General features: G+C 37.3%; 3 protein-coding genes across 3 annotated transcripts; 1 reads left to right on the top strand and 2 right to left on the bottom strand.

The window, feature by feature from the left end:
• The first annotated feature begins 2,679 nt into the window (after nt 1-2,679).
• LOC113107545 (rho-related GTP-binding protein RhoA-D-like) lies at nt 2,680-24,513 on the top strand. Its single transcript, XM_026270139.1, has 5 exons — nt 2,680-2,863; nt 22,238-22,395; nt 22,706-22,826; nt 23,090-23,220; nt 23,962-24,513. The coding sequence occupies exons 2-5, from the start codon at nt 22,240-22,242 to the stop codon at nt 24,133-24,135; spliced, it is 582 nt and encodes a 193-aa protein (XP_026125924.1). The 5' UTR covers nt 2,680-2,863; nt 22,238-22,239; the 3' UTR covers nt 24,136-24,513.
• Nucleotides 24,514-26,134: 1,621 nt separating this feature from the next.
• LOC113107543 (putative helicase mov-10-B.2) lies at nt 26,135-35,166 on the bottom strand. The gene is made up of 22 exons (XM_026270138.1): nt 34,910-35,166; nt 34,710-34,818; nt 33,518-33,699; nt 33,117-33,355; nt 32,769-33,018; nt 32,459-32,593; nt 32,082-32,241; nt 31,832-31,986; nt 31,452-31,628; nt 31,221-31,368; nt 30,879-31,046; nt 29,731-29,828; nt 29,526-29,623; nt 29,327-29,425; nt 28,984-29,086; nt 28,591-28,708; nt 28,295-28,486; nt 28,143-28,214; nt 27,894-28,019; nt 27,400-27,488; nt 27,200-27,315; nt 26,135-26,523 (listed from the first exon to the last, which is right to left on the bottom strand). Exons 1-22 carry the CDS (start codon nt 35,059-35,061, stop codon nt 26,462-26,464), a joined length of 3,048 nt encoding a protein of 1,015 aa, XP_026125923.1. The 5' UTR covers nt 35,062-35,166; the 3' UTR covers nt 26,135-26,461.
• A 470-nt stretch (nt 35,167-35,636) lies between these two features.
• LOC113107542 (putative helicase mov-10-B.1) lies at nt 35,637-52,540 on the bottom strand. The gene is made up of 22 exons (XM_026270137.1): nt 51,990-52,540; nt 51,679-51,781; nt 47,423-47,625; nt 46,993-47,231; nt 46,509-46,758; nt 46,286-46,408; nt 45,979-46,141; nt 43,962-44,116; nt 43,382-43,555; nt 43,120-43,267; nt 42,805-42,972; nt 42,143-42,240; nt 41,938-42,035; nt 41,752-41,850; nt 41,575-41,677; nt 40,488-40,605; nt 38,808-38,996; nt 38,341-38,412; nt 38,129-38,254; nt 37,959-38,047; nt 37,726-37,844; nt 35,637-36,817 (listed from the first exon to the last, which is right to left on the bottom strand). Exons 1-22 carry the CDS (start codon nt 52,139-52,141, stop codon nt 36,756-36,758), a joined length of 3,051 nt encoding a protein of 1,016 aa, XP_026125922.1. The 5' UTR covers nt 52,142-52,540; the 3' UTR covers nt 35,637-36,755.
• Between the last annotated feature and the right edge of the window lie 8,408 nt (nt 52,541-60,948).

Raw genomic sequence — 60,948 nt, 5'->3', positions numbered from 1 at the left:
AGTCTTCTACCACGCTATAATCCATCACGCTCCCTAAGGACAGAAAATGGTGGACTTTTGATAGTAAACTCTGGAAAAGCCTTCATGATAATGTTCGGCACTCAGAGACACAGTCTCTGTTTAAATATAGATTAAAAACACATCTCTTTCCCCAAGAATTATTATCCTTTAACTTGGGTAAAAATAATTAATTTTACTTGGCTGGAACAGCAGCTACACTAATTATGTCTCTATTTGTTTCTCTGTTTTGCCCAAGATTTACACAAGCTTCAGTCTGGACCCAGGACACCTGAGAAGAGATGATGTCAAACCCTCAGAGGACCTCAGATGATGCTAACCCTGAAACAGCATACAGAACTACCACATTTTGCTATGAGTGTGATTCCATCATATAATATTTGCTGTTAATAGTGTTCATTGTCTGTTTGATTATGTCTTTAATTTATTTTTCCATACATTTCTGGCCATATGCACATAAACTGTGTCACCACTGATAAGCTACTACTAAATATTGTAGAAACTTAATTTTCTGTAAAGTTGCTTTGCAATGATTTGTATTATAAAAAGCGCTATACAAATAAACTTGAATTGAATTGAATTGACAAATTTGGAAAAAATATTGATACATTTATTAAAGAAAATATCCAGCAAGATATATCCTAAACCCTTAAAGACATCATTTTTTAATACTTTGATTCTGATCCTACAAAAAATAAAGCTTGTTTTGTTATAAATGTAATTTACTTTCTTACCACATCCATAAATGTAAGTTCACTAATAACAAACCGATTTTTATTGTTTTTATTTAAATATTTTTACATTTATCTTAATACCGTTTCATCTTCAGTAAATAAGAAAGCAAGAAGAACTACTTTAATTTGTAATGATTTTAATTTGTACAATTTAATTGATGTATAAATTATCATCTTACCCTCATGGTTTACTTTTTTCTCTCTCTTTTTAGTTTTTCGTATTTGAAGAGTTTCTTCACTCTTCAGCAGATGGCGCAAGAGCGCGATATATCCCATAGTCATGCTGTACATTGTTTCCCTTCTTCTGGGAACAGTAGTTATATGCGTTACTTACATGACAAAGGATTATCAGGGCTTTCTATGTACAGTGGCGGCTCCATATCCTTCACACTGCACTTTCATGTCAGGTATATTATGCATTTTTATTGACATTTTTACATTTATTTCCAGATAGATATTATTGAGTTTACAAGCTAAAGTGGTCTTGCTGTTGTAAACACTGTTACTATTGTAGAAAAAATATTTGCATCACATTTAAAATATAATTATATTTTAATTCATTTCTGAATTGTTTTTATTTTTATAATGATAATTCAGAGAATGAGAAAATCTGAATAAGCCTTACCAGTGTTGTGATAATTATTTTTACATGTTAAAAATAAATAAGTACTGTAATATAATAAAAGTTTAGTCAAATAACATAAAAAGACCAGACCCCTCGATGCCTGTGAAACTTTTCTCCCTCTCAGCACGCTAGCGTTACTTCTACACTACAGGCTACACACAGCAACATATCTGCGTGTTCTCACATCACATCATTCTTGTAAAATAATAATAAGTAAATAAACATCAAAATCACTTCGCTGAGAATGAAACACCACTTACCAGCTGCCACGGTATTGAATATATCATTTAGCAATTAAAAAATGCGCGTGCAGCGTGAGGAATCTTCCAGGTTGGATGAGGTCGTTGTCAGGTGAAAGGTCATCATGTTGGTCATTTTATTTACGGCTAAATTATTATTAATAAATTGTACTAATATTATGATTGGGCGTGGGCAGGCATTAATAAAAGTTTATGTTATTACAAAAAAAATCGAGGAAATTTTGCTTTGACAAAAGGGCACTTAAGGGGCAAAGGAGCAGGTGCTCAAGTGAACCGGTTCTTTCGGACAATTCAATCAAATAAACCAGTTGAAAAAAAAAAAATGGTTCACCGGTTCTTTTGCGCTCGATGTAATGCCGTCATTGGCGATGATTGCCCTTCATTCAAGCCTTTGGTTTACCCGCGCTTATAACATTAGCACAGAATCAGTTCAGAATCAATCACCAAAAGAATCAGTTCGGTTCAGAGGGTGGGGGGTCAAGGCATTTTTGGCAGGGTCTTGAGACCCCCCAAGACCCCCCCTGGCGCCGCCGGTGTCTATGTATAACTAATTTTAACAATATGCAGTATTTAATGCATCCAGTTCAGTATGTTTTTGCAATTTACAAACAAGATTAATCATACTGACTTACAAATAACTTTTATTTGCAATAAACAATAGTAAAGTCATTTTATTCGGCTGAAAATGAATAAAATGCTATTAAAACCAGCTTTACTCGGTCATCATACATAAGCTGCACGTTTTCAGCTTATCGGACCTGCTGAAATGAGCTCGGTTCAATGAATCGGTGAGTCATATTTCAGAAACCATTGGAATGATTCTTGAATGATACATTCAGAACTGTTTTGTGAACTGGATCGATCGCTTTATTACAAAGATCCGATTCAGAAGACCGATTCACTCAGGAAGCATACAGAACTGCATATGGTGCATTTGGAATTCAGTCGACTCGTCCTGCGAGCACTGCGCCCACACCTCAACCCCCCCGCCGCCGCTCGTGCCAATGATGTCATTCTGTTTTAACGGCCGGAGGCGCGGCTGTAACCGGCAGCTCCTCCCCACGAGCCAATCGCGATCGGGCAGACAACTCCAGCCGCCTGTGGCCGTGGTCTGTGGGAGGATCTAACGGCAGCGCTCCGCTCCTCCACGGCCAGCCAAACACTTGAACACACTGCGCCAAGCAAAAACGAAACCCTTAGCGACGAAACTTCAGTTTGATAAGAAGGTAAGAGTTTATTTTGAAAACAATGAGGGTTGTTAGCCTTATTAGTTATGAATAGATCGTGGATAAACCAAGAGCCCTTTAACGGCTTGACACTTCTGCAGGGAGAAAACAAGTAGGTGTTGGCTTCAGAAAAGCGTCTTTAATGAAGATCAACAACTTGAAGTGTTTCTTTAAAAGCCTGGAAAACACACACAACCGACAGATGTAACTCATCTATTATGACGCAAAAAGCATCGCCGAAGTTGCGACGTGTTTTTCGGGGGTCACCACCTGTTTTCACGCGCAGCTCGGTAGTGCAGTGTTTGTTTTTGACCACAGCACCAACGTTAGATTCAGATGGATTTGGCATGGGAGTGTGTGGCAACACCCCTGTTGAACACATCACATCGATGTGTTTGGTCCACGAGGTCGTAGTACAGTTCAGAAATGCAAACATTACAATATAACACGCTCATAAAGGTACATAGATGAGCGTCCATCAATGAAACTTGAAGATGAAAGACCGCGCCTCGTAACTTTCAGCTCTTTAGCGTGGGTTCACGTTTCACGTTTGTGCGCTGAAGCGTATTCATGCCAAACTTTTATTTATTTATTTTATTTTATTTTGGGTTAATGACGTGATGGTCATTCATTTTGAAAGGAAACGTTAAATGGGCACTTACGTTTTTATTAATGGCAAAAGTTTTACACATAACTTTAAGTAATATGATTAAAATCTACACTTACGCAAGATGATGAGTTAAATCTTCCTGGGAAAAAAAAGATTTCTATATGGAGCATGTCGCCTGCTTATGTACGCCGCCATGTCGACGTCACATGACACGAAAACAAAACGGTTTAGGAATTTCTTGAGAGCCAATGTTGGAGTAAGAAATTAGAATGATTATCTCTGTTGTAAGATAAACAGGTAGTAAAATGTAATGTAAAACTTTAAATTATATAATTATTAATAAAAAATATGAAATGGTTTTTGAAAGCTTAATCGTATATAATTTAAAAATTCAAAAATATTTAGTAGGCTTACTTCATGTTTGAAGGTATATCACAGAAAACAGAATCTATGTTTTTGAAAAACGTATGAAACCATTACAAATATAAGAATTTATGTAATCCAGGATTTCCTTGTTTGTCATTGACCCAAATGTGTTTTGGACAAAACAGCTGGTCGTGGTCTGTTTTGTAGGCTACTGAAAGGGAAATTATCATATGGTTCATTTAAAAACTTGTTAGACAGGAATGATTCCGGTGTTTGTGTTTAAAGCAGTGACTGTATAGGAAACCTCCCGCACTGTGTTTGGGAAGGAAGAGGCCACATTTCAATAGGAATTTCCGAGCTAGTCTCTGAAAAAGCCCACCACCATGTTAGGACAGCATCTCCAGGTCTCGATGGCTGTGGCACAAAACATATTGAGATGCCTACCTAGACAGCATTTTTTGCCTACTTAGAACTGGAATATTCACTGTACACACAGAAAGAGTATGATTGCTGCATATATATCTACCATTTTTTAATCTGACGAGTGTGGCCGTGATCAACTGAGGCAGAAAAGGAGTGAAGGGGCCTGAAAAGTACCAGTCTCTCTTGATAAGCATGTCTAAGTATGCCAGTAATACTAGGAAGGCTGCGTCTGCTGTGCCACCTCAGCATTGCCAACAGGTGTGGGCCCGCTGCCACACCACTCTCTGTGCATGTGAGGTGCAGGTCGATATCTGGGTCGTTATTCAGCTCACTGTCCAAGCATCAAAGTGAGGCACACCAGTTTGATTCGGAAGCAGCCTTCAGGCACTGAGCCACAAATAACATTTGTGATGCAAACGCTGCACATGCTGAATAATAGTAAAATAATCAAAACAGAGGTGAAGTTTTATCTTAAACTTACTTGTTTATGAGGGTTAAACAGACGGAAGGCTTGTTTGTTTACATATATCTTACATAAGCAGAAAGCTTTAAGGGTGGATTCCTGCTTGCTAAAATCAAGTAGATGTCCTGGAAGTGCATCTGTATGCTGTTGTGTCCTCTTGGTTGTTTTCTGCTCCTGTGGTATCAGATATTTGTGAAGTAGAGGAATGCTTGGATCCACCAGCAAGAAAATCGATTTTTAATGAGCTTCTGGATCTATTTTGTACAACCAGGGATTTGTAAGTTAGAGGTGTGAGGTCTGTCTTGTTCCCATGAGCCCATATATACACATATATGAGAAAGAGAAATGAATACTTTTATTTAACAAGGACACAGTAAAATTAAATTGATAAAAATTGACAGTAATGATATTGATTATTTAAACTTCCCTGTAGTCAAAAACGTTGTCCCTTAAATGGCACATTTAAATGTTTTTTTCTTGTGAAAATTATTTTGTCATGCCTTAAAATAGCTTGGATTTAACTCTTGTAATGTAATGTGACCCTTGCCTCATATGTATTACTATATGTAGATCTATGAATAAGCAAATTAGCCCCACCTACACCAGCAAAGGTCTCCTGATCCACGGATCATGGCTAATAAAACTGTTTATACTAATGGACTACTACAGTAGATACTGTAACATTTGTTAAAGTTGCTTACTTGACGATGTTTTGTGCCTTGAAGACTCGAATGCATCAAAGTTTGTGATTCCAGTTCGCGCCAGCAAAGAGAAGGGTATAACTGCAGCCTGGAGATCTCTAAATGGGTGTGGGAGCTCCAAAATAGGGCGTGGCTTCCTCCAGTTGACAGACAGGCACATGACACGTATGTTAAATCCAATCCACCCAATCCACTTCAGCGTAAACTCCACCCCACAGTTGATTCTAAAGATTTGATTGGTTTTGTCAATCACACTGTCGATTTCCTACACCCTGCTGCAAAAATGCTAACCCCTAATCCTATCACACACCTGACCGTAACCTTAATCAGTGACACCTGACTGCACGGCGTGATTGGCGCTGAATAGCATGGTAAAGAAAGTTGCTGTTAATAAGATAATGCGATATGAGATCGCCAAGCCGGCCATTGCGTAACTCCCCAACCGGAACTTACTGGACAATGGCACCTTTTTAGTTACACCAGTCACTACCAACTCCTACCCTGCGAGCTTCGAGGCTTTGGGACACCCCGTTTCTTAAAACAAAGCGATAGAGTAAAATCTTTGCACTGCATTGGGACAGCTCGCGGGAGAGCTTGTGAGTGATTCCTGTTTATTAAAGGTGCATTGTGTAAATGTTAGCGGCAACTAGCGGTGAGGTTGCAAATTGCAACCAAAGGCTCAGTTCCCCGTTCACCCCTCACTTTACAGGAGCTAGGGTGGCCGACACAGGTAAAGATGTCATTGGCCGCATAGAGCAATGACATTTCTTTACAAAGGTAAATCAAGGTATTATATTTACTTAATTATTCAGTAAATTGATGGTATTGCGAATGTTAATGTAGTTGTTCATCATTGTGTCAGTTTTTTGTCTCCGATACCGATTCCGATACCTAGGGTTCAGTATTGGCCAATACAGATATCGGTCCGATACCAGTGAAGTTTTTTATCCCCCCATTTAAATAAATGTAGAATTTATAGATCTCTGTGTTTGGAACTGATAATCATTCTTTCACAGTCTACTAGATACAGACTACTTCATTATAAAGAAAAATTCAATAAACAATAAATATGTAAAAATATAGGCCTATGCATATTCATAATCTATAACAAAAATATATCATAAACTAGGTTGGTGGATAACCTGGTAGCTCAATTGGTAGAGCATTTAATTACATTAGCAAAATGTAATTAAAATGTTACGTGTTACTTCCCCAACACATCTAGTACTTGATCACACTACAAACAATACAAAACTAAAATGTTATTAGATACAGAAAAGATTAATTCATTCTTTACCTGGGTCTTCAGTCTGTGATTAGCTCACCTCACCTCTTGTCTGAAAAGTCTTCGGGTCGAGTCGTTCTTTAATCACGTGATAGGCCCATACGCTGCCAATGCAGTCCAAGCCGGAAAGAGAATTGATTAGCTCATCTCATGAGTCTTTCGGATCGAGTCGTTCCTTAATCACGTGACAGACCCATAAGCTATTTCTGACATTTCTATCACTCTTTTTGTTAATGTTTATTGAGGATCTATGGGGTGTTATTAGTGACAGGTGGATTGTCGCCGTCGAGCTAGGTGGGTGTGGTTTCAGCAACCAGCTCCTGTCTTTTTGGCCAATGGGTGACATCACAGACAATACGTCCATGTTTTTATACAGTCTATGGTCCGAACACCATTGGCCACGAGCTTTGGACTTTGCTCTCACAGATCATATTTATTTATATAGTATATTTTATTTTAGATCAACTAGAAAAAAATGTTTAATTTATAAAGTTTTTTTTTTTTTTGGTCATTTTTATTAAGTCATTAACAACTGGCTGAAGCCAGAGCCAATGGTTAAAGTCTTTGCGCGAAGATACATTGCCCCATTTTGGAGATCTCCAGTCTGCAGCTATACCTGCTTGCCTGCGAGTGAAGAGCGGACACCAATGTGGGAGAGATGTGTCTGACTGTGGGCTACCTTTACACTGTTGCCGCAGGTTATTATTCTAGTAAGCGGTTCTAAATACAAATAAATAAGCGCTAACAATACATGCCATCATGAAAATAGTGAAACATATCAACAGATAGCGAAACGACATCTACAGAAAAATATACAGATAAACTTTGCTGCCTTTTGACTAGACCTCCTGCTTCACAGCACGGTTAATGATAATCTACTGATAGGATCCCCTGACATGATTGGTTATTGATTTTTGTGGCGTAGCAAACAAAAGACCGTTTCAAACCACGTTTCTGAGACTGCCATTGGAAAAAGTACAGTTTCTAGGAGATAATGCTCACCAATGGTGTTGATTAATGGATTGGCACATGGGTTTGTCTGAAAGCATATTAAAAACACCACATAGACAAAAACAACATTAAATACTTGATTTTCACTACAGGGTGACTTTAGAAAAACCATGTTAATGATGTTCATTTAGACTTTCAATTTATCAAAGAATCATATAAAATGTTTTATGGTTTCAGCAAATAATATTAAGAAGCACAATCATTTTATCATATGATGATAACAAGAAATGTTACTTGAGCTCCAAATCAGCATATTAGAATGATTTTTGTGTGTGACACTGAAAACTAGAATAATTCCTGCCGAAAATGCAACTTTGCCATGAGGAATAAATATATTGCATTTATTTATTTATTTTTATTTTTTTATTGAGATATGTCACAATGTTTTTTTTTTTTTGCTATATTTTTGACTAAATAAATTCAGCTTTAATGAATCTTTCATTTAATAAAATCGATTTAATTAAAATGAATTCTAATCAAATTATTTTACCAACCCCCAATTTTTTAAAGGTACTGTGTATATAATGTATTATACAAGCTATATAAATTAAAAGTTGGAGCGCAAGTTGCACATTTATTGACCTGAGATCAAATCCCAGCTCATGGTTCTTGGTGGTCCTTGACCTGAATAAGGTTAAAAACCCTTGATCTCACAAAGATCAGCATTAATACAGCTAGATTCCCATGTGTAATGCTGCTGGAAAAGGAAAGCAGATTGTTTTTGGTGAAAATAAGAGTATTCAGAATTGTGACCACTCACTGTAAAAACGGAGATAATCGGACATGTCCAAACTAGTAGCTGGTACTTTTCACTCACTTTCTCACTGCTTAAAGATCAGTTGTAAGTGTGCAATGCCATTGGTTTTGAGTGATTGTCCATGGAGAGCTGATTTCAGGTCAGTCTTAGAGGAGAGGAGAGGAGAGGAGAAGACAGGACGGTTTTTAATTAGGACACCCTCTTTTTCCTCTCTCCAACTCCCCCTCTCTCTAGGAACAAGAACAAACATTCAAGTAGGTCAGACCCTTCTGCTTTTTCTGTCCTTTTAATTTGGATAAATCTGCCCATTCTGTTTTCCTAGGCTGCGGCTTTTCTTCTTTTTTTTTTCTTTGGAAGCTGAAATCAGAGAGACACTCACCGCTTAGAAATGCGCAGTCATTATTTACAACTGTCTGATATTAATCTGTTCTATTAAACTTAAGCAGAAGAACTTTATTTAAAGTTGTGCTGTGTTTGTTTCTGATTTCCCGCTTTGAGGTGTGTGATACACTGGAAGTGTTTCCTCTCTCAGTGTGATAAGGAAGCCAAACATCAGCGAGGCCTTTAAATTAGAGTTTAATCTTCTGTGCTCTTCTCTGTTCTGTCGTGTGGAGAATCTGATCTAAGGATCCGCTGCTGCTCCACAGAAGCATGAGGCAGTTGCTTGTGCCTGGCGTTTGCTGTTGATTGGCTATCACCCTCAGGGTCAATGAATCCTGTAATAAAAGTGTGGCTGTAGCAATCTGACAATCAGCAGCAAGTGTCATCAGGATTGTGCTTCAGCAAGTAGTTTGTAAAATACCTAATCTAGCTTTCTACACAAACACACACATATTGGGCCTCATTTATCAATCTAACATAGAAACGAGCGCAGATCCGTGCGCACAAATCAACTTATGACATAGTTCACGTGTGATTCATGTAACATTCAAAAAACATTTATTTTATTCCTTTTATAGAATTAATTTGTGTTTTTTTTTTCACCTTTCTCAGAAGCGCTGCATGATGCAATGATTGAATCCTCATGGTCTTGTTTACGCTGCTATTTGCACATATAAAGCTAAAGCCCTGTATATAAAAAAGACAATCTAATCTTTAACAATCGACTAATGAGCTTTTCTTGACAGTCAGGAAAATAAAAATGAACAAAACGCTGTCATTCTACAATTCTCCACTATATTTACTATGCTGCGCGCAAGTTCAGGAACTAAATATCTTGCGTACATGAGCTAAGACAAGACGTGAGATTTGATTGGAGCCACCTCTCGCGTCCATATTGATTAAAAAAGTTTTGCTTTGAAATGACCATATGGCCAATTTTCTGTCGTACGTTCGTTTCGTAAATGAGGCCCATTGTGTCAAATCATATCTCACATAGGTGATAACAAAAAAAGGGTGCACGGTAATTAGTGATTGTTGTGGCTGGTGTGGAGTAATTATTTATTGTTGTGGCTGAAGGTACAGACTAAATATTGATTTGTTTTGGCTAATGTGGAGTTGTTGTTGATTTGTTGTGTATATGAGTGTATTGTGATTACTGATGGCTGACATGCATTTAAAATTATAATTGGTTTAAAATAATTTGTTGTTCATTTGTTGTATTTTAAATGTTAATCTTTGAAAACCTTAAAGGGAGAGTTCACTCAAAAAAAAAAAAAAATTCTGTCATCATTTATCATTTATTCACCCTCGTTAAATAAATAACTCATATAAAGTTTTGGTCATATGGGCCCCTCATAATCGTGTTCAGTAATTGTGACTACAATATTGACCAAAATAATCGTGATTAAAATAGGGGTGGCCATGGTTAACCGGTTAACCGATTAACCGTTAAAAATTGCGTAACCGAGTGAAACATTTTGCTCGGTTAAGTGACGTCAATGGCGTGCATTGAATTTAGTTGTAATAAATTTTTGCACCACCAGAGACCGCCAGAGCGCTCCCAGACATTTGTAATGTCCACAAGAAGAAGTCATTTTCTAATATGAAGCGGGCAAAAAAAAGTACAGCGTTGGAGCACTTTAAAATTGAGAGCGACGGGGCAAAATGCAAGTATTGCAATACAGTGCTTAGATATTCTTCAAGTACCACCTCGTTGTTGTAATCTCAACAGCCAACACCCGGGCATCATTAGGCCGGTCAGGACTCACTGGATGCGTGGCGATGAGCGAAAGCATCTCAGCTGCGTGGTGTGTCTGTTTTTAATTCGGCTCCCATGTTAACAGGTTAGAGCTTGTCGACTGCCTGCGTGAGACGCGCGGCTCGACGCGCGGCTCGACGCGTGCATGCTAGAAATAGAACCGACGCCTTGTTGGAAACGTTTCCAGGCAAAATATAATAGGAAAATATGTTTGTCATTTTGTACACAAATACATATTAATTCATGACATTTTGATATTTGAAAGTCTATAGGTTGACATAAATTCAGATATAAATGTAATAAAAAAAAATAATAATTATCGATTTTCAAATATTGTACCTGTCAAACATAGTCATAGCCTTAGCGAGGCGGCCGCGGAGCCTGCTTGTTACCTTCGCCTAAACACGGAAAGTTACATAACTATTACTAGAGCCTGTTCCTTTATAAGATAGCCAAAGGTCGGTGTATATTTGCTTTATACATTTTAGGCTTATTCTCAAATTCAGATTGTGTTAGTGGGCAAGATTATTAGGCAGTTTTAATAGGACAATTTGACCGGAAAGATGAAATTTTGTCGGACATTTCTTTTTTTTTTTTTTTCGGCCAATGTCCGGAAATTACCGGACAACGGAAACCCTGGCGCACACTATGGTTAACCGAGTATTAACCGATAAGGGCCTCGGTTAACGGTTAATGAAAAACTTGAAAACGTGCAGCCCTAGATTAAAATAATCAAGCAGCCTTGCATAACAGCATTGCAGACTTCCTAAAATTATTTGAAATTTGAGCAAGAAGAAGGTACAAGACAAGATTTAACATTCCTAAAAAGCATTAAAAAGGACAACCCAATTAAAAACAAAAGTTTAAATATTATAAGTTTAAATAGTTTAATAGTGGCTGAATATTAGCATTCTCAGTGCATCATGGGAGCAGTTCTTTGGAATGATTGGTAGGGGTGTGCCGGTTTCAGAATTGGTGATGACGGTTATGTCAAATGTGACGGTTCATAACATAACCGTCGTTGGGGCGGATAGCGTGTTTCATTTTGTTTCATATTGTCTCGCCACCATGCTAGTGGATCTGCCGTAGAGTCAATTGGTTGATCTTGGAGATAGCGGGTTAACTCCGTTTCAGCGCGCGCTCTGATCGGTAAAGGGGCAGAGATTTCAGACCTCCGTTTATTAAGGAGATCTGTCACAAAACTCATCATCCGCGCCAAAGTTTTTTGAGCAAATTTCAAAGCCGCACCCGCCCGCCATCCGCTGATTGTTTTGCGGTCTATGCTTTGCTGATTCGGATGCAGCAAAAATATTTAATGCTAGAGTATGAGGCATAGGCCTACGCTGAGTTTCATTTGCGATTAATACACTTGTCAATGTGTGCTCTAAGATAAGAATCTTTAATTATGAGACCCAGCAGCGAAAACAACAGGGGATGAGCCATTTTTGTTTGACTAGCTGTGTGTTTACACTTTCTGTGAGCTATTACTAATGTTTTGGTTTTTTTAAATTTTTCTTTTTTTACTAACCCTCATGTTGTTCCAAACCCGTATGACATCTGTGGAACTAAAAAAGATATTTTAAAGTGATTTTATATTTTTGTCCATACAATGCAAGTCAAAAGAATCTAAAAACACATTATTGAAAATCATCATCTTTGTTCCTCAAGGGAAAAAAACTAAACATCTACAGATTTGGAACAACATGAAAGTGAGTAAATTATTACAGAAGTTTTAACTGTCCCTACCTAACAGTTCCAGACATATTCTCTAGTCATGCTGTGTGTTCAGTTTATTGGCACATAGGGGTGTACAATTACACTGTGTTTATGCAGGTGTTATCACTGTTAAAGGAACACTCCAATTTTTATTTATGTATTATTATTATTTTTTTTAAAGGCTAATTTTCTTAAACAGTTAAACAGTTGAGTTTTACCGTTTTTCGAATCCAGTCTGCCGATCTCTGGGTCTGGCGGTAGCACTTTTAGCAAGTTGCAAGTTTTTAATTTTCCATCGATATTAGTACGATGTAACTACAGAAGAGTCAAATTTAAAATAGGAAAAATATAGAAACTCTTTGGTCATTTTTGAGCGAGATGCTAATGGTCTAATCAGATTCAATGATCTATGCTAAGCTAAAAGTGCTACCACTAGACTCTGAGATTGTCTGAATGGATTCGAAAACTGTAAAACTCAACTGTTTGACTCTAGGGGAGTTGGAAAATAAGTATATTTTCAAAAAAGTGGAGTGTTCCTTTAAGACTTTTAGGACTCAAGAAGCTTCTTTGGGATGATGTGATTCATATTTTAGGTTATGAAAGAAATAATAATTACACATTCAATACAAACTGAAGGATGCTCTTTTTTTTATTCGTATTTTTTTATATTAGATATTCTCCCATGGAACTTGCCAAATTTTTGCTATTTGCTGCAATGTTTATATTACCAAACTTGGCAATGCTTTACTTATAAAACTATGACATTGTGTTGCCAGATCGATAGTGGCTCTGTTTACTGATTCAGACCACCGCTTACTAGAAAAACACAGCAAGAGATGCTCCTTATCTGAAAGTGTTTTGGTGGTTCAATCAAAAAGTAAGGGGAGTAAGACGAAGATAAGAAATGTGGAGTCAATGAGTTTTTGGTGGAGATTGACCTTCTCACAGGATCATTGAGGACACAAATCAGCAGATGCTTTCCAAAGTCCTCCTGGTTAAAAATCAGCTTTGTGTGTATGTGTGTGTGTTTTATATTTTAAACTGTGTTTTGATCCATTGGCCAAAGGAGTAGTGTTTGCTCCACTGTGTTTGTGTTAGGTCAAGTCTTAAAAGTGTCTCAGTCTTAAAGACTCAGTGGCAGTGTTAATTTCGTTGACTAAATATTTTCGTCATTATTTTCGTCACGAATATATTTTTGCCGACAAAAACGAAACGAAAACTAAAATAGAAGGCACTGATGGAGACTAAAACTATGACTAAATTGATTGACATTATCGTCAACGAATAAAGGACGAGACGAAAATAGACTGTGACGAAAATCAAATCAGCAGACGGGAGAGATGCGAGGAATGAGCAAAAGAACCGGCAAAACAGAACAGACTGCATGAGAGAAGAGAACCAATCAGAGCCTGACTTATTGAGACGTGAAGCGAAGGTTTTCAGTTTTTATGAGCTCCCGGGAAGTCGGCATTCGTAGAGGTGATAGGGACTTTAAGCAACAGCCTCTGGTGGAACGGCAACGCCATTCTGGCGTTGTATTGCGCCTGCGCGAATTTAACTGCTACTTTGTGACGTTCTAATTTAACGGTCTACTACGGGAGAACAGCTGATTTGCCGGAGTCGCTACAACGTGAGAGGTTAGGTAAATAAATGTTATGTTTTTAGACTTATTTACATCATACAATATTAAAAACTCCTCTTCTGACAAAAGATTGTCATTTAACGCCAAAAGCAATCCTTCTCTTGCTTTTTTAAATTATATATTTTTTTGGATCTCAATAAATGAATTAATGCTGCGTTGCGCTGTTCTGTTTTACCGTTGCTTAGTGACTTTTACGTTCTTGGCTACAGCGGTGTGACGGCAAACTTCCGGTCGCTGTAGCCGTTCCATTCGCAGCTGTTGCTTAAAGTCCCTACTGTCTAAAAGAGCGACAAAATGTCCACAGCTCACTTCACGTTTGACGACGAACATAACAAAAAGTGTAAAGCATGCAGAGCGCTCATTCGTGGCAAGAACACAACCAATTTGAAAAGACATTTACAGACGAGCCACCCGGACATTTTCTCAAATGTAATTTCACAACGATGTTCTTTTGTTTATTGAGCTAAGCAAAATTGGAATAGTGCAGTGCGTAGATGTTGTAGCATTAAATATTACGAACTGAAAAGTACTGTAAAATAGCCCCTTCTTCAAATTAGATGCGAGCACAATACTAATACGTAATATCATGATAAATACATTTGATTAATACTAATGTTTAGTATATTTTATAATGTTCTACTTGTTGACAATATCACAAATATTTCTATATTAGTCATGTGAAACATGAATGTTCACATCCTATCATTATACATACTAATCTAGCAATATTGTAGTATTTAAAACATACAATATTGCTAGACAAATGAATACCTTATAAAATCTTGTTACTTTTTTTATCCACCTAGCTGCCAACTTATTAAATATTTACTTTAAATGTATGCACTTATTGTTCAGCTCAGCTGTAAGCTTTAAGGGCCTGGACCTAACGTTATTTTTCTTTTATTGATGGTCAATTGGCAGCTAGTTATTGTTTACATTATCATGACAGTGTTTGTTGCTGCATAAAAGCTTTTGAATCGAAATAAAGACACAGTTGTGTTGAAATAAAGTTGAATTTGTGTTTTATATATTTTGGTTAAGTTTGTTTCCTATACCAGCTGTAAAAAATTGTCTAGTAAATCTGTTATTGATTTTAGTCTTATTTTAGTCGACTAAAATACCAAGCAATTTTAGTCGACTAAAATAAGACTAAAATTAAAACAAATCAGATGACTAAAACTTGACTAAAACTAAAAAGAATTATAGTCAAAAGACTAAGACTAAAACTAAATTTAAATTTAGTGTCAAAATTAACACTGCTCAGTGGACCCCCTGATGATCTCTACAGTTCATTAATTGTGAGATTAGCTGTGAGTTGATGGCAGAGCTTCACCTTATTAAATAAATACTATAGCCCATTAAATATTTCTAGTGTGCTCCAGTGGGTTTGAGTATTGAAGTTCCTGTTAGATTTCCTGGCAAGAGAGATTTATCTTCTTTCAGTGGTGGAAAGAGTACTGAAAATATTTACTTAAGTACAAGTACTGTTACATTGGTGAAAAAATACTCAATTACAAGTAAAAGTACTGCTTTCAAAACAGTACTTAAAAGTAAAAAGTACTGAGAGTACAAGTTACTAGTTACTTTTTAGCGGGCGATATTTAGTTACAAAAAAATATTCATATCAATGATCTATGTGCATGGATAATAGCAACTTTGAACAAAACCCACTTTTATCTTATTGACAAAGCATGTTAATTAGTGGTCATGATACAGAGATTTCTAACTTCAATACCTTGGTTGGATAGGAGTGGTTAAAGGGGTCCTGTTATGCTCTTTTACAATGTCTTGAATTTGATTTGAGGGTGTACTAGAACGTGCTCTCATTATTGTTGGTTCAAAAAACACATTATTTTTCACATAATTTACATTATTACAATACCTTTCTCGCCAACTTGGCACAAATGTCTCGATTAGTTGTCCGTTTAATGAAGACCTGCCTTCCAAAAAACAAAATGTGTTGTGATTGGTTAGCTGTCGCAGTGTGTTGTGATTGGTGAACAGCTCAGATGGTGTTTCAGTACTGCCCGCCCCTTGCCAAAGCAGCAAGTTCCCTCTCATAAGGATGGCATCAATATTGCCATATCAATTTGATATTGTTTTGGAAAACAACGCTGGAGTCCAAACAAGCTGTTTATTGTAATTCTTGAAAAGGGATAAAAAAAATAAAAATAAAAAATCTCCCTTTGGAGTGGACTTTGAGATGTGTAACTTTGTAGATCTTTGTTATGCCCAAACATACACACTACACACTGACTAAAATTCAAAAAGTGAAAAAGCATAATAGGACCCCATTAAGATATCTGCTTGTTATGTCTGACATCATCTTTCACCACTTCTGAGACCTAATGCTCTGCCAGACGCCCCCCAGAAAACAACAAACTGATTCAGCTAAAGTATTAGTGTCTGAGACACTGTGAGTACAGAGACTGTAGAGTGCACAGCAAATTACGCTTAGCTTAAATACATAATATTAATGAAATAGTCTTAATAAATGGCTGCTGAAATAGTATTTACAAGTGAAATGAGTAGAGGCTTGGACCCAATAATGTAAATCTCATGAATTCTTTAGGCCAAAATAATCGTATAGTGAAAATCTAATATCATAACAGCCCTATATAGAGGACTTCTAGGTCAGACTGCTTACAGAACTATTTGATTTCGAAAAAGTAATTTTACTCATCCCTAGTAAACAGGGTCATTGTGCAAGTAGTTGGTTTGAGCTTCAGACAGAGGCCGAGTGCTGCAGAGTGATTTTACAGCTTGCCTGTGAGGATCAGAGACATGTTTCACAGAGCTCTGAGTGCTGCGGCTCCCACTGCAGGCATCATATATTCACATCATCCACCAGACACACTCTCACCAGTGCTCACATCACCCGTTACTTCCTAAGGACTCACAGGAACCAGGCCAGCGGGCATCACTCAGCACCATTTCATTTTACTCATGTACCCAATGTGTCTGAGGTCTTTGTGCGCACGAGATAGAGACAGAACGAGACTTACTCTGTGTAACCTTTGTGTGTGTGTAACCTTTGTGTGTTTTTTTTTTTTCTGGATTTTTTTGGTTGATATTTTGTCTCTATACGTTAAAATAAACCTACCATAAATCTACAGGTGCTTAATTTCTTTGTAAGTGGGCAAAATTACAAAGTCAGCAGGGGATCAAATAAACATTTTCCCCACACTCCCCAGCGACTTTTCCCCACACTCACCAGCGTCTCTGAACGCACAACACTTTGAACCCTGGAGAAGGAGCAGAAGACCACACCAGGTGCCGCTCTTGTCAGCTAAAAACAGGAAATGGAGGCTACAGTTCACACAGGCTCACCAAATTGGACAATAAAATGAGTCTGGATTTCTGCTGCGACATTCAGATGGTAGGGTCAGAATTTGGCGTAAAGAACATGAAATCACGGATCCATCCTGCCTTGTCTCAACGGTTCAGGCTGCTGGTGGTGGCTTAATGGTGTGGGGGATATTTTCTTGGCACACTTTGGAGCCCTTAATACCAATTGTGCATCATTTAAACGCCACAGCCTAACTGTGTATTTTTGCTGACCTTGTCCATCCCTTTATACCTACAGTGTACCCATCTTCTGATGGCTACTTCCAGCAGGATAATGCACCATGTCACAAAGCTCAAATCATCTCAGACTGGTTTCTTGAACATGACCGTAAGTTTACTTTACTCAAATGGCCTCCACAATCACCAGATCTCAATCCAATGAAGCACCTTTAAGATATGGTGGAACGGGAGATTCACATCATGGATGTGAAGCCGACAAATATGCATCAAATGTATGTATGTATTGTATTGTATATGTATGAGGGCTGCACGATAAATCACATGCAATGTTTAATGCTCATCTTGTCCGTAAAGGCAGTTCTGTAATCAGCGGTAAATCTCCATCACCTGTGCGCTTTCACATGGAGGAGCATTAAGTACATAGAGCTGTTGTTCACTGACAAGCAGCATAAAATATGATTATGTAATCATAAAATGTTAATTTTATGATGTTTTATTTATTTGCATGTAAGGTGACCTTGGGTGTCATGTAAGGGGCTCATAAATACAATTTATTATTATTATTAATATGTACATACAGAAATAGGAAATGGATATTTTTTTTTTACCCAGAGCCAAGCCCACAATATCCTCTCTGTGTGGAGCTAAAGCCAGAGCCCACTGATGATGGAGAGCCGATTCCTGCCGCGATCTACGAGCCAGCGCAATGCAGAGCAACGGAGCTGTACTGAGCATCAGCCCGGAAGTAGAGCCCAACCCCTCAGACCAGGTGCATGAGCAGGCTGCAATGCCCATTGTGAGGGAGAAAAGCGTGGACGTTGAGAGCGCTGAGTGGAGCTCCGCCCACTGCACTGCGGCTGATGTTGAGCTGATCGTACATCTGGGACTGCTGGACTTCGAGGGGCACTTAATAGACTGGAAAACAGAGCTGGAAATAGACTTGACCCTCTCCTAACTCATTGATCCCTACTGGTCCCATTCAACCATGAGGGGGCTCCCATTTCCAAGTCCAGCCAGGAGTGGGATCTGATCCTGGAGCTCAGCCCTGAGAGCCCGGAGGCTTACAAAATGAACACCCACCCACCCGTTCCTGCCTCCTCCACTGCTGTCATCTGGCAGCTCCTCTGCTCGCCCTCCTGCCAGCTCGACCTTGGTCCTTGGTTGCTCTGGCTTCACCTCGGTCACCAGAGCCCCCTGACTCATTGGCTCTCCGTCTGCACCTTAGACTCCTCCACAACCCTTGCTCCCCCGGTGTTGGTTGGTCCCATGGAGTCGGTGGCCATTCCTCCTCCATGGCTCCTCCATCTTTCAATTCCATCGTGGGTCAACATCATGGCTGCGGCCTTGGTCCAGCTTGGTTTCTCCTGCTCCAAGCCCCTTCTGTCTTCTCCCTGGGTCCTCCCTCCATCATCTCCTCCCTGGACTCTGTCTGCTGGCTCCCACTGATGCCTCCCTCTGTTGTTGCTACAGTGCATGCAGTATAATACATCTTCCAGGAGGGGGCAAAATGTCAGACTTTTTGGACCTGTTTTGTCCCTATAATGTCTGTTTGTCCTGTTTCCTTATTTGGTCTTGTTCCTGTCCTCGTTCAGTCTCATTAGTTTAATTAGTCATCCCATGCACTTGTGTTTCCCCAGTCATCCCATGCATTTAAGTCCTAGTCTGTGCAGTCTGTCTCTGTCTGGTCTACTTGTTGTTTACGGGTGTTGCTCAAGCTCCTGTTGTGGATTATTTCCAGTGTTTCCTTAATTAAAGACTGTTAAACGTTTCCTTGTGACTCGAGCGTGTTCTCTGAACAGTGTGACGTGACAATGGGGTTGCTTAATTTGATATCACCAGACAAATTGTTGCAAATCTGTCATGAATATTCAATATGTGGCCCAGCCATATTACAGACCCATCAGTCCACAGCTCCTGTGGCTCTAGGCCAATTGAAAGCATTTAAAGTGTCTGCTCATCCATAGCACTCCCCTGAAATGCTCTCCTGGGCCCTGTTTAGTGTGTGTGTCATTTCTTTGGTGGGTTTGGAGGGAAGAAGGCTATCGTGATGGACTGGACTCAATTATCCCATGATCCCTTATGGAAATATTTGAAGCAGAATGACTGAATCCCCTCCTTAATGCAATTTAAATCTCATTCACTTTCCATATCCAGGTTGTATCGAGCTGTTATAGTTTCTTATCAATCATAATGAAACACACTTTTTCTCATTTCCTTCTGATTAACTCCTGCTGATTCAGTCCAGTGCTTAACTCAACAAGTCTTTGATTCTGTGGATGTTAGGGGTTGTGCATAACATCAAATTTTCATAATTGACTAGTCGTTGGGTTGTCAGAAAGACTAGTCGGCCTGTGAAATTATAACCCAATGTCTATCTATTGTGCAAGCAAACTACATCATTGCTTACCTGTATTGACTCGGCTAATAATTTTGATTTCGATTGATGTGTTGATGTAGGGTTTAAGCAATATCAGAATCTCACGATATGATATAGTGATGTGTAAAAAAAAAAAAAAAAAAAAACTGAAGGATTATTTTTGAACGGAGTAACTTTTATGTATCATTTTCTCTTGGGGACTATATGTAAACATATTTTATGTTAATCTTATTCAGATCATTACTAAATAAACAATAACATGCAATTTGTATGATCCTTCTTATTTTGTTAAAATAATTAACATTTTGCAGTTTCTGAAAGGGGGTTGTAAACTTTTGACCTCCACTGTACATCAAAGCTGAAGTACTGAAATTACTTAAACTAAAGCTGAAATAAAGTAAAATAAACTAAATAGAAATATTAAAAAAGATGAAACACAGAAGAAAAAATATTAATATACTTTGATAGTATAATATTATAAAAAAGACAAGGCTTCGATCTAACAGTATTTTTCTCTCAGATGCAGCTGTGTGATTTATGAGGGCTGCAATCTTTTTTAATTTAAAAGATATCATAGGAGCCTGTGTGTGAACAGGAAGGGAGTTGTCAGAACAGGAAGTGAGCTCCTTCTTATTCTGCCACCAGAGGTTGAGGAAATGTTTCCGCATTGTGCCCTCAGAGATGGACAGCATTTCCAGAGTGAGCACTATGGGAAATTCCCGGCATGACGTATCACATATGGCGTTGTCATTTTTCTGCTTAAAAAATATGATTTATTTAATTTCCAGTGAATTAATTGCTCAGTTTTTTTTTTTCTTTTTTTGGTACGTCTGAACTGTTTCAAAAAGGCCCTTTTGTTCAAGTGTGGGCAGAACTGGGTGTGTTTGAAGGGCTTGTGAGATAATGTGTGCATGTGAGAAACCAGGCTGCCGTCATCAGGAACACATTTCTTTCTCCAGGGACATACATTCAAGAATAGTACTGACCTGTTTCGGTTCTTTTCTCTCTCTCAGAAAATGTCCTGTGATTTTTGAAGTTCAATGTGTGGGTGTGCTGCTTGTTTCAGGCTTAGCCGACAACTTTCTGTGACCATCCAATCCAAATGTCTCATTATGAAGCTGCACAGTCCTGGCTATAGTTTGAAACCACAGTAATAAAATGTTGAGTCATTCATCAATTTGTGCATCTCTTCACACACTGTTAAGTGAAGACGTTTTGTAATTTTACTTTATTTTAAAGGTAATTCCAAAAGTTGGAAAGATGCTCAACCAAGGCAGAATTTATTTGATTAAAAATACAGTAAATCCTTAATATTGTGAAGTATTATAACAATTTAAAATTGTACTGACCGCAAAATTTTGAACATTAGTTTACAATAATACCTTAGTACTTTGATACTTTATGGTAGGCATTTTTATACATTTACATTGTACCCTGTCAAAAACCCATGGTATTACCAAACTGTGGTATAACACAACTGTGGTATTACTGTGATTCAGTGCCAAACAAATAGTTCATTGTGCTTACTGTGGGTCTGGTGTGACGTGGTGGAAAATGTCAGCTTTTGTTTTAAATGCGTTTATAGATTCCTATATACCTACTGTATGTTTGACATGTTCTGAATTTTTCTCATTCTTCCGTCACTCACAGAAGCCAAAACCATGTAGTCCTGTTCAGTGGGCTACTGTATGGCAGCACTGCTGCTCTGTGTATGTCCTGCTTAAATGCAGACAGATGGCTGGGTTGGCACTATGTAAGAAAAATGTGTATGTTCTTTGGCTGTGACGTTTTTGGGCCATCGTGTCCTTTTTTTCTCAAAATTGTGGGAAAGGGAGGAAAAGACTGGGGCAGGAAAGTCTCCCTCTTTCTCTTACTATATTCTTCCATACTTTTCATGCTCTTGCTTTGTTTCTGTCCGTGTGGATGTAAAAAACACTCCCAAATAAGGCCTAGAACAAAAGGTGCTCATTTCATTCCAGTGTGATGTTTATTTTGTGGGTCAGTTAGGTCCTAGATCAGCATTTTGGCCTCCTGAGTCTGCATAAATGCAGGATTGATCTTGGAACAGTTTCTGCTACACTCTTTATTGTTGTGTCTCTTAAACCACCGGGGTTCATTCATGTAAAACCAACGGTTATGACACTTATTAGGATGTATTTTGTGGCTCTCTGGAACTATTATTTTGATTTGTTAAATGTTTGTAGAATCACTGCTAAACTGGATATTTTATCACAATGATGACACATATTTGCTACAATTTTTGTAATGGACTATATTTCCTTACTTTTTTAATTATATATATTTTTATTTTACTATTTCTCATGGTAAAATCTCTTCCTCTCTTACTTTCTGTAGTGATGGCAGCCATCCGTAAGAAGCTGGTGATTGTGGGAGATGGAGCCTGTGGGAAAACCTGCTTGCTGATTGTGTTCAGTAAAGATCAGTTCCCCGAGGTCTATGTGCCCACAGTGTTCGAAAACTACATCGCTGACATAGAGGTGGATGGCAAACAGGTCAGTTACACAGTCCTTCTGCCTCAGTTTGTGGAATGCTGAGAATGTGTATGTTTGCTCGAAGAAAGGAAGTTGAGTGTTACTGCAGCCTGTCATATTTTTAACCCAAATTTGTGGCCATCTTGAACAGACATGCTTGGACCTATTATGAGAGAAGTCAAGTGTGGTCAGCAGTTATTTCTTTAAATAGCCTCAGGTTTCTAAATAGTTTTTATATTAATTGCCACTGGGATTGACATTCAGGCCACTCAAAGTTCAGTTCATATCTTCAGCTGACAAAGTATCTGCACTCTGTGTCTCTGTCTCTCAGGTGGAGTTAGCTCTATGGGATACAGCTGGTCAGGAAGACTATGATCGGTTGAGGCCATTGTCGTATCCAGACACAGATGTTATTCTGATGTGCTTCTCTATAGATAGTCCAGATAGTTTAGGTACATATACACCTCATTCAAAAGTTTGGAGTCAGTAAAATCTTTTCCATTTATTTATTGAATGAAATTAACACTTTTATTTAACAAGGAGGCAAATTATTTATTTTAATGTTACAATATGTTTTTTATTTCAAAATGCTGTTCTTTTTAACTTTGTTTCTTTTTAAGAATTCTCTGTAAAAATACACACAAATATAGTATATATTTATTTTTAAAAATGTATTTATTTATTTTTCATTCACTTTTTTTCTGGTCTCTCTTAGAGAATATTCCAGAGAAATGGACGCCAGAGGTAAAACATTTCTGCCCCAATGTTCCCATCATCCTTGTGGGCAATAAAAAGGACTTGCGGAATGATGAACACACGCGCAGGGAGCTGATCAAGATGAAACAGGTATCGTGTGTGTGTGTGTGTGTGTGTGTGTGTGTGTTGGTGTGTGTGTGAATGTGTTAAACAGGTGTTGCCATAGTAACTTGAAGTAGAGACACGGCAGAGGCCTTTTGTTGGCCTTTGCCTTAACAAACAGGACACTTCCTGTCTCCAACAGCCACAAAAGAAAATGGAAATGCAGCTGTTTCCTGTGGGGATAAAGCTGCCCTCAGGGATTGTGACATATTGAAGGGTGTTTGTAAGAGTAAGCCAGAAGCAGTAGTGAAACTTCCATACTAGTCAGATTAATACTTCAGATATATATTCAGATAGCCTATAAGTCTTAATATTAACCTTGTTGTATAAATAACGAAGTGTATTCTACATTAAATTATTAGTTTAATCCAATTGGTTAAAAACTTGCTAATCAAATGCTCACTCTACTGGTCATCTTCAGCGCGTGCAGCTCAAAACAGAAATGCAGAACATTAATAACTACTGTCATATAGGCTAACTTTATAATGAGAGCACTTTTGTAAAAATTGTGAATTGTTAGGGTTTCGCTGACACTTAGTGTTAACTATCTTTTAATCAAAACATAAAAAACATTATTTACCCTGTTTGCATCTGCGAGGCATTTGTTACACATTTCCCTGTTTGTGTTAACATCAGTAACCACCTTTACTGTCACTTTTGATGGATAAATGAAACAAATGATTTATTTTCTAAAAGAATGCTGCCTCTCATAATATGTGTATGTTTCAGGAACCTGTAAAACCTGAGGAGGGCCGTGACATGGCTAACAGGATCAGTGCGTTTGGATATTTAGAGTGTTCTGCTAAAACCAAAGAGGGAGTGCGGGAGGTGTTTGAGATGGCCACCAGGGCGGCGCTACAGGTCCGTAAGCGCAAGAAGAGAAACGGCTGCCTGCTGTTATAGGCCATACACTGCAACGTACATAAACACACACACACCTCGCAAACTGACCCCAGGAAAAGCCTGCAGTACCCACCACACGCCACATTTCTCACAATCCAGGTGTAGATGACAGAAAAATATTTATAAGGGAATCGAAGTGTGTGTCCGTACCCAATACCTCTCCTTCCTGCCATCTTTCTTTTTTCTTTTCCTTTCACCAGCATATCTTCCTTCCTTCTCTGGGAGAAAGACTGACTGATTAATTTTGTATTTGTACATAAATCTTCTGTCTTTTTCAGTTCTGGTTTACAGTTATTCAATGCCTCTGTATATGATGCTCAGTGATTTACGTAAAAAAAAATAAAAAAGCAAAAATACATCATTCATTTAACCTGCCAACCTGTACTGTGTTTTTTTTTTTTTTTTTTCTTGACTACTGATCTTGAAATAACCAAACTTTGTTAAATTTGTCCATAGGCCTTGGTCAGGATAGTCCCCATATTTATTTCACATGAAGTACAAGTACCATCTGATTAATGGGGTTAACTGGCATAAACATTTATTAATTGTTTAGAAAAGGCAATCTGAAAAAATATGGACAAAAAGCTGAGCGTGATGTCACTATTATGCAAAGTATAATTGTATGTCGAGACCTAATGGTTTAACGGGCTGAAACTGAATGATCTCACTCAGGCAGTCGGTCTGGCCTTTTTTGTGTGAGAAAAAGAAAGATGAATCTTTTTTTGGCTTCACCTGTGGTACAGTGGGTTACAATTTCAGAACTGTGATAAACTCAAGGGCTATTCATCGACTCCAGATGATGTCTGCTAAGAAGAGATATTAACTGTCTATCCTTTCGAGGGGGGGTCCCCTGATAAAAATTGTGTTCAGGGGATAACATTTTTGGCAGTGTTCCCAGGGTAAAATTCGTATTTGAGGCACATACTATGACGTTAATTTGGGTGGCTTTAACCAATGATAACAGTGTTAAAGTAGCTTAAAACCGAGGACTTGGCAACACTGCTATCCATCCATTTTTCTGTTCAATTGGATCTCTGGATCCTTTTTCACAGAATGGTAGAAGGTTTGACTGTCTTTATGGAATAAAAGTGTCAGCAGTGTAGGTTTCGGAATAAATAAAAGTGTGGTTCAGCAATTTTTAGTTGGCAAAATCCTGTCATTTCACTGGGAGTTTGCATCTGGAATTTTGCTTTAGGATGAAAAGATTTCCCCACGCAGATTTTGCAATAGTTCCACATTGGTTGCTCAGATTCGAACAAACATAGAAAGCTGTCTGTAATGAAAAAACCTTGTGTGAGCAGTGCTTCATACATTGCTACACTATTGATAATAGACAATGGACTTTTTTTTTTGCCTGTGAAATTTCACAACAATGTTGACCATGTGACTGCACCTTTAAGAAGAAAGCATTAAGTCATAGAATCAGAGTAAAACACTTTTCTAAGAACACCAATCTCTGGGTTAATTACGGGTTGAGGTGACCGAGAGAAAGAGCTATTTTTCTGCCATTGGAAAAAAATATCCCCAGTAGGACTTTCCCAATAGTTGGTGTCCAGCAGGATTGAGAGGACAGTAAATCAAGAGTAGAAGGCCCTTATTGGTTTAAAATGAGCTTAAGTGTTTGTTTAACTAAGAAAATATCCATTTTGACTTTATAGATACCACAAGATCGGTCGCCGGCTCTATAACAGTCTATAAAATGATATAAAATAAAAAAGATAGGTAATGATAAAGATAGGATTGCAAGTCTGTAGGCATTTGGTGTCTTACAGTACATAATGGAGAAAATGGCTCAAATATTACTGAGACCCAGAGTAACTGAGCTGGCTATAGCAGTACTCACAACAGCCACAAGGGAGAGACATAAACTGCACAACTACTGTACACTGGAGGAGAGGTTTCCTTTTAACATGAGTCTGATGGAGATCATTTGAAAATATACGAACCTGTCAGTGGTTTAATAATGAAAGACTTAATGTAGGAATAAGAAAGGCATTTTATTATAAATTTTTAATTTTGAATCCGTCCACATGATCATATGTTTATTTTCAGCATTTTTAACTGATAAAAAAATCATTAAAATTCAGTTACATGCAAGCTTTACAAATTACAATGTGTATCATGTAGTCTGACTTAAAATCTTTAATGCCATGACTTTTTTTTCCTAAGATTCCATTAGGATCCTTTGTTACAGTCTTAACAAGCAACAAATGTAAAAGGACCATACAAATCGTACAGTGTGTGGCTGGCTTTAGAATCGACAGATCCAGGATTTCCATCCTAGCTTCTGAAGTCTTGACGGGCTTGACCTGAAGAACCCTCTCTGCTAGAAATCGTGCCTCCACTCAGGATTCACATATTGTTGGACTGCACTCTCCTCAGTTTCCACTAGGGGTGAATAAACACAGCAGTGAGATTTCCACATCATGCCTTCTTAAAACTATTATTATTCATTTACTCTTATTACTGTATTATTTAAATGCCATTATTATTGTATTATTTATATTACTATTATATTATTACTGTATATTATGTACTATCACCTTTTTTCAAGTCGGCTGGTAACTATGCTTTTCAAACAGAGCATAACCTAATTTTTCATTAAAAAATATAAACATGACTTATAAAAGAAATAACTTTTTAACTGTGATTGAATGCAGCCAAAAAAGTCTTAAATATCTGACTGTAATACTTAACAAGTTTCCCATTTTCATAAAGGAAGCGTTTTATGATTTTATGTTTGCTGACAACCATAAAATTAAAAAAAAAATGCTAATAGAGACAGGAAACCAACAGGAAACCTGCTTGCAGTGCAGATGTAGACACCATATCATTTGCAAAACTGCTAAAGCTTGAAATCTGAAACACTTGTATTTGGCAGAACATCAACAGACGCACATGACTACTTCGTGTATTTCCCTTTCCTAAATGAGGACGTAAACCAGTTTAATTTTTCATCTGATTTCTGAAATGAAACCAATGAAGTTGTGGTTTGAAGAACCGGTTTATGATTGAAGTCAAACATTGCGTTGTGACTTAAGTGTATGATTAAAACCTGTCTCACTTCTCTCATCCTGGATGTTAAGAGCAAGCAGACACTTTTCAACCTCCTCTATTCCCTCTACACTGGTGAAGGAAATCCCGGTGTAACCGCCCTGCTCAAAGCAGAAATCAATAAACCTAGAAACGTACACAAGAGATATTTAGAGGAACAGTTTTCTTTGCATTTCTTCCATGTGTAAGTAGAAAGTGTACAGTATATACCGGCCCCAGCTTTCATCAGTCCGCAGAATGGTGGGGTTTCCCACCATGATGAACAAAGCTTTAGCTCTCGTCACCGCCACATTGAATCTCTGAAGAAAAGAGACATGAACAAGAACAAGCTCAAGACTAAAGTGTGTTTTGGCACACTGCAAAAGAGCAATCATATTTACATACAATGTAGCACACTAGTTAGATCAAGGTTACATCTTGAGTGAAACATGATGTTATACTATTGTAAAAAAAACATATTGTGAAATGTTTGCACCATTTCCTATTGTAATATATTTTGCACATGATCTACTCCTGTGGTGGCTAAGCTGAATAAAAGCAAACATTACTCCAGTCTTCAGTGTCACATGATCCTTCAGAAATTATTCTAACTTGCTGATTTTCTGCTTAATAAAATCCATTATTGTATTGTGCTGCTTAATAATTTTGTAGAAAACTGTGATATATAATGTTGTGTTCTTCTGTCAGTTGTGTTCAAACACTACCTTCTCATTCCTGAGAAACCCAATGTTGAACGTTTCATCCAAAATGATGTGCTCCTTGCTGCTGCGGACAGCCGACACCAGGATCACTTTCCTCTCTTGGCCTTGAAACTCCTCCACAGAACCAACCTACAGTACACAACCCACCAAACACACAAAGGAAGACAGCTATTATATTATTTTTTACACATCCTCATTTAAGATCAAAAAAGCACTACCAGTGTGTTTAGATGGCTTAAACCAAAAACTAACTTTGAGTTCTTCAATACACATGTACTTTTCAAGGTCTTCATCTGATCTGATGGCCCTTCTGATCTTCTCAACCTACAAAATTATAAAAATTAATGTGATGATGCAGACAGAGATTTGACTGTTATTATGGACTGCCCTAGAGCAGTTTCCACCTGTTTCCTGTAGGGGGCAATGATGCCAATATCTCTGGGGGAGATTCTAGAGATTCCCTTCTTGGCCTGAGTCAGGAGCAGCTTCTTCAGGTAGTCAACAATGATTTCGATTTCAAAGATGTTGAAAAAGGAGGGACTGTTTGCCTCCCTCTCATCCTTCCCAGGCACTCCATGGAAAATCACAGGAAATCCCTGGAATGTATTATTTTTAAACACCCACATTAATAGGCAAATCTGGAAATAAAACAGCTGTAACCAGAGTCGGAGACTAAACAGCTGTTTAATAGGTCTCTTACTCTTTTGGGAAGGTGCTCCCAAGTGCAGTATTGGTTGGAGCTGATTTCATTTGCACATGCCACCAACTCCCCATCATAGAACAATTCATTAGGAACTTTCAGAATGGATGGGTGAGACCTGGAGAGGGACAATCAAAAAACAGATGCATGCTACGCCGTCAATTACATTTTATAATAGATCCTAGGGCTGCATCAGTTTTAAAATTCCGATAAGATGAGAACTATTATCATGTTATGGCTGATATCTAGTAAACGGGTGATATTAAAAATGTTACAATATTTGTATTATTCTACATTATACTATTGCACACTATAAATAAACAAATAAATAAAGACAAAAAAAACTAAAATCTTTAGACCCAGGGGTCCAGTGTGAGAAGACAAAAGTAGTACCTGTAGTTCAGAAGAAGTTTGGTGACATAGCGTTTGTCAAACTCCATGTCATCTTTCTTATAAAGATCATTCTGTGTCATCAGCCTCTCCAGCAAAGAGACGTCTACATGAAAGACATGCATTTCCAGAGTACATTACAATAAAACATATTCATACACACCATTTAGCTTCTGTAAATATCTCCCATTTTTATTGGACGACAGTCATGTCTCAGCAATAGTTAAAGCTTAAATGTTAAACATTACAATACTTTTTTAAGGAACATTATATGCTTAAAATAAAAATAGTGATCGGCTAATAGGTAGAATGAGTGAGTGAGTGTGTGTCTGTATGTGCTTCTCACCAAGCCCGTGATTAATGGCGAGAGGAGATCTCAGGATTGGCCCCAGCTGCTTGGGATCTCCAGCCAAAACAAGCTGTCCAGTATTTGCATTCAGCAGACCTGCATGCACACAATGAGACAATGCAATAATACTGTCTATGGATCTCACTACTATCAGACTTTAGTACTTTTGCTAAAGTACAGAAAGAGACAAACACACCTGCCACACTGATGATGGTCTCTGACTCAATAGCATGTCCTGCCTCATCCACAAAGATGTGAGAAAAATGATCCGTAGGAAAACCGCCAGTGACCAGCCTGCATGCACACAATATTTACATACTGCTATAAATGATGTGTTATGTGTCTGATAAAGAGAGACAGTAAGAGAGTTCACTGTGTTTAGATAAGATAATGCCCTTCACCTGCCAGCGGTAACCAGAGTGCTGACCAGGATCTTGTAGCACATCAGATCCTCTTTACATGGGAAAACAATCATCTCTCCCTCCAGATTACTGATTTTCTAAACACACACACCCAACATGAATTATCAAAATAAAAACTATACGCATACTTACATAAACCATTAGGCATTTATTCATTATGATTTATTCACCCTCAAGCCATCCCAGGTGTATATGACTTTCTTCTTTCAGACGAATACAATTGGAAATGAAAAAATGTCTAAGTTTTATAATGGAAGTGAATGGGGGGCCGAGATTTCGAAGCCCAGAAAAGCACATCCATCCATCCATCATAAAAAGTACTCCACACGGCTCTCAAGGGTTAATAAAGGCCTTCTGAAGTGAAGCGAAGAAAAATATCCATATTTAAAACCATGATCTCTAGCTTATGCTAACTGTTGTATGCACATTTATGAAAGAGTGGTGTTTCAGCTGATGACGTAGGAGTAAGCTCCAGTGAGAAGTGACGAACGCTGAAGAGAGCAATACAGAGAGAGTAAAATATTGGTCACAAATTAGAAGTACAAAATGACATTTTGTACAGAAAAAATGTCAGAGGCATTTGATATAAGCCAAGAGGAGACTGGTTTACCTTTGCTGTAAACAAAACTTGGTTCTTGCGAAACTAGCATATATTCAATGGAGCTTACGCTATGCCTACGTCCTATATCATCCGCTGGAAAGCCACTTTCTCGTGAACGCACATACAACAGTCAGCAAAAGCTAGAGATTGCCAAATGTCAAATATGGATAATTTTCTTACCTAAAAGCATAGCTTCACTTCAGAAGGCCATTTTAACCCCTCAGAGCCATGTGGAGTACTTTTTTATGATGGATGCATGAGCTTTTTTGGGCTTCATAATTTCAAACCCATCCACAGCTATTATAAAACTTAGATGAGCCAGGACATTTTTTTGGATAACTCCACTTGTATTTGTCTGAAAGAAGAAAGTCATATATACCTAGGGTGGCTTGAATGTAATTTTTGGGTGAACTATCTCTTTGAATTATTCCCTGAAAGCCTGACGTATAAGTAAGGTAAGATTATATTTCAATGCTTATTATGTCAGTGTTATCTTTCTTTTATTTACAGTTAAACAGACACTAACCTTTAGAGCTTTAGGGATATCTCTTGGATCGCGTGAGCTAGCATAAAGTCTGTATATCTTCCGTGCATCAACATGTTGACTAGTGATCAACTTTTCACACAGCTGATCAGCTGCACTGTTAGATGGAGCACAAGCCAGGATGTAGGCACCATGTATATTCTTCTCCACCTGCGAGATGTTGAGAAACAAACAGAAAGAATGACTGAATGCAACAGGTATTCCACTGAATGGTGAAATCTTTCATACAGGCAAGCATAATACCATACAATGCAACAAGCTGACATTTTAATGAAGTTGTAGTGAGGCTGTGTTTACTCTGCTGTGTGTGATAACCGGTTTTACCTGTTTGATGGCCTCCACTATTGTGACGGTTTTACCAGTGCCAGGAGGTCCAAACAGCAAGTAGGGTGCCGGCTTGGACGTACCGGCCACAATGTGACATACTGCACTGTACTGTTCAGGGTTTCTCTGAAGCTGCTGATCAAAGAGCCTAGAGACAGACACACACTAGGCTCAAATACCCAAAATATTTCATTCTGAAGTTTTAATAACATTCATAGGGGCCTTACTGACCTCAGTGCAGGTGGAGACGCAGGGTTCAAGCTCCTTGAGCCCACAGGGAACAGCACATCTCTGAGCTCGTGCTGGACCGCCATGTGCACTGCTCTGTGTTGCAGTCTCAACGGGAGACGATTCACTGTGAACTCCACACGGAATTTCATCTTATCTACATATACATGGTCAATGAACCTTAAAAAGCCAAAAAAAAAAAACATGTTAGTTCAGACATCTGTTAATTCCTGTGGCTCAGTGGTACAGCATTGCATTAGCAGTGCAAAAAGATAATCGCTTTGCATAAAAGTGTTTGCTAAATGCATACATTTTATATAATTTTTTAAGATTTTGACTGATAGCGCCACATGCATTTTTTTAAACGTATTCATTCTTCATACCTTCGAGAGAAGCCCAGTTTGACCCGATCCAGTTCCACTTTGTGGACGTATCCCTTGTATTTGGTCACATTTGAGAAACTGACCTCCTCACTCTTAGTGAGAAGCAGGTGATCTCCTCTCAGGACTGATGGCCTGTTCTCCGAAACACCGGGAAGCTTTAATCCAGGAAATAAACGAACAGACCCCAAAAACTTGTATTATCCTATTAGAAGTTTCAAGACGTGTTTTAACAAAAGACGTTTCCACTCACGTTTAAGACCAGTAGTCTCTTGTCATGGTCTTTGAGTAAGGTGACTTGATCTTTGTTGTATCTCTTGATATCCACATGCATCTGACACTCCTCCAGATACAGCAGTAAATCAAACCGTTCTGCATAATTATGAAAGCCTAGCGGACTCTGCAGTAATGACCTAGAAAACATCACACACTCATTATTTCTCTTATCATTCAAAGCTGAGTCAGGAACTTTCATAACTCTAAAGCTGCAGTCGTAACATGCAGAGATGCAAATGTATGAAACTTGCACACAAAGGGAGATGCAAAAAAAACAAACATATATATTTTTTGAAACATCCAATAAAGCAGGTATTTGAAATTGTAATAAGATTTCACGTAAAGGACACTAACTGAAGTTCCCGAAACTTTCCCCTGAGGATCTGGGAAGAACAGCCATCTTTCAGGAGCCTGGCTAATTCAGGGATGTCAGGAGGAGGAGTGTATTGCCCCAGCGGCAGAACATTTTCAAGAAAGTTCTGCACATAACTAAAGCACAGAGAAGCAAACTGTGATAAACACACAAATAAATGCATTAAAAATTAACACAACATGCACAATTATTTTGTATTAATTGCATTAGTTAATTTAAACTATTAATTTGTATAACTATAATTTCCTATTATTTCTTATTTTATAAAAAAGAAAAAAAAAACATTCTCACCCCTCAGGTGGATAGCCCTCGTCCACTTTACAGTTTTCGGGTTCAGAGATGTTGAGTCTCAGAGGTTTGTATGGTTCAGTAGGACCCAGTAAGGCTCCAAGCTTAGTCCTGTACTCTACTTCAATGAAGCGCACAATGTGGAAGGTACGGGTGGCGGGATTGCTGTTTTGCTTAAACTCAAAAGCTAGAGTAGCAGAATAAACTCCAACATGACTAGATTTGAACCTCACAGTCACCACATACTTCTCACCTATTTGAAAAACAAATGAGTTTACCTTAATTTCTGACTGATCACACAAGAAATAATGCAAATATAACCTGCAAACAACATTGTACAATTGAACTAACGTGGCTCCAGACGGAGTGGATTGTCACGTGTGACTCTTCTGCTGTCTTCCAGAGTGAAATACTGCAGCCAGTGAAGAGAAGTGTAGTATGTGAAATACACAGCCTCCTGACCCGTGTTCTCCACAAACAGCTTCAGCTCATAAACTTCAGCCCGATCCACACTGATCTGAATCTTTCCACTTTCCACATTCAGCTCTGAGGACACCTGCACCCCATACTTATCAGCTACGAAAAAGGACCTGGGAAAGAGAAGAGCAGCTACAGTACATGTGTTTGTGATGTTATTATATACCTAAATAAATACTTGCGAAAGACAGTACCGCAGATAATCAGAGAAATACTAAATGATGTTTGCATATGTGTTTCATCAATAAAAAAAGAATTCAAGAATACCAGCTCACCTGTCTGTAGACTTCAGTCGCTGTAGGATGTCTTTTGCCAGACTCCTTCTTCCTCTGACTCCACCATCTGGCCCTGGATTACTAGTAGCTGACAATGAGCTAACATGAACTGGAGCAGGAGTAGCCTGGTTTTGCTGTCTTCGACTAGATCTAAACCACTGATCGTGCAGCCTCACTCGGACCTGGATGTGCCATTTTCATGAGTGCAGGGTGATAAAGATGCATCACATATTTTAAGATCTCAACCCTCTTAAGAGAATAAATGAATGCACAACTGTTAATAAAATTAGAACTGTCATTAAATAGCCTAATATAGACTTTTCAGCTATTTTATGAACAAAAATGATCAAATAATTAAGTTAAATAAAAGTTTAAATAATAACCGAATCACTAAACAAAACTTCGTAACATACAACATTTTTATTTTATTTCATTATTATTATTTATTTTTTTCCAAACTAAATTGTAATGGGAAAAATAGTAAAAGTAATGAAAATACATGTGACAGCCCCAAATTGAAAACACACGTGTTATGTAAAAATGTATTCAAAATCTACCCAGTGTAGTGTGTTTACTTGTTTACCCAAATGCTATTCATCTGTAATTCTGAAGAGGAAAAATAAATATTATTGTAATTTAGGAGGGTGTTTGAAACAAACGTTCCAATCACTGCTAGACCAAACCTATATTTGTGTAATTAGACCTTAATAAGCTCTTGTGTGACAACCAGCCCTGGTCTCTGCTATTGAAGGACACAGAACACTGGTCTATATATATATATATATATATATATATATATATATAATCATCAATATTATTATTGTTAATCTTGTTATTGAATTCAGTAATTCAGTAGATAGTTTTAAACAAATCACACCAAAAAAAAAAAATGAGCACAGGCTAATGAAATGCCAATACAGGAAACGGTAAGAACAGGTAACCTTAACAAGAAGCCAAGAATAATGGTAACTTGAAACAGTTCTTTCTTCTTCTTCTTCTTTTTTTCAGTAATAATACATTTGTAAAAGTCTGTATGTTCTGGCCAAAAGTATCAGATGACCCACATTTTAACCTTCAATGTCCTGCTGATAAGAGTATCACGTGACTCTTAAATATATCTGAAATAATTACATCAAACGTGGATAAATCAAATGGCTAACTGGTAGCCATTGTAAATAATACGATTTCTTACATTGGTGTTAAAGTAAACATTCCTTCCTGACTTGGAAAGACGGGCTTTGTTCCCGTTTCTCAATGCAAAGATGACTCTAGAGAAGTTTGGATCTTTGACACAACCTTCCCTGTGAATACAAGGGTGCAATATATGACGCACTTATTCACTGAATTAAAATTAATGCAGACGTTCACTGGTGTGCATTGATATCGTTTTACCTATCTCGAAACTCTTCGTTGTAGATATCTCTGAGTGTATTTCTGTCAGTAATGGATCTCCTGTTGGTTTCCTCTAACATCTTAATGAAGTCCAGTCCAATTGCGCGCACAGCGGCTATAGAGAGATAATTAGTCCTGTTTCTTCTATTCATACTGCTTGAAACTTGAAGCTCTTAGGACAGGTACTCGAAACAAAATGAACGGTTTACGATCACACTCTCTAATATGAACCAGACGCAAGTGTTTCTACGGAAGAGTTACACACACCAGACAAAACGAAACTTAAGCGATGTAGGTTAAACCTGCAGAATCCTTTCACAATATTTACATCCCTGCCATATGTGTACGGAAAAATATGTTATTAAGTGTATTATGTGCTAGTATTCCTAAAACAAAAATTTCATAAGCTTTTTATAAATTAGAATAAACGCAACTGTAGTTGCGTCCAGAGTTACGCCCCCTGCTGTTTAGAGAGCAGCACTGCAGATGCAGTCTGAAAAATGCAGCTCATCATAACCAATTCTTCATATCAAAGTTATGATTCTAGGATTATTAGCGTAGGTAGGTGTCACATGTTGCCTTTATGAAGGTTTCATCTTAACTTTGTAAGAATGGCAACATAATACATAATTTATTTTTTATTTGCTTTATCATTACTGAAAGTGAGCAAATCATATCAATGAAACACATGCAGTATACTAGTTCAATGACTATCCACATTCTACAATTCATTTTCATGTTTTATTTTTGGATGACAACAAGATTGTATACAAGAATAACTTAGCAATGCAAAATAGTTTCATGGTCAATAAATACACATTATACTTCTCCTTTTCAAATGAGGTGTCATGGGATGTAGTAAATTTGAAGTCTGCTGACTGTGAGAAACAGGTAATGAGTGTGTCGACAGGCTTGACAGGCTCCAGATTTTGCATTTATTTGTGATTCAACATCCTCCATATTACAATGTATTTACTTCAGTCATAAGTCTTTGAAATTAATTACACAATTGTTTAATGATGTGTTTTAAAATGCACTGATGTAAACCTCCAACTCCAATTGCAATTTCCAGACAATCCAGTGGGACCACAAACAAAACCTTTACCACCATAAATGAAGCATTATTAAAATATAATTTCTGTTGTTTAGTAACTTTAAAAAATAAGGCACTTCTTTTAGGGAAATAATCAGTGATTTATCAACCATTTGTTAATTAATGCATTTTCTTTAAAACATCTAATAAAACTTTTCAATCAATATAGGCAACATTGCATATAAAGCCCTGAGATTAAGGACAAGATGTCAAATTTTCAATCAGATTTATATTGTTACACTTTTGGTATTATATGTAAATGAACAATGTGTATTCTTTCCCCATGTAACCTGAACCCAGTCGAGATGGTTTAGGGTGATCAAAGCAAAAGGTGGCTAGAATAGAACCTAGAAAACGACATATTTTCCGTTGTTTCACATTTTTGTTATGTATATAATTCCACATGTGTTAATTCATAGTTTTGATGCCTTCAGTGTGAATCTACAATTTTCATAGTCATGAAAATTAAGAAAACTCTTTGAATGAGAAGGTGTGTCCAAACTTTTGGTCTGTACTGTATTTTCAAACTTTTTGGCAAAAGGGACCACCAAAGCTCCTTTTGTCTGTTTTCTATAGTCATGCAGCACCTTTAATTTAATGCTATTTTTAAATCATATAGCAACTTTAGCTTTAAAATTAAACTTCTTTATATAAACTCTCCCAGTTTAACTTCAGCAAGAGGATGGGGAAAGGGGTGTGGTTATGCTAATGAGAGGGGCCTGGCTGTGAGGCACTTTAAGAATGGCACTTCATTTAATGGTCATGTCTCCACTCAGGATTCAGATGTTGCTGGACCACACTCTCCTCTGTTTCCACTAGGATGAGAAAGAACACGACAGTAAGAACTCGGTTCAAGATTTATTTTAAATCCCAAAGAAGAAATAAAGCACAGAAACAAAACAGTTGTACAGTTGTGTAGGTCCAAATACACCACTGTTTAAGAGTTTAGGGTTGGTAAGATTTTTTTGAGAAAATTATCTAATGCTCACCAAGGCTGCATTTATTTGTAAAAAATAAAGTTAAGCATTAATATTGTAAAATAATGTTGTTGTTTTGTTTTTTGTTGTTGTTGTTTTTTAATGTATTATTCTTGTGATTGCAAAGCTGAATCAGTCATCATTACTCCAGTCTTCAGCGTCATAATCCTTCAGAAATCATCCTAATATACTGATTTGCAGCTCAAGAAAGATTTTTTATTATCATCAATGTTGAAAAAAGTTGTGCTGAATAAATGACGAATCTTTGATGAATACAAAAATGTATTTATTTGAAACAGAATATTTCTGTAACATTATAAATGTCTCGATTGTATCTTGATCAATTTAATGTAAATTTGCTGTATATAATAATAAACAAAAAAATTTTACTGACCCCAAACTTTTTTTGTATTTATACTGCATAACCTGTCAGTAGATGATGAATTATTAATAAGCATTAACTAGGCTTTAATGACAAAATGAGTTTAGACAACAAACAAACATTAAAACCAGGATGTGATGTCATGCTCTTGGGCCACTTTTATTACATAATAAATTATTAATACAATACATTCAAAATATTCAAATATATCTCTTTAATTCAAATTTGCAGATCAGAGTTCGTTCACTATATCTGAACTTCAGAAATAGACTGCATTAACTTTGCATTTCCTATTCTGCATTAATGGATGCAAATGAAGTGCAATGTCTAGTGTGACTGTACTTTAATTAAAGCCATGTCTTACCTACGATCTCCTCGCGGATGTTTAGTGCTAGCAGACGCTCGACAACCGCATCCGTTTCCTCCATGTTGGAAATATCATATCCAGTATAACCTTCCTTCTCAATGCAGTAATTAATAAACCTACAAACACATAGATCAACCAGGTAAAAAAATCAACTTGCAACATGTTCCAGAAATCATATAAAGAGTATTTTATGTATGTTATGTTATGCATGTAGTTGGAAGTTGATATACCTGCCCCAGGTCGCGTCTGTTTGTAGAATGATGGGGTTCCCGACCATAATGAGCAGGGATTTTGCTCTGGTCACTGCCACATTGAATCTCTGAAGAAGAGAAAGCAAACGGTGAAACAACTTTGTTTGGTAGACTTCTCTCTGGTGTGTTGTCTTTTGTTTTGAAACTACCTTCTCATTCTTCAGAAAGCCAATGTTGAACTTTTCATCCAAAATGATGTGTTTCTTGTCGCTGCGAACAGTGGACACAATGATCACTTTCCTCTCCTGGCCTTGAAACTCCTCCACGGAGCCAACCTACACACACAGCACCCATGTTTTTGCTCAAGTGTCCTGACACGCATGAGAACTGATAACAGAGTGTAGCTCATAATCATTCTGACCTTCAGCTCCTCGATGCCCAAATAGGATTTAAGCTCCCTGTGCATCTTAATGGCCTTCCTGATTTTCTCCACCTGTAAAAATAAAACAGAGCAGAGTGAACAAAGCAGGGCGATAATGACGATCTTCGTAAAAACAAAGTCTAGCAGTCTGTGAACAGTTGTGCAGAGAACAAACAGTAGAAAGATATTTCCGACTGTGCACAAGTACGCCTACAGACTTATTATGTATTAACACTACCGTTCAAAAGTTTGCCATTAGTACTTTTTTTTGTAAGATATTGATTTTTTCATCTTACTGAATTTATTCAGAAAGGACACATTAAATTGATCAAAAAGTACATTTAACAAATCTTACCAACCTCTCTGCAAACAAAGTTTCTTTAGGATTTACTTGGTACTAACTGCATTGTGCTTGCACATTATTCATCACGTTTGCTGTGACTGAGCCGTTAAAAAGTTATTGTCACCTGTTTCCTGTAGGGTGCGATAATGCCAATCTCTTTGGGGGAGATTATTGCGATGCCCTTCTTCGCCGGTGTCAGGAGCTTCTTCAGGTAGTCAAGGATGATATCGATTTCAGAAGTGTTGAAAAAGGAGGGGCTGTTCGACTCTCTCTCATCCTTTCCAATCACTCCATGAAAAATCACAGGAAATCCCTAAAAATGCAGCACAGAGCAGAGCACAAAGTGACTTCTCCAGAAGAAACAAAATGTTCAAACGGGAAACCATACTAGAATTATTAGTGCAAAACAACAGCACATTCAAAAAGAGGTCTTTGTGTTCATCTTTCTAGATATAAACGGTAACATCGTCATTACAAAGAACAAGTGGAGACTGGTTCATGAGAAATATCACATGCCTGAGAACCAAATCTAACCATGAAATTGTTGAAAGTTCAAAAAGGGCAGTTATCTCAGTTTCTGGCCTTCACATTCCTTACACTGATGATTTGTGTGTGTGCGGGCATGTGTGACCGGATACCCCTTGAGGAGGAGGTGGACAACATGTTAAAAAGTGAACGGGAGCGGTATTCGAAGATAAGCAGGTTTTCAAAAACAGATTTAAGGCTTTAAGACTTTTTTAAAAACCTGCACAAAGAAAACTAATAATACATTCAGGTACAGAAAAAAAGATATATATCAAAATAAATCTTATTTTGTAATGTAGTGTCTATGCTTTACTATTTCTAGCTGCTCATTCAAAAAGACGAGACACAACCATCTACAAAATAATATAAAAACCATAACATTGTCAGTTTATCAATGGTGCATAATAAGCAATCATATTCACTATTTTCAAATGTGCAGTGTGCACATTTATTTAATTGAATCATAGCTTTTTGATGTGTAATAATCACACATCCATAAAGCAGTGACCCAAATTTAAGAGGTCTTTAAATAACTAACATCTGTGTTATACTGTTTAAGACTCTTTATCGTCTAAAATTTTAGCAAACCAAATGGAAGATTTCTTAAGGACTGCGGAAACCCTGCTAGCTATGTGTATCCCAACATATTCAACTGAGGAATAAAACAAGCGATGTATCATAAAGAGGCAAATAAACACAAGAAATCCTGTAAATATGAAGTTTCAGGCAAAATTCAGATTAGTACAAGCTAGATGGGGGATTAAGGAAAGATAAAGAGATAATATCCTCTAATCGACTATATAAAAAAACATCTATGCCAGCAATAAGATTTCAGTGGCTAATGTCAAATCTGATTACAAAAATGGATATATTCATACTCTGTGTACCAAATTTTGAAAACTGGCAATAAGCAACTTTAAGTTTTCTCTGAAATCATTTATGAAAGTTGTGTAATGACGAGGCAATGAAATTTGACATGTTCTCGAGCCTCAACGCCAAGTTTTCTGCCTTAAACATTTGAGTGACTTAAGAAGATGCTGCAATACAAAGTAGCAGCCAATGAGACCTGAGTGAGAGTCAGGTCACTAGGTATGGAACACACACAGAGACCAAACAATATTAACACATTCCCAATGATGTGTAATCCTGCGTGCATATAGCAACTGTATAACATCATAACCTAACCTAACCAAAATGCATTGTCTTGAAATACCTGAAATGCTGTTTACATTTGCCATTTAGTCATTTATCAGGTGTGAGTGTCTGGGATGTCTCATACAATTTTTGGCAGGTGCTCCCACTTGCAGTACTGGTGGGAGATAATCTGATCTGCACATGCCTCCAACTCCCCATCATAGAACATTTCATTAGGAATCTTCAGAATGGATGGATGAGACCTGGAGAGAAAGAGAGTGATAATGTGAATTAGAGATGTGTGAATCAGTGGTGCTGAAACGGATTCAGACTCATTTTACATTTACATACAAAGCATGAAAGAAAGAAGCATCTCTGTCAGTTTTGTGGTAGAAATCCCACATCTGTTCTGAACACTAATTCGGATTGGACCTATCCCAATCTATTTTACACAGATTGGCCCATACCCAGACTTTTCACATGACACCCTGTCCTCTGCTTTTTTTATGCACAGCAAAAACCCAGGGACACACCAGCTTTCTCTGGTTCGCATGTTCATTAATGGCCAGGAGTCAAATCTATGTTCAAGGTTATTTGTGTACGTCTTTATACTGGCCTGTGCCCCTATCTTTTCTACTATTACTGGCTCCTGGCTACAAGTTAAAAGAAGAGTCACAGCTCTTGTTCTCTCCAGACTGGACTATTCTAATGCTCTCCTAGCGGCCCTTTCTGCATGTTCTATCAAGCCTCTGCAACTGACCCAGAATGCAACAGTGAGAGTGGTCTTCAATGAGCCCAAAAAGCTCACGTTCCTCATCAGGTTACACTGGCTACCAGTAGTTCTCATGAGTTCTCATTTGTAAGTCGCTTTGAAAAAAAGCGTCTGCTAAATGATTAAGTGTAAATGTCAAAACTACAAATAATAAATGGTTCTAGCTTGTATTTGTTCCTCATTCATAACCATCTGCACTCCCTCTACACAAAAGCTCTAAGAATTTTTGATCATCCTCCATACATTGTGAAAACTTTCTTTACAGGTGTCAGAAATTGTACCCGGACAAGTTCAAACTAGTTTTGTTCAGCCATGAGAACTTTGCACTACATAAAGCTATTTTTTCCCTCAGTTGAACCCTATTAAGAGCTTTTTTGTTCAGGGCTTCTTAAAGGGCAATCTAGTCAACAAGCTGGTCAGACTAGTCAATTTGTAGTTTTACAGATTATTCAGATTGTACCTGTAGTTCTTCAGTAGCTTGGTTACATAACGGTTGTCGTATCCACTAGTGCCTTTCTGGTAAAGTTCATTCTGTGTCATTAACCTCTCCAGCAAGGAAAGACCTACAGACATATATACAATGTAAATTAAAAAGTCAATCGAGTGTGTACTGTATGTGTGTTATTATTAATCTCACCAAGTCCGTATTTAATGGCAAAAGGAGATCTCAGGATTGGCCCCAGCTGCTTGGGATCTCCAGCCAAAACAAGCTGCCCAGTCTTTGCATTCAGCAGACCTAAACACACATGAATGAAATGCTACCACAGCTTGATCTTAACTGTAAGATCTGACCGTTTTCATGTTATTCTGTGAAGCACTCCACCTGCCACACTGATGATGGCCTCTGGCTCCACAGCATGCCCTGCCTCATCCACAAAGATGTGAGAAAAATGACCTATAGGAAAACCCCCACTGACCAGCCTGCCAACACACACACACACACACAATACACTCTTTATCTTTTGACTGCTATGATGTGTATGTGGGAGACCGAGTTCATTGTGTTTGTAGAAGATGAAGCCCTTCACCTGCCAGCGGTGACCAGAGTGCTGACTATGATCTTGTGGCACATCAGATCCTCTTTACAAGGGAAAATAATTGTGTTTCCCTCCACATTACTGTTTTTCTAAAGACAAAAAGACATTCAAACAATAACAACAAAAACAACACATACACAAAAGTCCATCTCAAAACGTCTCTCTCTCTCTCTGTTAAACTATAGTATTTACATTACATTTTGATGAGTTAAAAGAATGTAATATTCTGCCTACAAATTGCCGTTATAAAATTTTTTTAATAAGCCTTAAAAAAATGTAAAATATCATGCTTTTATGTTAGCCTGTTGAACAAACGGTTCAAAGACTACAGTGTTTCATACAGTATTTCAAAATGTGACACGTACATATAGGGTCCTGTAAGCTTTGAGAAAAATCTAAAAAATTCAAATGAACATTTTTACATTTAACTTTGCAATCTAATTTATATATATACACGGAGCAGAACTGAGTGATAGAATTGACATATTTTTTTTATTATTTTTTTTTTATTTATTTAAATATTTATATTTAGTCCATGAGGATGTACATAATGTACCATTGTTATTTTATATTTTCCAACAAATCTTTGTATTTTTAATTTAGTTAATTTAATCAAACTTTTAACTGATTAATAAAGTCAGACAAGCACAAACCTCCAGGACTTTAGGGATATCTTTTGGATTGCGTGAGCTAGCGTAGACTCTGTATATCTTCCGTGCATCAACATGTTGACTAGTGATCAACTTTTCACACAGCTGATCAGCTGCACTGTTAGATGGAGCACAAGCTAGGATGTAGGCCCCAGGTATATTCTTCTCCACCTGCGAGATGAAATATAAAAGAAAGAGAAAGATCAATTACAATAGCTGTTCTGCTTATTCAGTTTTGCATGCAGACACAATGAGATGATTTGCATGTAGGTGTGTTTGTTGTGTGTATATTTATTTAAGTATGAGAACCAGTTTTACCTGTTTGATGGCCTCCACTATCGTGACTGTTTTACCAGTGCCAGGAGGTCCAAACACCAAGTACGGTGCCGGCTTGGATGTACCAGCCACAATGTTACATACGGCTTTTTTCTGTTCATGGTTCTTCTCCAGCTTTTGATCAAAGAGCCTAGAAACAGACACACCCCACACACACAAATACTCATCCAGCTGAAGTAGTCCATAACATTTCACTAAAATTAGATTTTGTTGTATAAGTTCAGTCCAGATATGTCTTACTGACCTCAGTGCAGGTGGAGACGCAGGGTTCAAGCTCCTTGAGCCCACAGGGAACAGCACATCTCTGAGCTCGTGCTGGACCGCCATGTGTACTGCTCTGTGTTGCAGTCTCAACGGGAGACGATTCACTGTGAACTCCACACGGAATTTCATATTATCTATGAAACCGTCAAGCAGCCTTTGCACATAAAACACACACACACATACATATACAAAAAGTTTAAATCTGGTCTTCAAATAAATATGCAAAACAATATCAAGTGAAGATGGCATATTTTTGTAAACCTGAAGTATGTGAAGCATTTGATGTTTGACACTATCTTTCAAATTTCAAACCATTAGGCCACAGCTGATTAATTATTAATGGCTTTTTCCTTAAGATGTATATGTAAATAGTCTTCAGATGTGAACTAAGAAACTGAGCTGTTGATTTGTGTTCTGGAAGTTACAGTATGCTTTTATAGTACAGAAAGCACTTTATATCTGGAACTCTGATTCTCGACATTATCAACCCTGTTTTATTTACTACTCCTTCAATGTTCTGATGTTCAAATGACCCGTCATGAATTCTTCATACTTCATACCTTCGAGAGAAGCCCAGTTTGACCTGATCCAGTTCCACTCTGTGGACATAGCCCTTGTATTTGGTCACAGTTGAGAGCTGGACCTCGTCACTCTTGGTGAGAAGCAGGTGATCTCCTCTCAGGACTGATGGCCTATTCTCCGAAACACCGGGGAGCTTCAACATAACAAATTAACATTACATGACCTCAACATATTATACTTTCCAACAAATAAAAAAGCACATATTACTTAAAAGGACAGTTCACCCAAAAATAACATTGCTGACATTCTTTCTTTACTTTGTAGTACATTTACTATCCTTAATGGAGTTGAAGAGCAACAAATTAAAGCTGTGGTAGGGAACTTTTGACGCTCTAGCGGTTAATAAACAGAACTGCTTGCGTCTTGCGGAAAAACATTGTAGCCGGAACTACTTCTCTCTGTTTATGTCTATGAAGAATCACAAAGGTACTGGGATATACCCCCGTGGTGCCCCCGAAGCAATCTAAAATAGTCAGAATATAAACACTTATTATAGGTGCACCCTAGTGATTCAGGACAAGCCAAGAACATGGTTTGGAAAATGGATTCATGGTGTACTCGTTTCTTATATCCATTTTTCTACATTCTGAACACAAACAAAGTTACGGACCGCAGCTCTGATTGGTTATTTCTTACCGGGAGCGGTCTGTAACTGCAAATGACAATAGGACCACTGGGAGGAGCCAGAGGAGCTTGATTTTTTTCACAGATTATCTGTCTCATATTCTACTGTCAGGACATAATGACAGGTTTAATAAATATCTAAAAAATATATTTTTTACAAAAGTTCCCTACTGCACCTTTAAAGTAACCTTTTGGGTGCACTGTCCCTTTAAGAGCCATGCATGCATCATTCCTTAGATAATGACTTTGCAGGCAGTGTTTGCGCACAAAGGTACTTCATAAAACTGATTTTACACAAACTTCAGAGGCAGCATAGCGGTTTAATGATCTACAACAAAATAGATTGCTTTGCGATAAATTAGTGAATGTTTAATTATTACAATACACATTTTTTGCTAGAAATTATATAAAAAGTGGAACAATCAAAAACTGAGATTTACACACAAAATGAACACCAACTGGAACTTTCAGATGTCATCTTTATTTTTTAGCTCAACTGTCACAGAATTGAACGCACAGGATTGTGGGATAACAACATCTACACTGCCTTCAAAAATCAGATGTAGGCATCTCAGCAGGCAGGAAGTGAAGTTAAAGGAACAATACAATATTTTTGAAAATAGGTTCATTTTCCAAATCCCCTAACGAAACAGTTGAGTTTAACCATTTTCGAATCCATACAGCCGATCTCCAGGTCTGGCACTAGCACTTTTAGCTTAGCTTAGCCTAGATCATTGAATCTGATTAGACCGTCAGCATCTCATTAGCATTTTCCTATTTAAAACTTGACTCTTCTGTAGTTACATCATGTAATAAGACTGACGGAAAATTAAAAGTTGCGAGTTGCAGTGATATTATGCAGCAGCTGAAAATAGTATCCAGCAACTCTGCTATTGCTGCAACTTCACAAACTAACTGGGACTATTTTCAGGTGGTGCGTAATATCACTGCGCCTTCTGCACCCATGGTACAGGAGCAAAGATGCTTGATTATTACGCAGGAATATGAGTATAGTTCCTAGCCATTTCAGCCTAAAGACTCATGAATTTCATTTTTATTTTAGTTTTATATTTTATTAATACACTATGTAACTATAGAAGAGTCAAGTTTTAAAAATGAAAATAATATAGAAACTCTTTGGTCATTTTTGAGCAAGATGCTAACGGTCTAATCCGATTCAAAGAGCTATAATAAGCTAAACTAAAAGTACTACCGCCAGACCCAGTGATTGGCTTCATGGATTCGAAAATGGTAAAACTCAACTGAGATTTACTTTTTCTTTCCTATCTTAAAATGCAGCATTTTTTTCACCTTTCGGATGCAGCCACAATCACACGCTATAATAACTGGCATTACAGAAATGCCACTCACCTCTAAGACCAGCAGTCGTTTGTTCTCATGGTCTTTCACCATGGATACATCATCTTTGTTATACATCTTGATGTCTAGACGCATTTGATCTTCCTCCAGGTACAGTAGTAAATCAAAGCGCTCAATATAGTTATGAAAACCCAGATCACTTTCCAGCAGTGACCTAAAAAACACCAAACACACATATCAAGAAGAACAGTAAAAATAGCTTCCACTATACATGTTCAAGCAGAGAGCTGATCAAGGACCAATCAGTAACAGGTCTAAGATCTAAAAGCACAATTAGGCACAACTAGAGATCACTAACTTCTGTTCCTGGAGCTTCGGGAAAGAACGGCTGCCTTTTAGGACCTCGGCTAAGTCAGAGATGTAAGAAGGACGTGTGTAGCTATCCAGTGGCAACACAAACTTTAAAAAGTTTTGTGTAAAACTGCAAATGTGAGAAAAACAGTTGATTTCTTTACAAATATAACACAGAGAAAAACAATTACCGTATATTAATTCTTAAAAAGAGTGTTTTTTTCTTTGACCTCTCAGGTTGAACCCCCTCATCTATGTTGCACCTCGCAGGTTCATAGGTCTCAAGCCTCTTAGGTCTGAATGGTGCTTCTGGACCCAGCAGAGCTGCAAGCTCGGACCTGTATTCTGCCTGAATGAACCGAACAATGTGGAAAGGATGGGTGGTGGGTTGGGTGTTTTCCTTGAACTCAAATGCCAGAGTAGCAGGATAGACTCCTATCTGTTCTGCTTTGAATCTTAAGGTCACCTCATACTTCTCACCTTTCAAAAATGAGAGAGAGAGAGCAACAAGTTGGGTTCAAACCTGTTACACTTACCTTAGCATCACAGCCCAGCATGTCAAGAGCATGGACTGTAGGCTAACCACTGCACAGTGGCTCCAAAAAACTTTTTTTATTTATAATACATCATAAAGTCAAAGACTAGCATGATACCATATGAAACCTAGAAACAAAACCAACAAAAGTTATTCCTGTACAGTTTGGTTGCACTCACATGGCCCCAGACGGAGTGGATTGTTACGTGTGACTTTTCTGCTGTCTTCCAGAGTGAAATACTGCAGCCAGTGCAGAGCAGTGTAGTATGTGAAATACACAGCCTCCTGACCCGTGTTCTCCACAAACAGCTTCACTTCACGCATTTCTTCCTCCTCCACAAACAGCTGAATCACGCCATCCTCTGTCTGCAGCTCTGAGGATACCCGCACCCCACATTTATCAGCGATAAACACAGACCTGGGAAGATATAAAGAGGAGCAACAGAGCTATTCATACTCAGATGTTGTAAAATATAAATCCAATCCAAAGAACAATAGTACACTTTAAATGACAGCAGGCTGTAATGTATGAAGTTGATACTCGGTACTGTATTTCACATTCTGTGTATTTTCAGAGCTTGATTGTACCTATCATTCAGAACAGCTCACCGTTCTGTAGTGTTTATTCTTTTCAGGAGGGCTTTTGACAGATTTCTCCTTCCTCGGACTCCATCTTCTGGTCCTGGCACTGACGATGGGTCAGGAACCTGGCCACTGGCGGGAGGCGATGAGCTGCCATTACTCAGAGGGGGAGTAGCTTGGTTTTGTTGTCTATGACGGGGTATAAACCATTGATCGTGCACCACTCTGACCTAGAAATGCCCCATTAGAAATAAAATGCCTGATTAAAAACATGCAGCTGTTTCTCAGTTCACGTAAAGAGTCTTAAAGACAAAGCAATAATAATAATAATAATAATAATAATAATAATACAAATTACCACATGTTATCATTACTTGATTTTTTTTTATGGTCAAGTATTTTAGATTTTTGCTCAATTTTGGTAACTGAAATAAAGCTTAGTATATAAAATCACGATTCGCGCTCACAAAATAGTCTTCTTTTTTAGGGCATTCATTATATTAATGACATCAAGGTTTGTGTTGTACACAAATGGAAACGGTCCAGCATTTAAATGTAAGATGTGTGTTTTTTTAAAGATTAAACACAGGTTTATGAATGATGATGTCAATATAATTAATGATTTAAAAAATGGGTGGAGGGATTGAATTGTTCCATGCACTGAAGAAAGCCTTTAAAGTCAGCATGAAACGGAAGTTGAGATTGTCCTTTGTTCCTTGTTGTGACGTATATCCGAGTGAAACGGCTTCAGAAACTGAAAGAAATGAAGGGCGGGGCTTGATTTCTTCCTTCGGTAAATGATTGGATCATTGGAAGATGGGCATTCCTAACAAAAAGGATGCAGATTTGAATGCCTGGCACACAGACTTGAATTTATTCCTCCTTCTTCAAAGTGCAAGAATTCAAGTCAGCGGGCACGCAGACTGAGTTGTTTGGGAATAGGGAAAAGGACTTGAGGGGGAGGGGAGGTTTACGTATATTTATATTTATATATATATATATATATATATATATATATATATATATATATATATATATATATATATATATATATATATATATATATATATATATATATTAGGGCTGTCAAATGATTAAAATTTTTAATCAAATTAATCAGAATTTTCAGTGGATTAATCATGATTAATCACTATTTGCAATTACACCTGAATCCTAACCATTTTTTTTCCTGAAATGCATACCAAAAGATAAATAACAGGACACAGATAAATAATTTTATAATGTGGTTCTTTTTTTTTCTGAATTTCAAAAGTTTAACTTTTACTTAGATCAAATTTACCTGAGCACTATATCAAACCATGCCATTTAACTACTGATAGTGTAAGAGTTTTAGGTGAACCAGTAGTTAAATTTCACATATCTATGAAATTATGCATAGAGAAACACAAACATGCTCCACCATCACATAAGCAGCACTCTGGGCACTCTTGTTTTTGGGAGGTGTTCATTTGCTCTGCCACAATACTTTAGGATCGATATTTTCACGTTCTGAAGGCTTCAAGTGCCAGTAAAACCAAGTAAAAATGCATATGCTTTTCCAAACAGCTGTAATATTCGCTGGATTGCATGTAGGCGCTCTGCGCATGCGCAGTTTGAAACACAGGACGCTATAACAGGAAGAAGCTCCAGCGTATCTAGGGGTGCTCCGATCACGATCGGCCGATCGTTAATGCGCATCTCGTCAGTAAAGCCGGTTTTCTAATCAGCGGTTAATTCCATCAGGTGCGTGATTTCACATAGAGCAGCTGTTACTACACAGAGCCGTTGTTAACTGAGAAGATGGGCCAATAAACGCTGAAAATTAACGTGATTTGCGCATCTTCTCTATTAACAACGGCTCTGTGTAGTAACAGCTTCTCTATGTCAAATCACGCACCTGATGGAATTAACCGCTGATTAGAAAACCGGCTTTACTGACGAGATGCGCATAACGATCGGCCGATCGTGATCGGAGCGTATCAACTACCAAAGTCGTCTCTGTTTATCGAGCTTGGCATGAATGTATTTGAGAGTAAATGGGGTAAAACCTTAAGCTTCTTCGGTGTTTTCGTCGTGGCGCTCGCCGCTGTTTTTTACTATCTTGAGAATTCAGAGATCGACGAGACTTTTCCTGACCTGAATAATTTGTCACACTGCGCATGCGTGAAATGCGTTAAAAAATTTGACGTAATTAACGACAAACAACTAATTAACGTCGTTAACGCGCTTTTTTTTTTTTGACAGCCCTAATATATATATATATATATATATATAGATGCGCCTAGTGTTTTCCACGTGTTTTAGGCGCGATACGTGAACGGCCCCGGCGCTCGCTCACTCAGCATGCACTTGAAGGCTCATTGCAAAATGTCTAATGCATTTAACAGACCAGAAATAGAAGATCCTCCAATAACCAACAGGTCTGGTGTTTGGGTGCACTTTGGATTCCCTGTAGGCTATAATGGTGATGACAGAATGAATGGTAAATAGTAAGGTCTCATATCCGCGGCTATAATGTAAATGTATATATACTTGATACCGGCATTACCCTAGTATATATATATATATATATATATATATATATATATATATATATATATATATATAGTACAGACCAAAAGTTTGGAAACATTACTATTTTTAATGTTTTTGAAAGAAGTTTCTTCTGCTCTTCTGCCTGCATTTACTTGATCAAAAATACAGAAAAAATATATAATATTGTTATATATTATTACAATTTAAAATAATTGTTTTTAAATGTATTATACTTTAAATTATCATTTATTTCTGTGATGCAAAGCTGAATTTTTAGGACCATTATCACATGATCCTTTAGAAATCATTATAATATGATGATTCATTATCAAAGTTGGAAACAGTTCTGCTGCTTAAGATTTTTTCAGAACATGTGATACTTTTTTAGAATACTTTTTATGAATGAAAAGTAAAAAAAAGAAGAAGAAGAAGAAGCTATGTTTTTAAAATATAAATATTTTGTAATAACAATATACTGTCTGTAATTTGGGGTCAGTAATTTTTTTTAAATAAAATCAATACTTTTATTCACCAAGGATGTGTTAAATTGATTAAAAAAAAAGTGATAGTAAAGAAAATATATTATTAGAATATATATTGTTAGAATGTTTTTTATTTTTTATAAATGCAGTTCTTTTTAAACTTTTTTTCATCAAATATATTAGACAGCAGAACTGTTTCCAACACTCATAATAAATCTGAATATTAGAATGATTTCTAAATGATCAAGTGATAGACTGATGTTACATGTGACACCGAAGGCTGGAGAAATGATGCTGAAAATTCAGCTTTGCATCACAGGAAGAATTTTTTTTTTAAAAGTATATTCAAATAGAAAACTATAATTTTAAGTTGTAATAATATTTCACAATATTACAGTTTTTTCTGTATTTTTGATCAAATAAATGCAGGCTTGATGAGAAGAAGAAACTTCTTTCAAAAACATTAAAAATAGTAATGTTTCCAAACTTTTGGTCTCTTCTATATATATATATATCCTAACAATGCTTTTAAGAGTCATGTTTTCAATTCTAACAAAAAGTGGCCTGAAGGACCAAGTGTTGCTTCATCTGACTTGAAACTGTGTCACGCTTGCCCCACACTAGCAGGCCTTCCTTTCTGATGAGCCCTGTATAACCAACTCATATTTATGACAGGGAAATTAAATCATAAATACCCCAGATCTGATAAGCCAGTCATACCAGTTTCATATTATTCATGACTATTTAGTTTCTTGAATAATAATGTTAATTATGTTGTGTCTTTATCTTTTAATGTGCCTTTCTCCAAAGAATTCCTCAGAGACATTAATAAACTTAATAAACCTTGTCTGAAATGGCAGAGTGGATATTGGTATGCTTCAGAGATTGGGTAATCTTGATTTACTATGTTTATTTGCAGTGCACCACTCTCTTTTTTGCCCTTTCATAAAAATGAATTAGCTTGAGTCAGATGCAAGTTAAACTTTTCATCATCAGCTGATTCAGTTTGATATTAATGAAAGTATACACTCCAGGCTTTCACATTCCAAAAACAATTTAACTTTGCATTACTAATACTACATACTAAAAACTTTACATAATTGCATATCGTTATGAGATGATAAACTTTCATAAAAGCAAGACTGTTCAGACTCTTGTTGGTAATGGGTGTGTCACATAACCACTATTCCATACAAGCCAAGCACATACAGACTAAATGGACATCCACAAAAGAATTGGAGAGATAATCAAAAGAAATATTCTTACATTAGAGTTAAAGTAAACATGTCCTGATCTGGTGATGCGTGCTTTTTTGGAATTTCTCAATACAAAGAGAACTGAAGAGAAGTTTGGGTCTCTGACTCCATCCCTGTGGATAAAAATGAATGAGTATAAATATAAACTAATAGAAAAGGCAGTGTTGGTTTATATAGTACTGATGCGCTTCCCCTTTAAATAAATGTCTGTTTACAAATTAATTGTATGGATCATTTCCGTGTAGGCTCCGTATATGGAATATTATAAACAATAAAAATAATAACCATTTTAAAATCTGTGAAAGCATGTCAAATGTTTACCTGTTTCGGAACTCATCGTTGTAGATGTTTTTGAGAATGATTCGATCAGTAATGGATCTCCTTTTGCTTTCCGCAAGAAATTCTATAAAGTCAAATCCAACGGCACGCAAATCATCCTTGGAGAGCTGATTTTTTCTGTTTTTCCTGTTCATGTTTCTTAGCTCTGGTGTCGTGAGCTCCGTGGTGATGTGCAGATATTAGATCAGTTATGATCTTACACTGCCTATCATGAAATAAGTACAACTGTTTCTGCGGAAGCGGCTATCAACGGAAGAAACGAAACTTAAGATCTAAATTACTACGGTTGGTTGGATTATTCTTCTACCAATGCAAAGTTGGTTCGACGTTGGATATCAGATATTCAGCCGCGAAAAAAAAATCTATAAAATCTTAGTGGGTGAGTATTGTATAAAAAGCATTAGAAAACTAAACACACACGTATTCCATTAGTTTTAACTTACTCATTCTCGATATGTTGCAACGCGTAAAACCTGTAGCAGCAGCGAGCTAGAGCTAGGCCAGCTAGGGACCGTCTACAAAGTTCTACTAAGTACACGTAAAAGATAAAACGATTGGTGTTGTCCCAACGGAATGTTTTTTTTTTTTTTTTTTTTTACAATTAACAAATAGCATGCAAGTGTGTCTTGTTTCTTATTCCTAAATTGTCATATAAATTCAGGGTTTACTCTCATGTGTAGCATAATTCAGGACACATGCTATTTAATAAAATTCAAATCTGTTAATAAATTAATTGAAATGTATGCGGTTTTCCATCACAACTTCAATTTCGAGTGGTATGACAACTGGAGACTAGACTGTACAGAAATTTAAATCTACTACTATATTGATATAGCCACTTAATGCTGATGTTGTTAACTAGCAATTTGAGAATAAAGTATAACAGTAATAATAATTTTCACAGTTTGATGTGATATGAGATAATTTACATTAAATCACCATTTGAAGCGTGATTTGTATAGTTTGTATTTTTAGTTCATGTATAGTTACACATTTATAGTAGGCCTATATTTTTAGTCGAAATCTGTCAGTAGGTTAGGTATTATGTGAAGCATTTGTATAGTCTGTATTTTTTTTTTTTTTTTTTTTTTTTAGCTTATGTATAGGTAAACATTTATATATAGTACATTTTTAGTCAAAATCTGCCAGTAGGTTGTTTATAGGTTTACACTGTTTTACTTCATTGTTGTATGTCTGTGTTTATGTAGCATCTTGATCCTATGAGGCACAATATTTTGTTCCACTGTATGTCCACACATGTAGCAGAATGACAATAAAGCTCAATTTGATTTGACTTGAACTTGATTTAATTTATTGTAATGCTTTTTTCCTCAGTTGGTCAAAATAAATGTAGCAGACTTGCTACTTGTTCAGATGACGATATCTGGTGAAAATTCTTATTTGGGTGTTAGATTATATCATGAACTCTGTCAGATATTACTGTGAGTTCGCCTCTCTCCCTTCTTACTCACTCCTTTCCACAGATGTTTCCTGTTATTGTTGGAAGGTGCAATCCCTCCTCCCATCTGGGTTCTCTCTCTCACTGTTCTTTAATTTTATGTCTCTTTACCTCAATGTATACGCACATGCGCAGATGAAACATAGAGCTGAATCTGTGAAGAATGGTGAGGGACCTCTGTGGGCCAGGTTACTGGGTTTAGTTTGTCCTATACTGAAAGTTGAAGTGTTCTATTGCCAATATTATGTCCAGTAATTGCTGACTATATGCCTCAGCTAACTTGTTGTTTTGGCTCATAGTCAACAAATATAATCCATATCTCATTGGATAAACTAAAACACCACCTTTTGCAATGCAATGATATAATGTGTGAATTTAATAATAAACCTTGAAGACGTTTGGGAGCAGGCTAAAATGTTCATACTTCTTTCCATGGGCCCATGCAAGGACTGAGAATGGTCGGATGGCATTGAAAAATAAAGACAACAAAATATTGAAATTTAACTTTGGGTCATATATTCCGAGACATAGGCTAGAATCTGTGGTTCTGAAGTACACTGAGTATCCACACATGTGTGGTGACTGATAGCAACATATAGCCTACTCCTCAAAACACTGAATTTATCTGCGCTGGAGCCGTGCCAGCGCACAACCCATGCAAGGAAGAAAATTATGCAAAAGCTGCAATTGCAGAAAATGATTGACAAAAACCTGTATTTCTCCCTTGTGTCTATGTGTGTCTAATCAGATTCATATAGGCTAACAACCATAGCAACATTGTTATGTTAGTAGTATTAGGCAGTATTAATATAATAACCCCTAAGGTTTAGGGTAAGGTTAAAGTTTAAAGGAAGAATAAGTGCATTATTAACTGCAAAATTATATTTTAATTTACTTTGAACCAACATGATTGGCTGTATTGCTCATAACAAACACTAGATGTCAGCATTAACCCTTTTTTTATTATGGCCAAAAGTCTCTTGTAAATCAAGTTTAATTCTATCATTAAATGCACTTGACTGAACACTCATATTATATAGTCACATTTTCATTTAGCGGGGCTAATATAAATGCTAACCATCTGAGTTAAAAATAGTATCTTTATCTACTATTCTTTTTTGTTGTTGTTGTTTAATTCTCTAACCCCTACACACACTCTCTGCCTCTCACTTTGATAAAGGTGATATGGGTGGATAGATGTTAAGAGTGTGTCTGTCTGTGCTAAAGAGGCTGCTTGAGGCTCTTATCAGTTCCTGCTTTTGCCTCTTATGACCCAGACAGACTGGAGAGCCCCTCTTCAGCTGCCTGCCTTCCCCAGGATGAGTGCACCCTGCCGGGCCAACACTCCATCATTAGACCCTTATCTTCACCTGTAGAGGAATTCTCCAGCCATATAAGCCGTTCTCTTACTACTGTGTGCACAACAGATGAGGCCAAGTGTTCTATAGCCGGCATTTGAGTGTATGTATGTGTGCGTGTGTGTAGGATAGATGAAGTCTAAATTTGTGGTTGTTTATGTAAGTAGTTTGCATGAAGGGTGTGCGTCTGTCTTTGGTCTCTTTCTCTGGAAAGATGTTAAAACTTCTCATCTCCTTCTGGCTTTGATGCTTTAAGACTCCCGTTTTTATAGACTGTTTGGACTGATAATCTCTCTGTTTACAAGCTTTACCTTTATTTACAGCACTGTTTACGAGCTATTCTTCCTCTGAGTATTGGAAAAGAGAGCAGGAAGGAGGAGGGAGAGTGGGAGATGACAGGAAAGGAAAGAGTGTTTGTGAAGGAATGCTAAAGTGGTGATGGGCAGGTTATGGTGTCGATGTGTGTGTGTGAGCGTATGTGTATTGTAGACTGTAAAACTAGAAAAGTCATGAGAAGGTTAAGAGCCATGCTGTACTTCTCCCCCAAAAAAGTCCCTGTCAGTCCTGTCAATCATCATTATGAGCCTGTATAAGCAGCACTCAGTGCACCGTCCCAGAGTCAATTCTTCTAGCAACCTGCCACCTCCCCATCTCCTCTATTTCTGTTTTTTTCACTCCAGGTAGTACCGCAATGGGGAGCTGAACTCAGTACTCGAGCTAATCCTCAGGTTCGAGCCTCCATTAAGGACAGCAAGCCAAGTTTGTTTACCATTATTAACCATCAGGACAGGATAGGCAGGTGGACTTGTGAAATGGTTGGATCTGATTTCTCTATCATGAGCTTAACTCTTTCTTTGTGAAGTGACCTGTCCTGAGCTGGTCTCTCTCATTGAGTTTGTCCTTTTTTATTGACAGTGATTTGAGCTGATCTCTGCCCCTGAGCTAATTCCTCATGCAGTGACAATGATTTTAGTTGATCCTTCTCTTTGAGCGTATCTCCTTTTCAGTACAGTGATTGAAGCTGATCTCTCTATCAATGACAGCGATTTAAGCTGATATTTCTCCTTGAGCTGATCTGTAAGTGACAGTGATTTAAGCAGATCCTTCTCTTTGAGGTGACCCCCTTTACACTGGCAGTGATTTGAGCTGATTTCTATATTTGACCAAATCTTTTTCTTTATAACAGTGACTTTAGCTGATCCTTGTAATTGAGGTAATTCCTCATTCAGTGACAGTGATTTTAGCTGATCCTTCTCTTTGAGCTGATCTAATTTTTAGTACAGTGATCGAAGCTGATCTCTCAGTGACAGTGATTTGAGCTGATATTTCACCTTGAGCTAATCTTTCTGTCAGTGACAGTGATTTCGGACAGTGATTTCTCTCTTTGAGCTGATCTACTTTTCAGTACAGTGATTTGAGCTGATCTTTCTGTCAGTGACAGTGATTTCAGACAGTGATTTCTCTCTTTGAGCTGATCCCCCTCACAGTACAGTGATTCAAACTGATCTCTCTGTCTGATTATCTGAACAGATCTTTTTTTATTCTTTATTTTTTTCAGAGGGTGACTATAGTTGATCCCTCTCATTGAGCTGATTTCTCATTCAGTGACAGTGATTTGAGCTTATCTCTGTCTGTGACAGTGATCCTTCTCCCACACAGTTCAGACTCTCTCTGTGGCAGTGACTGATCCCTCTTCTGTGTAACTCTCTCTCTTGTCTCTTTTCTGTTAATAGATGGTAAACGTCTGTGTGAACAGAGCAGTGGGATCCAGAGCAGAAAAAAATGTTTACAACTCTGTGATCTATCGACCATTAACGACAGGCTTAAAGCAGCCAACCCACATATCTCAGCATAACTCTGCACACCATGGAGAATATCACTGCATGATGGATTCACCAGTGTAAATTAGAGTGCTGTGTGCATGTGTTTAGTAGTACATATGTATACTGGCATGGCTGGTTTCCTTCTAGATTACAGAAATGTCATTACTTAAGACAGAACCCTTTTGGATGTATGTCTGACTGTCTCTCTGTGTGTTTGTGTGTGTGGGTGGAGTGAGATGAATTACATTGACACATGTGATATTAGCGTAGCTAATAGGGCTCATTCTGAATCAAGCATTGTAGACTGAGGCTCAAAACTGTTAAGAAGAGCACCCGAAATAGTGCTGATTGTGCTGAAGAAGTAGGGAATTTTATTGGACCTTTGTGCAGATGGTGAATCATTAATATTTTGTTAGGTTAAAGGTTAAACTGTACATTTTATACCTGTATATCTTTATATGTTTATTTTCTCATTTAGCACATAGACATAGTCTCAAAGCTAACAAACAGGCACCAAAGATCACAATACCTTAACAGATTTCTATATGGTGATTCAGTGCAACCACAAAACTTCATGGCAGGGCATTTCACAATTCAGTTTATATCAATGAATATAAATGTTCTCTAACATAATAATATAAGTGTGTTTTAGTGTAAAATCCAGCATGATTGAACCTCTGTATGACTGCAGGATACAGGGTCTGGGAGGGAAAATGTTCAGAGGAACTGGTATTAGTCTTGATTTTGTATTAGTGATTTGAAATGGCCCTCAGAGGGAAGCGATCCTTATCGCAGAGTGGGTCTACCTCAAACCAGCACATGTAGGCTGTGTGGAGATAAAAAACCAACATGAGGGTAGAAAAATTCAAACAAATCCAAAGTAAAATACAGAAATGACACAACATCTCTGTCTGCATTTAACTTTTAGGAGATCTAACTTTAAAGTGCCAATTATCTGTGCAAGACTCCAAAGATTGTCATTTATCATCAATTTATCATTGATGCACAAAATGTATGACCTGTTAAGTGTTTTTAGGGTTCTGGCCTACATAACTACAAGTAACAATATAATATTTTATAGTAGCTTCACAGTAATCACAAAAAAAAAAAAAAAAATACTTTAATTTAATGTTGTGGTGAATTGTGCATACAGATGTACAGATGAATGAATTACTACTAAACTGTCCTTTTTGTAAAGTGAGTTGTTTTAGTGTATCCGTTTGATAGGTCAGATGATGTGCTGCACAGCATTTATTTTTTTTATTTTTTTCTTAGCAGTAAACAAGTCCTGGCGCAACCTCTCTCACTCTCTGTCTCTATTTGTATCCCTTCTATCTCACTTTCCTCGCAAGAGTATTACTTCTCTCTATATATAGTAATAAATGTGAAAAAATGTTTAAAAGTAATACTTAAATAAATAAATATTACAAAATAAAAATAATATTTAGAAAATAAAAAATAACTTTTTTTTTTTTTTTTCTTAGCTGTTCATCACATTCTGTCGTTGGTGCACTGGGTAGGTTAAGCCAAAGAGTGCCTTAAGACTGATACCTGAATTATCTTATGACTGATGTGTTACAAGCATGAATGCAAAGACATGTCGCTGTTATCAATGCAAGGTTATAGGGTTAGACACCTGAAAAAGGCACACACACACACACACACACACATTTGCTCACACAAACACTCACTGATAGCATGGACTGGTGTGAAAAGTGACAGTTGGCAGGTTAAAAGAAACAAATGTCAAGTAACAGGAATCTATCTATCTATCTATCTATCTATCTATCTATCTATCTATCTATCTATCTATCTATCTATCTATCTATCTGTCTGTCTGTCTGTCTGTCTGTCTGTCTGTCTGTCTATCTATCTATCTATCTAGATATGCCTGCTGGTCTATCTGAACATAAATATGTCAGCACACATAGCATTGTGCTGATGTTGTGTAGGGCTGCGCTGGGTTGTATGTGTCTGTCTGCCGTCGGTTTGCTGTCTGTGGGTGTGATGAGGTGTGAAGTAACGCAGCCAGTTGTTTACAAACAGACGTGCGGCTTGACAGGGTGACGCTCTCGTTGTTTGTGTTTGGCGTTCCATTGAGGCTGGCGGACACTGACCCAGGGCGAGAGGAGTCGGCGGAGAGCGGGGAGTGTTTGAAAAGATGCAGATAAGTGGAGAGCAACATTCCGTACGCTGACCGGAGGCGTCTGAGAGGCAGAACACTCACACAGGATCAAATCCAGCCTCTGCTTTGACTCCGATGGTCTGGACCACAGAATATTTTCAGTTCGAGCTTATGGCCTAGATGCTGACTGACTGAGGCCTGCAAAACATTCCCCTCAATATCTAGATCAGCTGAGCAATATCTCAAATGACACATTTTTATTCAAACAGTATGTGAGGAAAATGCAGATAGAGAATTTATGGTAGCTAGTTTCTGCCTTCTAACAAAAAAAAAAAAAGAAAGAAAAAACAAGAACTAAATATGACTTTATCTCTCATATTTTGCATCTATATACACTGAATTTGGGGTCTTTAAATTTTTTGATGTTTTTGAAAGAAGTTTCTTATGCTTTTCCAAGGTTGCACATTTGATCAAAATAAAGACAGCAGTGTTGCTAAATATTACCCTATAACAATTTAAATTAAAAAAAAATTTTATTTTAATATAAATTTTAAAATGTAATTTATTCATGTGATGCAAAGCTGAATTTTCAGCAGCCATTACTCCAGTGTCAGTGTTACATGAACTTTCAGAAATCATTCTAATATGCTAATTTTCTGCTGAATTTTGAATATTTTCAATGTTAAAAACAGTTACTTTTACATTACATTTACATTTAGTCATTTAGCAAATGCTTTTATCCAAAGCAACTTACAAATGAGGACAATACAAAACAATCAAAATCAACAAAATAGTAATAATTTGTGACCCTGGACCACAAAACCAGTCATAAGTCACTGGGATATATTTGTAGCAATAGTCAACAATACATTTTATTGGTCAAAATGATATTTTTCTATTTTATTCCAAAAATCATTAGGATATTAAATAAAGATCATGTTCCATGAAAATATTTTGTAAATTTGCTAATTTCTGATAAAATCTTTCTGACCCCAAACATTTGAATTGTAGTGTGTATCAGATTTAGACATGTATACAGTATATTATGCTTGCCTGTATCTATCAGTGATACTTTTCCACTATTAAATCAATTTATTTGTGACATGTTTGTGTGTATTTCTCATAATTGCAACCTCGCAATGTCCATTGGTCGAGCTGATGTTGCTGTGTTTGCCGTGTTGAGATTTTTAAAGGGGTCATATGATGTTTGCTAAACGAACATTATTTAGTGTATTTGGTGTAATGAAATGTGTTTATGCGGTTTAAGGTTGAAAAAAACACATTATTTTCCACATAATGTACATTATCTCTCTATAGTGCTATTGGATCTTAGCGCTGCGTTTGACACTATTAACCACAACATTCTTTTGCATAGACTATAAAACTTTGTTGGCATTAATGGAAGTGCATTAGCATGGTTTAAATCGTACTTAAATGACCGCCATCAATTCGTAGCAGTGAATGAAGAGTTATCATATCGATCACAAGTGCAGTATGGAGTACCTCAAGGCTCAGTACTAGGGCCATTACTCTTCACGCTTTACATGTTACCCTTGGGAGAAATCATCAGGAAACACTGTGTTAGCTTTCACTTTTATGCTGATGATACTCAGCTCTACTGTATATTTCTTTGCGGCCTGGCGAAACATACCAATTTGAAAAACCAACAGAATGCAAGTCGATGATGAGTAATTTCTTACTGCTAAATTCTGAAAAAACAAGAGGTGTTAATTATAGGACCTAACAACTCTGCATGTAATAACCTAGAACACTGTCTAAGAATTGATGGCTTCTCTATCAATTCTTCGTCATCAGTTAGAAACCTAGATGTGCTATTTGATAGCAATCTTTCCTTAAAAAGCCACATTTCTAGCATTTGCAAAAATTAATTTTTCCATCTCAAAAATATATCTGAAATTACAACCTATCCTCTGAATGTCAAATACAGAAATGTTAATCCATGCATTTATGACCTCAAGGTTAGATTATTGTAATGCTTTATTGGGTGGTTGTTCTGCACGCTTAGTAACCAAACTACAGCTAGTCCAAAATGCAGCAGCAAGAGTTCTTACTAGAACCAGGAAGTATGACCATATTAGCCCGGGTTCTAGCACTGGCTCCCTATCAAACATTGTATATATTTTAAAATCTTTCTTATTACTTATAAAGCCCTGAA

This window comes from Carassius auratus, chromosome 8 (genome assembly GCF_003368295.1).
Source record: "Carassius auratus strain Wakin chromosome 8, ASM336829v1, whole genome shotgun sequence".
Classification (NCBI taxonomy): Eukaryota; Metazoa; Chordata; class Actinopteri; order Cypriniformes; family Cyprinidae; genus Carassius; species Carassius auratus.
The sequence above is the reverse complement of the archived record's forward strand: the minus strand, read 5'-3'. Positions and strand labels throughout refer to the sequence as shown.

Coding starts and splice junctions, on each gene's coding strand:
- LOC113107543 (XM_026270138.1), bottom strand. CDS start 35,061: ATGAATAGAAGAAACAGGACTAATTATCTCTCTATAGCCGCTGTGCGC. Junction 34,819..34,909: donor AACGAAGAGTTTCGAGATAG/GTAAAACGATAT, acceptor TTGTATTCACAG/GGAAGGTTGTGTCAAAGATC. Junction 31,629..31,831: donor AAACTGGGCTTCTCTCGAAG/GTATGAAGAATG, acceptor TGGCTTTTTAAG/GTTCATTGACCATGTATATG.
- LOC113107545 (XM_026270139.1), top strand. CDS start 22,240: ATGGCAGCCATCCGTAAGAAGCTGGTGATTGTGGGAGATGGAGCCTGT. Junction 22,396..22,705: donor TAGAGGTGGATGGCAAACAG/GTCAGTTACACA, acceptor TCTGTCTCTCAG/GTGGAGTTAGCTCTATGGGA. Junction 23,221..23,961: donor AGCTGATCAAGATGAAACAG/GTATCGTGTGTG, acceptor TGTATGTTTCAG/GAACCTGTAAAACCTGAGGA.
- LOC113107542 (XM_026270137.1), bottom strand. CDS start 52,141: ATGAACAGGAAAAACAGAAAAAATCAGCTCTCCAAGGATGATTTGCGT. Junction 51,782..51,989: donor AACGATGAGTTCCGAAACAG/GTAAACATTTGA, acceptor TTTTATCCACAG/GGATGGAGTCAGAGACCCAA. Junction 47,232..47,422: donor AGAATAAACACTACAGAACG/GTGAGCTGTTCT, acceptor ATATCTTCCCAG/GTCTGTGTTTATCGCTGATA.